This window comes from Stylophora pistillata, chromosome 8 (genome assembly GCF_964205215.1).
Source record: "Stylophora pistillata chromosome 8, jaStyPist1.2, whole genome shotgun sequence".
NCBI classification, from domain to species: Eukaryota; Metazoa; Cnidaria; class Anthozoa; order Scleractinia; family Pocilloporidae; genus Stylophora; species Stylophora pistillata.
Genome location: NC_142526.1, coordinates 3,032,501 through 3,103,344, shown reverse-complemented (window position 1 = coordinate 3,103,344; position 70,844 = coordinate 3,032,501). Strand labels below are relative to the sequence as shown.

General features: G+C 38.6%; 6 protein-coding genes and 1 pseudogene across 10 annotated transcripts in view; 4 read left to right on the top strand and 3 right to left on the bottom strand.

The window, feature by feature from the left end:
* Positions 1–7,498, top strand: part of LOC111345520 (endothelin-converting enzyme 1-like) — a 17,680-nt gene extending 10,182 nt beyond the window's left edge. For both annotated transcript variants that reach the window (XM_088730433.1, XM_088730434.1), the window contains 10 exons: positions 1–32; positions 2,101–2,201; positions 2,690–2,748; positions 3,721–3,772; positions 4,282–4,349; positions 5,086–5,210; positions 6,198–6,263; positions 6,524–6,619; positions 6,892–6,968; positions 7,067–7,498. The exon at positions 1–32 is cut by the window's left edge and continues 46 nt beyond it. In XM_088730433.1, coding sequence (XP_088586559.1) covers positions 1–32; positions 2,101–2,201; positions 2,690–2,748; positions 3,721–3,772; positions 4,282–4,349; positions 5,086–5,210; positions 6,198–6,263; positions 6,524–6,619; positions 6,892–6,968; positions 7,067–7,166 — 776 coding nt within the window. In that variant the 3' untranslated portion in view covers positions 7,167–7,498. The remainder of the gene's footprint in view (positions 33–2,100; positions 2,202–2,689; positions 2,749–3,720; positions 3,773–4,281; positions 4,350–5,085; positions 5,211–6,197; positions 6,264–6,523; positions 6,620–6,891; positions 6,969–7,066) is intronic.
* A 14,579-nt stretch (positions 7,499–22,077) lies between these two features.
* Positions 22,078–26,358, top strand: LOC148724439 (uncharacterized). Of its 2 annotated transcripts, XM_088730101.1 has the most exons (3): positions 22,078–22,537; positions 24,781–25,127; positions 25,436–26,358. In XM_088730101.1, exons 2-3 carry the CDS (start codon positions 24,798–24,800, stop codon positions 26,231–26,233), a joined length of 1,128 nt encoding a protein of 375 aa, XP_088586227.1. In that variant the 5' UTR covers positions 22,078–22,537; positions 24,781–24,797; the 3' UTR covers positions 26,234–26,358. The 2 variants fall into 2 exon arrangements, with proteins under 2 accessions (XP_088586227.1, XP_088586226.1); XM_088730100.1 differs by lacking the exon at positions 22,078–22,537 and having other exon boundaries at positions 24,652–25,127.
* An 822-nt stretch (positions 26,359–27,180) lies between these two features.
* LOC111347480 (cyclin-dependent kinase 8) lies at positions 27,181–38,185 on the bottom strand. 2 transcript variants are annotated; one of them, XM_088730098.1, is made up of 13 exons: positions 37,980–38,185; positions 37,807–37,882; positions 37,493–37,603; positions 36,935–37,075; positions 36,246–36,303; positions 34,366–34,497; positions 33,418–33,561; positions 32,827–32,896; positions 32,473–32,545; positions 31,860–31,957; positions 30,824–30,908; positions 29,726–29,821; positions 27,181–28,239 (listed from the first exon to the last, which is right to left on the bottom strand). In XM_088730098.1, exons 1-13 carry the CDS (start codon positions 38,141–38,143, stop codon positions 28,084–28,086), a joined length of 1,404 nt encoding a protein of 467 aa, XP_088586224.1. In that variant the 5' UTR covers positions 38,144–38,185; the 3' UTR covers positions 27,181–28,083. The 2 variants fall into 2 exon arrangements, with proteins under 2 accessions (XP_088586224.1, XP_088586225.1); XM_088730099.1 differs by lacking the exon at positions 29,726–29,821 and having other exon boundaries at positions 37,980–38,157.
* A 148-nt stretch (positions 38,186–38,333) lies between these two features.
* Positions 38,334–45,391, top strand: LOC111347483 (poly(A) RNA polymerase GLD2). Its single transcript, XM_022954723.2, has 3 exons — positions 38,334–38,924; positions 43,533–43,749; positions 44,261–45,391. The coding sequence occupies exons 1-3, from the start codon at positions 38,595–38,597 to the stop codon at positions 44,716–44,718; spliced, it is 1,005 nt and encodes a 334-aa protein (XP_022810458.1). The 5' UTR covers positions 38,334–38,594; the 3' UTR covers positions 44,719–45,391.
* A 538-nt stretch (positions 45,392–45,929) lies between these two features.
* On the bottom strand, positions 45,930–47,958 carry LOC111347482 (BTB/POZ domain-containing protein 6-like). The gene is made up of 2 exons (XM_022954721.2): positions 47,596–47,958; positions 45,930–47,470 (listed from the first exon to the last, which is right to left on the bottom strand). Exon 2 carries the CDS (start codon positions 47,463–47,465, stop codon positions 46,122–46,124), a length of 1,344 nt encoding a protein of 447 aa, XP_022810456.1. The 5' UTR covers positions 47,466–47,470; positions 47,596–47,958; the 3' UTR covers positions 45,930–46,121.
* Positions 47,959–57,061: 9,103 nt separating this feature from the next.
* LOC111347481 (BTB/POZ domain-containing protein 2) lies at positions 57,062–60,522 on the bottom strand. The gene is given in 3 exon segments (XM_088730804.1): positions 57,062–57,782; positions 58,096–60,082; positions 60,084–60,522. Coding segments are annotated over 2 exon segments (1,311 nt in total). The 5' UTR covers positions 60,450–60,522; the 3' UTR covers positions 57,062–57,782; positions 58,096–59,137.
* Positions 60,523–70,507: 9,985 nt separating this feature from the next.
* The window catches only part of LOC111341122 (uncharacterized), a 13,007-nt pseudogene continuing 12,670 nt past the window's right edge, over positions 70,508–70,844 (top strand). The window contains exon 1 of the transcript XR_015990608.1: positions 70,508–70,771. The product of XR_015990608.1 is annotated as an uncharacterized LOC111341122 (transcript). The remainder of the gene's footprint in view (positions 70,772–70,844) is intronic.

Sequence of the window (70,844 nt, the reverse complement as noted above, 5' to 3'; positions counted from 1 at the left end):
ATCCAACCAAGCTAGCTGCAACAATTAAAGATGTAAGCTGTCAATGGAGACAAAATTTTTGAAACCTTCTAAGTAAAAGGAATTATTATCCAGCTGTGCTTCGTAGAGTACAATTAACGCCCAAAAAGAGTACAAATATCACGCGGTATTTGTACTTCAGAGAGCGTCACGTACTCCCGTAAATAAATGTCTGCACTGAAATTGCAATTTGGCGTGTTGGATAATAAATCTCATATTAAACGCATTGTTGTGTAGTATCGCTGAGTATTTTTACTCGTTGTTAGTATTTTGACTCGTGAAAATACTCAGCGATACTATGTAACAAAACGTTTAATAATAATAATAATAATAATTTTATTTATATAGCGCTAAAATCCAATAATTGTCCAAAGCGCTACCTAATTACAATATAAAATATAAAAATATTTAATATAAAATATCTACAATATACAATATAATTCAAATATAGCCTAAGTTATCTACTATATAAATCAAAAACATCTCAAAACAAAACGAATCTCATAACCTATATGCTAACTTAAATAAAAAAGTTTTAAGGGATTGCTTAAAAGTTGCCACTGAAGCACATTTCCTAATCTCTAGAGGTAAATCGTTCCACAATTTAGGTCCTGCAATAGAGAAAGCTCTGTCTCCATATGTTTTCAATCTGCTTCTTGGAACCACTAAATATTCTTTACATGAAGAACGCAATGACCTAGAGTATGTTTTAAAATTCAAAAGGTCAGAAATATAGGAAGGTGCAAGGCCATGAAGGGCCTTGTATACCAATAAAAGGACTTTAAAAGGACTTTAAGATATATGTAATCCCCTTGAGGTCCATCGGCTTGGAGAATACCGCTCTAGGCACAAAATGATTGAAATAAAAACCCACTGAAACTAGAATGCAATTACCTGCAATCACTCTATATTTGAAAAAAAAAATTTTTTTTCGGTTTTTCCTCCATACTTTGTTTTCTTAGTATTTCAAGGATCTAGATTAAAAAATAATGGCTAATTTATTTCTGATTAAATTATATAAAAAAAAGAAAAGAAAACTCGTGTTTTCTCGACAATAAACATGATTGAAGTATTGTTCTTAAAGATTAAAGGCCCATTTTCATCCGAGATCCTTTGCAGTCGTTTGTTTTTGTTTTGGAATCGCGCTATTGTTAAATGGCGAACTCTGATAGTCATTCACAAACACTATTAAAAAGAAAAACAAAGATTTGGTGAAGAACACAGTAAAAAAATTTGCAGCTAAATATTTGAGACTGAAAAATCATAAATCGAGTCTGTGTATAAAACTTGTACAAAGCTTACTTGATGTTGAAGGAAATTGTTCGGCTTCAATACTAAATAAAATATAAACAAATGACCAATATTGGCCAAAACTGATTTAATTTACGCATTTCAATTATAGAATAATGACTTGTACAAATGACATCGCTTACATACATATCTCAGGATTTCAAGTAAAAATCAGTCAAATAAATATTCTCACCTCGAAAAAATCTCCCCAGAGTCTCTAGTTCCATCGTAGGAACAATGCAATAACATTTCTGCAAAAGCACTGTCTGTAGTGTGACCGAAACCCATTGTTGTTTTCCTTTCCCTCCATAAATCATACACAGACTCTCGAAGTCGAATAACCTTTGCCGAGCCGGGCAGACCCGGCCTTCCTCTAGACCGCTTCTTCGGCTGCATCAACTTTTCAAATGACGTTTTTCACCGTCATACATGTAAGAATTAAAAACTATTTACTGATATGGATACTACGATAGTTTGTTCGCACATGATTCAAGATGGAACTTTGAAAGCCCTAATTAGTAAGATGGAAGAAGATATCAAAGCGATTCCGCAACTTCGAGGAAAATAGCGTATTTTTCATATATAAAAAATTATCTGGGCGCGCAAGGCATCTCGGTTGAAAATAGGCCTTTAAAAATTAAAGAATTGTCTTTCTCACTCGCTCTTTTATTGAAGTTGTATTCAGAACAAATTCAGCTAATTAGCATTTGTACTATTTTTTTACCTTATTTGCGTCACCTCGTTCATACGAAAAGTGTTCTCGCTATTTTAGAATTTTTCTTTCTTTCACAGCTTACAGTTGGTGAATATCTCTTTGAGAATACAAAGAACGCTTTAACGTTTGTAGCAGACGAAACATACGGCTCATTGGACAAGCCTGTGGATAGGGACCAGTAAGTAAAAGCTCTTCTCTTTTCTCCTCCGGAAATTAATCAATCAGTAGAGATTAAACCGAGAATATAAAGAACTCTCTTATGTTTGCAGTAGACGAAACATATGGTTTATTGGACAAGCCTGTGGATAGGGACCAGTAAGGAATATCTCCTCTGCTCTCCTCTCCTCCATTTTCCTTTGTATCTAAGAGCCTCATGCTTCTTGGGCATGGGCGGTGGTTGAAAACGCAAAGTGATCTCAAATTTAAAAGAAAAATGTGATCGTCTCTCCTACGATATGGTCAGTTGGGATTTGGATCGCGACGTTTCGACTGCATACTGCTAGTCTTCTTTAGGCGCGTACTCAGTCGACCTCATTGCCTAACGTGTTGTCTATCACGATGAATAACCACAACCTATTTTATGATCTCAAATTGCTTTCAGGTAAACTTGATCAAAGTCGGTTGACTTGTCTTTTGACAGCTCTTTCTCTTTCTTTACGACTTTAGATGGTTTATGGGCCCATCCCAAGTAAATGGCTACAACTCATTCAGGCAAAACCGAATCGGCAAGTTTCCAAGTCTTTTTATACTTTTCAGTGAAGTTACTAGTACATTGTAGGTACTTAAGTTTTCATTTGTAGTGATGACCTACAACCTCGGACAAAACCTGTTGAGAAACATTACAAAAATACCTATTTTTTGCACTCACTCTGAAAAAAATGCTTACCGTCGCAAATTAAAAGATTGTTTCCCCCCTCCTCTATTGCAATGTTATTTGCGGGAACACAAGAAATGCATGCTTGAGCTGTTAAGCCCCAACAACATTGTACCAGGGGTGGGGAGGAGGGCAAGTTTGTTCCTTTTGGAAACGATTGTTGCATGGCGGGAAATTAAAAATTGCATCGAAATGTCTCAACAGTTTTGTCCGGAGTTGTAGCTCCCCTGTTACACCTGAGGAATCTGAAGGTCATGAGGACTCAGAAATTTTCATTGTCCCATTATCGTGACATAACTGAAACCATCTTTCTTCATTGTTTTTTCTTTTGTAGTATGTTTTTACTCTTAACACAAATTACATAGTTTTTGTAGTATACCTTTCCTTAAATGAAACAGGAAGTGTTGGTTGGAACTTTGTAAAATTCTTTTTGGAGCGATACGTACCTTGTTAATCTATTTTGGAATTTATGGTAGGAGATAGCGTTAGTTAGAGAAAAATTCCAAAAAAAATTACCCCTCCCTCTCATTCCATCTGGTATAGAATAGATGCACGCTCTCCTTTGAATCTTCAGTGATTCCTTTTGAATCAGCGCGTTCCGTTTTCAAGCGTTGTTTGCTCATTTTCTTATTTAGGCAACGATTAATGTATTGAAACGGGAGCCCATCAAGGACGTCTGATTTAACTGAATCCTTGACCGGCGCCAAATTCAAGTTAGTCGGGGTTCTACTGACTGCTTGAGAGCTTTAAGGTCATTAGTCAGTAATGGAATGATTTAACACCATAGATATAACACTTTCTGATTTTTAACTTTTATTTTCAGTTTTCCTAGCGGCCATTCTGCAACCACCTTTCTACAATCCAAACTACCCCAAGTATGTTATAATGCCTATTTGTTGTTTGCTGTCAGTTTTGTTCGTAGACATTTCAATTACGAACCTTACACTCTCAGTCTGCAACAAAACTTTTCTGCCTAATCTTTGAGTAATGAACATGTAAAAAGGACAAGCCAGCCTCAGCTCTAATTTTTAATCTTAAATACAAATTCCAAATTAATTTCATTGAACAAGTCAATACAATTAATTTTAGGACAGCTCAAACCAGAATATAACATTCGTTAGAATAGGCCGCCTTGATTATTATCTAGTTAATTCGTGAAAGAGATAAGATAATTACGAAAAACATTGGCTCTGAAGTTATCATAAAAAAAGACAAACAAATTAGCAATTTCTTACGAAAAAATTCGCACTGAACTTGCCATAACTTAGAGACTTCTGGCAACCCTCGTCGCGATGCCGCATGTAGATTGTGTTAGAGAGAGACATGGAAAAAGAGAAGGACAGGAAAACAAGCTAGTTGATAGTAATAGTCATTTTTTTGGCAGATATCTGAACTATGGTGGAATTGGTATGGTGATTGGTCACGAGGTCACTCATGGATTCGACGACAATGGTGCGTTATCAATAGTCCATTTTACAGTTATATGCTGGGTTGCCAAGCCTCTTCAGAGAAGTGAGGCTAAGGGTGACCTTGTTATGATGCAAATGTTGCTGCTTTTTAAATGTAGATTACTTTGTTATCATGCTAACTAGATACTGGTCTCTATCACAACAAGGTCACCTTCAGCCTCACTCTAAATCAAATGTAGATTACTTTGTTATCATGCTAACTAGATACTGGTCTCTATCCCAACAAGCTCACCTTCAGCCTCACTCTAAATCAAATGTAGATTACTTTGTTATCATGCTAACTAGATACTGGTCTCTATCCCAACAAGCTCACCTTCAGCCTCACTCTAAATCAAAGGCGTGGCAATTCAATACACAAATGTTAAAATGGCCAATTGTGGACTTCCCTATTTTAGACTTTCTCTCCCTTTAAACTGAATTTTATGCTATAGTACGTGCTTTTGTTTTAAATGAGTCTTGAAACACTTTGTGTAACCTAAGGTAAAGCTATTTTGCCAATGCCAATGGCTGGCTGTTTTTTCGGCGGGAAATTGAGAAAAAGGGCGGGTACGTCCACAGACATAAGTTGAACACGTTTATTACAGAATGGAATGTGCCGAAGTGCCTCCCGTAAACGGTTTTGCAGTACTTATCCACTAAAAGATTTACTTTTCTCAAGGGTAACAAAGCAATATAGTTCTCTTTAACGCGTGCCTCCACACTCTCTGGTTTACTTATAGGAAGGATATTTGACAAGGATGGCAATTTAAACAATTGGTGGTCGAAATCGTCAAATGCTGGATTTTCTTCACGAGCAAAATGCCTTTCGGAACAGTATTCACAATTTGAAGTTTATGGGAAGAAGGTAACATGACTTCTTGTGTCACGTGGCGCTTAGGCTTTTTCATATTAACTTTTCGTAGCATTCTTCAGTGTGGCCAAAACGGCCACTACTCGCCAAAATGCCCAAATGGCTACTAGTGGCCAAAATTCCCAAACGGCCACTAGCTAGTGGCCAAAATACCAAAATGGCCACCAGTGGCCAAAATGCCCAAACGCCCACAAGTAGCAAAATTGTAAAAACGGCCACTAGTGGCCAAAATACTAACACGGCCATTATTAGGCAAAATTCCAAAACGGCCACTTGTGGACAAAATGCTAAAACGGCTACTAGTAGCCAAAATGTAAAAACGGCCACTTGTGGCCAAAATGTCGGAACGGCGACCACCAGTAGCCAAAATGGTTAAACGGCCTCTATTCCCCAAAGTGCCACACCGTCATATAGAATTTATTAGTTTGCATAAGTGAGCTGTGTGGGCCTTCACCAACTCAGTCTATCGAGCCCATATCGCTCCTTTATTCTCCCAGCTAGGAATTCCAGATATTTTGGAACTCAGTACGTTTGAAATCGCCAAATGCATATTTTATTATGAAAATAATTTCTTGCCCCCACTGCTGCTTTGTAACGAATAGCTAAATTCACAACTATGGTACCAAAACAGCCATTGATTATCGAACGCATTTGTGCCGTACAAATCTGAAGCAATTCACAATTCTCAACCAAGGTCCTAAAATATGGAACTCTCTCCCTATCCTAGATAGTCACTCATTCGTGAAACTGTCGTAGCTTTAAGTCAAAAATGCCGGAGTTTTTACTTAAATAATCACTGAATTAACCAAGCCGCACATTCGCAGCACTTTTTCTTTACTTGCCGGATTTATAATTGTAAGTGAGATGGCTCTCCCATAAACCTGGTGGCTTCTTGGGTCTCCTCGACTCCTTATACATATAGCTGCTAACAATCTCCTTTGAGGTAACGAGTTTTGTTTCTTTACTATTTTCCATATCCAGATAGACGGCAACCAGACGCTGAACGAAAACATAGCTGACAACGGTGGACTCAAAATGGCTTTTAAAGTGAGATTCCTTGATTGATTATCAATGAAGCTAGAATACCTAGCCGGATGTTCATTTTGGCTGTTGTGTTTAAAGGGGGCTTTCTGATATTTGTAGATCTGCAACAATTTTTTGGTGTTTTGTGTCGTGCATACATAGACAAAATCTCGTTCAGTATATAAAGGTATCCAGTTTGTTTTGTTTTCGCTGTTATTTCATATAAATCTGTTTCCATTTCCTCTATTTTAAAACTTCTTAATGTAATTTTTCCCTTAATTCAGGCTTACGAATCGTTGGTCGCAAAAGAGGGCACCGAGGGCGCCCTCCCAGGGCTTGGTTTAACTGAAGAGCAACTGTTCTTTATTGGATTTGCAAAGGTTGGTGTAAATCAATTCATGATCTACATTTATCGCGAGTGTACTTTTAAACTAGGTTTTATCAACATTTGGTGTATACCACACAGCTGAATAGCGCTTTTCGCGCAAGCTGAGTGGCTGGTGCAGAGGTTATTAGCGAGTGCCATTCACCTCCTCTTCGCGAATTAAAACATAATGGGAAGCACACTGTTGAAGCTACTTCGTTTTCTCTTATTTCAAGTATCTCGAAAGTATTTAGTTCGTGAACAAAACTAACGTTTACTTTTCTTTAGCCGTGGTGCAGTATTTACAAGAAAAAGGCAGCTCTTCACCAGCTTCAAACAGACTCTCACACATTCCCCAAGTACAGGTGAGTTAAAAAATTTTATCCACGGCACAATTTTCTGTTATTTTTTGTCTTATTTAATCCTTTGGTACGCTAATCCTGTTTTTTTTTTTTACTTTCAGGCTCTTTGGTCCTTTGCACAACTACGATAAATTCGCAGAGGCATACAAGTGTAAACCAGGATCTCCTATGAACCCTGCAAAAAAGTGTACTCTTTGGTGATTCAAAGTTTCTAGATAGGTGCAGTTATTATGAGATGACTTTTTTTCTTAGTCCAAAGATAAGTATCATTAAAGAAAAAGCAAAGCTCAGTCAGTGGTCAGTCAGTGTGATTCTTCAAGTATTCCCTTAATGATAGATCCATGAAATATTCTGAAATTAATTTCTTAAAAGTTTTTTTTTTCCCTAAGCTGGATCCAGTTACTTTGTTTAATTATGAGTTATCTCGATTATGCGCCAAATAGTTTTGTAATTAGTTAGGTTAATTTGTATCTCAACAGATATAGAGGTTATTTTAAAAATTTTGAGTGTGATTAAAAAAATTTTGTGTTCTATATTTGCGGCATTGCTGTTAATTTTTGTAAGGGAATCATTCCCAGGATATCTATTTCTCGGGCTTTTTTTGTCACAGTTTGGTTGTTTGTCTTCTTGAGGAGGGAGTATTCAGGTCAACAAGCGTGAGGGCTTTAAATTCATCTTGACGAAGACAGATGCTATTTCAACGGTATTGAAATTTCTCTGTTTCTTTAATTTGCTTTCTAAGTAACTCAGAATCGCGAACGGTAGGAGGTAAAATGACACGATTCCAGAATGACAGTGCATGTTCGACATCGGCATCTTTTTGAACATTGAAGTTGTACGTTCAGTTATCAATTCCAAAGGAAATAAGACTTCAACTTAGTACAATAGGCTTCAATCCGCCTAAAAAGAAAAACAACTTTTCAACTGCCGTTAAATGCATCCGCGTGTCCAAACAAAATGACCCACAGTTGGGAAGGCGAAGTAGAAGGAATTAGTGGTACACGCCTGGACGCGGGAAGAACACACTGGGAAGCTCGTAAAAGGGGATTCGCGCGTGTGACTTATAAAAGAAAATCCGCATAATTTAGGTTATAAAGAGGTAGTTCTGACTCTATTTTAACACGTTGAAAGCATAAAAACAAAGAAAATGGCCTAGAAAAGCCCCGATTTTTGTATGCCACTATCTTTAAACTGTAAAGCTTAAAAACAAGCAGTTTTGTTGTTTTCCTTGTTGTTTTCTAATCAAGTAAAGCACTAACATTTAGTAGCAATTTATGCTTTCAAACAATAGGCCGGGGTTAACAGTTCATGTCCCTTCCCTTCTTGAGCTAATTCGAAAAAGTTAAACAGACAGCGTGGGATAATTAGATATTCATGACGTCGACATCGAGGTGGTAAGACAGGTCACGAAGTGTTTGATCTTTATTAGCTAAGGGTGAGTCAGAGAGAAAACTTCAACATCAAGTCGGAAGGGTAATTACCATTTTCCAAATCACTTATGTGTTTTTACCAATATCATGTAAGTTTAAATGCAAGAACCCAAATCATTTAAACCCAGTGGTTACAAACGCAACCAAAAACAGAAAAAAAATCGAGTGACCCAAACATGCATGTAATTGGTGTGTCGTTCCTGCAGTTTACATGCAGAACTATAACGTGTGGTGAGCGTTTGAAAAAAAGTAATTCAATCATTTATAATCAGTTATTTAACCTCAATTCAAGCTTTAACTTGATTTTATCAGCTTTTCGTAAATAGTCACATCTAAGAATACTTCCAGAGCATGCATCGATACTCTTTCACTCAAAACTCTTCGCGAACGTTTCAAGGGGATCGTACTAAATGGGTTTTATGAAAAAATCTAAATCAATAATCACTTCAATTATAATCAGTCGATGTAACTGGCAAAAGTCGAGTCAAGACTTTGTTAACAGTATTCATTAGAATATTTGATTCAGAGCGGAAAGCTGAAAAAGAACTTGTTCAAATTTCTGATCGTATCTGGAGAGGATTTTTGCTTCCAGAAGACTCACAGATATGAAAACTGCAGCATAATCCCAAACGTATTATGATAAAATCTTCCAAGTGATTCTAGGAAACATTTATCTTTTCAGGAGATGAGGGAGCAGCTGTTCTCATCTTGTTTAAACAATCAAATAATTGATTTTCTCAGAAAAAAAGTAAGAAAAAATTCTGAGGTGTTGGTCTGAAGTTTTCACTCTAATGAACTCAGATTTCGTGTCGGTATCATTATTTTATTGGAGGAGTAGAAACTTTTTAGAAGGTTACACATATTAATTGGCTAACTCGGTTGAAACCAATTACCCTAAGGGTTTCTTTTCCACAGAGTCCTAGGCTTGGAACTTTCCACAAAAAAAAAAAAAAAAAAAAAAAAAACGCTTGACTGATCAATAAGAACACATTTTGAGGTAGTGATTCGAAGTTTTAACTCTGAACCGTTACGCAGTAAAGCAAACTGGAGCTTTTTAGTGTTGATCTGAATGAATATGCCACGACTGCCTCTCGGTTAGCTCAATGGATAGAGTGCTAAACTGTTGTGCGGGAGGTCGAGGGTTCGAGGCCCGGCCGGACGAACTCTCAGGGTCTTAAAATAATTGAGAAGAATATGCTACCTTTCTACAACATCAAGAAATGGTTAGATATTCTAGTCTTCTAGGATAGGGACGAATAAATGGAGGTCCCGTCTCCTGCAGGGTTAGTGGTAAGAGACCTTAATTTCCCAAACACGAGATTACTGTGTGATGGATGTCCTCCCCTGGGGTGGGATGGGTGGGTGTTTTCTACACTGAAGGGGCTATCCTGTATAAATACTACTCTACTCTACTCTATTGAAGCCAGATGGATTTGTTGAGAGAGAGTGGATGGAGTGTAAGTACTCCATCCTTTCTGAGGTAATAATCTGTAATTTCTCTCGTTCGTAGATACTTAACTCTCAAACACTCCTAGTGCAAACAAATGGGGTACTTTCTAGAACGAAGGAATTTTGACAAAGACCTCGCAAAAGAATGAACTTGATAGTATACTGACTCACAGTAACAAACCGCTGCGATAAACAGCAAGCGAACGAGCGAGTAGAGATGGTGTATCAATAAAAGCAATTAATTCGAAAACTGTCAAACAGTACTGAGGGAAATTAGGAACAACACATTCCAATTCCATTTTGTTAACATCATTTACTTCAGATTTGCAATCCCGAGAGATGTTCACCATTCTTGCCCTCTTCGTCCTTTTCTTTGCAATTGGTGCGCTAGAGGCCCATTTTACCTGCAAAGGCACCGGCTATAAAGGGAACTTCAGCGAAGAGCGTCACCTGATCAATAACAAAGCACTCATTACGTATATATGCACGATCCTTCGCAGTAAAGCACTATTTGAGCAATAGTGAAAATCAGACCTGAAAAAAATTTCAGGCCTGTACGGGATTTGAACCACTGACCTCTGCGATACTAGTGCAGCGCTCTACCAATTGAGCTAACAAGCCAACTGGGAGCAGGCCATCAAATTAATTCAACATAAACCCGTAGATGATAAATCAAACAACAACAAACATATGAAACATATGTATGAACTGCGGTTATGAAACGTATATATGCACGATCCTTCGCAGTAAAGCACTATTTGAGCAATAGTGAAAATCCCACCTGAAAAAAATTTCAGGCCTGCATATATACGTTTCATAACCGCAGTTCATACATATGTTTCATATGTTTGTTGTTGTTTGATTTATCATCTACGGGTTTATGTTGAATTAATTTGATGGCCTGCTCCCAGTTGGCTTGTTAGCTCAATTGGTAGAGCGCTGCACTAGTATCGCAGAGGTCAGTGGTTCAAATCCCGTACAGGCCTGAAATTTTTTTCAGGTCTGATTTTCACTATTGCTCAAATAGTGCTTTACTGCGAAGGATCGTGCATATATACGTTTCATAACCGCAGTTCATACATATGTTTCATATGTTTGTTGTTGTTTAAAGCTCTCATTGGTCACTCGTTCCAAATTCTCACTGCGCATGCTTCTCATTAGTGTCTTTTGGCCTGCGTTTCGAGCTGTCGCTGCTTGGCTTTTCAGATAAAGGAAACAAGATTGAACTCTTGATTCAACATTTCATGGTGCTTCGTTTTCGGAGGACATTCCAATAAATCCGAATAGTCCCATGTTTTCCCGGTACCGTTTTCCACTGAGCGCTATGACACACCTTTCACAAAGCACCCATTTTCGAACTATTTTGTGAGTTTGAGAAGACATTCAGCTACATTGATTACCTCAGAGGAAACGTTTCCAGTCTCGACCTGATGGCCCATCTGTCCGCACGCAAGTTTTTTGAACGTAGTAATATCCGAGGGATTGACTGCATGGATTGCAAGGCCTTTTACTGGTCCAGGAGTTACTATGGCATGTATGCTCACATTGAAAGCACAGTGGCTGCTCAGTTGTACTGCCAATGCGCTACATGCGTGTCCTGAACAAACTCTACAGAAACCGAAGATAGCTTTGGGCACTACGGTCAAATAAATCCCACTCACATATGCGCACAAAACGATCACGCTACAACTCAGTGGTGGCTCGGTGTAACACGTTCTTCGGGACACCACAGTTTGTTCTCATCGTGAAAAAAGACGGGAGTCATTCATCGTGGTAAATAAACTTCTCGCAAAGCATAGTCGTTTGTCTTATAATTAATGCAGAAACGTGCCCATTCACATCTAAAATTACCATATCGTGAGAAGAGCGATTGTGCTTTAGTACAAGAGCCTGATCTTGTCCTTGAGCTTAGGGAATCTTTGATTATTTCGCTGAGGTAGCTCACTAGTTTACGAACTGTTAAGTGAAGCAACTTCTGGCTTTTTGTTTTGCTTTACAAGTGAAAGGTGATTGTGGCCAAATTGTGTATCAGGACCGAAGTTTAATCCTACTGATTATTTTTCTATCTAAGATCGTCATATAGTTAAACGATCTTAAAGCACTGTAAAACTTGGGTGATTTTTTGGAATTTTTCTTTCTTTACTAGAGAATATTGGATAGGGGCGAAATGTTTCATTATCCATCCCCCCTTGTATACTCATAGGTTTCGAAAGATAATGTCTTTAGAAATTGACTTGAGTTTCTGAGAAACTATTTGTCGTACATCCGCTTTAGCTTTCATATCTTACGCAGGGTAATGACTATAAAACTAAGGTATCCTCGACAATAAAAATACTAAAAAATCATTATATCTTTACTGAGGCAGACATAGTTTTGCAACTACTGACATTCTTATAACAAAAATCTTTAACAATTTCATTCATTTGTACACGGCAATATTTTTTTTTCAATGGTTTCTATAGACAAGTGTAAGTCGATGGAATACTGGCAGTCATGAAGATTATGAGAGCTTCGAGAGAGAGAAACAATAGAGGATCGCTTCTTCCCTGTAGTACAAAAACGTTTATGGTGCCAACAGCATGTGCTGAAACGTTCAAGACAAAACAATTGATTTGATCTGAAGGAATGAAAGTCTTGCATTGCACTGAGTTTCAGATGTTCGTTTGCAAGAGTAAAATGGAATTGCACGCCCTTGTTTTCCAAATTTAAACCAACATCCTCTCCAGCAATAAAGTGACTAGAGGCTAGTGACAAGAGGTATCTTGCTGAAACGTAAACCACCATGAAGAACACGAGAATAAACAACTTCTGACCATCAATGAGATTCAACTTGATATGCGATCGCATTCTCTAAACCAGTTACATGCGACAAGGAAAGATCAAGAGAATTCTATTACTGAAGAGATGATATAATGTTTGAACCAAGGGAGGCGGAGAAGCTGACATGTATTTGAGCACTGAACTAAGAAAAGTTTGAGTGTGAGAGAGCACGTGTGAGTTAAACACGGTTGGACCAATGTCACTGTCTAAGCAAATGCGCACCTACCCCTCCCCCAACCTTGCAACAGTCAACTGATAACAAGTTGGGGCTAATGTTGGGCTAAGGGAGGGGTGGGTGCATAGTTGCTCAGATACTGGGCAATGATCATCTATCAACAAGCACCGCCAAGCATGCACTTACATAGCGTTTAAACGTTAAGGCCTACTCTGGGGCCTTAAGTCGCCGTAACTTTGGGCGACTTTGGGCGATTTATGGCGACTTAAGGCGACTTAAACGAAATTGACAGAAAAAAAAACATTGCAACTTAAGGCGACTTAAGGCAACTTAAGGCAACTTAAGGTGACTTAAGGCAACTTAAAGTGATTTTATTTGACTGAAGTGATAAAATCAAAGTTAGCAACAGTCTCTGCATAAACCTTAAAAATATTTACAGAATCCCTTGCAATAAACACCATGCTCAATTTGGTTACTTTATTGTGCTCGTAAGTCACCAAGGTCTAAAATATCCAGATTTCAAATCAATTTAGCTAAAAATAATTAGACAGAATTACCACAACAGCTATTGTTAAATTATACAGTCAAAGCTAGTGAATAAATAGCCAGGAAACCAATTTAGCTTTAAATGTTTAGGCAGAATTACCACAACAGTTATTGTTAAATTATACAGTCAAAGATAGTGAATAAATAGCCAGGAAAACATCATGGGTTATCTACCCAACATGAAACAAACCTATCAAAAATAAACAAATAAAGACACACATTTTTAATTTAAGAAAAGAGCCATGATTTACATAAAACTATCAATAAATTCTCCACATAATTAAAAATAGCTTGATTATTTAATTATTTCACAAAGCCTCACAAATTATAAAAAATTGTTATCTTGGTAAACTTGTCTCCCATATTTTTGCCACTTGGACTGTCAGTTTTGGCATGAAAGTTTGGCAACTCGCATGCCTTTCCAGCAGCATCGAAAACTGGTCGGTCTTTTTCAGGGACCCAACCAATTTGTTGTTCTCCTGCCTCAGTTAGAGAAAATACTCCAATACCAGTGAGAGAGCCATATGCTAAGGTCTTTCTCCAATGTTGATCGGATCGGCAGGACCTTCCAAGCACTCAAGTTTTATTTTTTAGCCTGGTGGCAGTATTACAGGTTTAAAAGCATTCATTGTTACCGCACAACTGTTCAGTAACTAATCAGTCACGACGAAATTCTCCAAGCTGAAAGCTGGCTCTAAAGTCTCCGCCATTTTAATTCTACCAGCAACCTTTGCGCCGCTAACTAGTTTCCATGCTTCGAGGTTATTCTCACGTGCACTTTCGTCACGGGACAAAACCTAAGTCACGTGATCAGATATTTGTGGCAGCCATGTTTGCCGTAAAAAGCTTTTTTTGGCTTAGAAGTGGTTAATGTATGTGTATCATCCAGCTGACGAATATGAAATGTACGAAAAGACTATCAAAGTCTCAATGATAGATAAATATTCACACCTTTAGTAGGTTCGTCGAGCTACAAAGTTCAAATGTTTTCAGTTGGTCGAATAACGCGGAAAGTAGCTACAGATTAATGGGTTCATGCTGGAGAAATGGCCCACTTTTGTCATTCTTTTACTCTGGGTAAGTTAAGTGCATAAAATTTAGCTTCAGTTAAAGTTAGTTGATCTTTGATAATGTTATTTATACTGCTCAAGGTATAAGTGAGTGGCAAGAATTGAGCCTTTCTCCAGAATACCTTTCTATCGTTTTATCCTGATGATCTGGTACTATAGGTTTCATGTGATTCAATATTTATTGTATCCTGATGATAATACAGTATCAACCCTTTTATCAACCTTTTCATCATGAAATACAAGACAGAAATTTGTTGAAACAGATAGCTATTTTAGTAAGAAAATGGAAGAGTATACATTGTCATATTCCTACATCAGTATTGTTTACATGTAGGAATTACCCATGCCAGCATAGGGGCTAGACAGGTGCATGACTATTTCCACATGGAGTTTCTATGTATATGGAAGCCATTGCCCACCTCACAATAACAATAATTGAACTCATAGTCCATTGCAGGGTTACCTCCCCCCTACCAACCAGTACCCATATTTACACCTGGAAAAGGTGAGATACTTTGAGCTTACAGTATCTTACTTGAGAACAAAATGCAATGCTCCAACACTAGACACCAAAACTGGACTCGTGATCTCAACACATTATGATGTGGACTGGTGCTGAGAAAGGGCAAGGTTATCAGCTGCAGGGCGCTATCTTAATATGGCCCAAAGTTGCTTTGTATGATTTGCAATGAAATGTCTTTCCTTGAGTTCTCTCTCTCGAGAAGAGAAAGGAAGTTTCTGGAAGGAGGTACCTTCAAATAGCATTTATGCGTGGTTTGTTAGTTTTAGCATCCTTAAAAATATGGTTCATCGCTAAAAAAAGACTCCCAACCGTCTGTGATGACCGCTTGTTCAGCTCAGGTAGCTGAGTGAGGGACTGTCGTGCGGCAAGTCTTGATTTCGATACCTGGTTGGGTCGATGCGTTGTGTCCCTGGACAAACACTTTCCTCTCACACTGCCTCTATCCACCCAATAGTATCAATGGCCACCGGTGAATTGTCAGCGTGGTGGAAGCCTGATGAAATGCGAGGGGTTGAACTTGCGGTAGATTAGCATCCCATTCAGGGGGATTGGTGATACTCTTAGTCGCTTCATGCTAAGGAAACTGGGATACTTAGCTCGGTTTAACTGGGTGGGCCACTGACATCGAGTACAGACTTACCTACACCTTTAAATCCTTTTAGGTTCGGCGTAGCAACATTCTACAAAGTTCTTTGTATATTGTTCTTTTCAGAACGATGCTGTTATGAAGACAGTCAAGTTTTACAACGTCTGTATTGACGAGGAAGCGGTTGAGGCCTGAGGAGATGATCCGCTCAAGAAGCTGATTGACGAGATGGGCGGATGGAATGTGACGGGTAACATGACGCCTCTTTCGTCCATGATCATCACAGAGAGAATTGGAAAAGTGTCCAGGGAACTGTTTACAAAGCCATTTGTTGATGTGCAAGTGTGGGTCGATCCCCATGATTCAAATTAGCATATTGTGAGGGTAAGCTCTCGTTCATTTTATCGGAGACCCCTGTTAATATTCCTTTGTCACAACCCTGGTTTATTTAAACGACCATCTTAGGTAGGCATAGGGTGAAAGTAGTCTTGTACCCAGACTTTCAACGGCCAAACAGTCGTACTTTGCAGTTACAGTTACGCGGCAGGATCTGGGTACGAGATTAAGGTGAAAGTAATTTGGTCCCGCCCTCTCGGGCGAGAGAAGGGAGACCCTGGTTTGGGTTGGTCATGTGTTTACAAGTCTAAAAAAAATCCTCAGGGACGAGTCGTTTAGTTGCTTGATTTTCGCCTCATTTCCTTTGTCATCTTAAAATCGACGCTATCGTTGTTCAGATCGCCATGTTTTATAGCAAACTTCAAGTCGCTATATCTCGGAGTAGGTATTGTAACATCAATTTAAAACCCAAACAAGGCAAGTGTTTAGAAGCAATATATTCGGGCAGAGATATTGTGACCGATTTACCGACGAGATACGATAAATCTTTGATTTTTCATCTTCTTTCACACTTCTTCGAGAAGTTAAACAGTCAACGGCTTGTACCTTCCTTGTCATTTGGTCCAGTTGTTATTGTTGTTTCGCCTTTGAACGAAAGATCAAATAAGAAGGAGTACCGGCAGCCGAAGGTTCATTTGTGATTAAATGAGCACTGGCACGTTAAATTATGTAAACAAAGGAAAGCGAACAATACTCGCAACTCGGAAGCGGCAATAAAGTATTAGGGACTGTCGAGACGTAACTAAAAACAAACCTGGCAAAACGCTATCGAACATACGCTTGTTTACCCTCTTTTCCTTCCTTTTTTTTGCCTCGCTTTGAATTTTTGTTGTCAATTATGTTTTGGTTCCTGTTCTTGTTCTGTATTGGTTGGTTTCTTTTGGTACAATTTAGGGGTTCACCGATCCATTTCGTGAGAAAGCAGTGGGCTGACGATTAGCTTTTTGAAATCCGGGTGGGAAGGCCCGGTTTCGGGATCTTGCTGGGTTATTGTTTCGTGGTTCTTAAGCAAGACATTGACCCGCAAAGTGCTTCTCTCCCTCAAGGAGTAGAAATTGTTACCGGTAAAATGTCAGGGAAATCTTTCGTGAAGAAATGCTGAGTGGGGAGGGGTGTTAACTTGCAATGGACTGCAATGAACTGCTATTTCGTTCAGTGGGAGAAACAATTAGACTCCTAAGCTCTTCCTGTCACAAAAACCTGGATAAAGTGAGGCTGAATGGGCCAGTTAGTTTTAGAACAGACTCCTCCATTTATTAACAATTCCATCCAGGACTACCTTAGCCAATGAGATAGCTATGATCGTCCGCTTGTTACACCGTTTGCACATATAACATAACTCTGTTGTTTTAAATAGATTAGGAAAGCTTATAAGACGTACATGAAGACAATCGCCAAATATCTGGGAGGAGGCTCAGACTGATGACCAGATGATGAAAGTTTTTGACTTGGAGACTAAGATAGTCGATGTAAGTAGTATCAGATACGATGAATATATGAAGTTCATATATTTTGAACTGCGGTTATAGATACGTATGATGCACGCTCCTCGCAGTAGAGAGCGCTATTTATGCAATAGCGAAAATCAGACATGAGAAAAATCAGGCCTGTACGGGATTCCAACCACTGACCTCTGCGATACTAGTGCAGCGCTCTACAAATTGAGCTAACAAGCCAACTGGGAGCAGGCCGTTGAGTTGATTCGTAATAAACCCGTGATGATAAATCAGATGCGAATAATATATGAAGTTCACATATTTTGATTTGCGGTTACAGATACGTATGATGCATGATCCTCGCATTATACAGCACTATTTATGCAATAGCGAAAATCAGACCTGAAAAAAATCAGGCCCGTACAGGCCTGATTTTTTTTTTTTTTTTTTTTTTTTCAGGTCTGATTTTCGCTATTGCTTAAATAGCGCTATCTACTACGAGGATCGTGCATCATACGTATCTAATACCGCAGTTCAAAATATATGAACTTCATATATTTCATTGTATCTAATTTATCACTTTCAGGGGTTTATTACGAATCAACTTAACGGCCTGCTCCCAGTTGGCTTGTTAGCTCAATTGGCAGAGCGCTGCACTAGTATCGCAGAGGTCAATGGTTCGAATCCCGTACAGGCCTGATTTTTTTCAGGTCTGATTTTCGCTATTGCTTAAATAGCGCTATCTACTGCGAGGATCGTGCATCATACGTGAATAAGCAATTTCTTGGGAAGAAATTGGCACTGAGCTTACCATGACTTCGAGACTTGTATTCCGGCAACTCTCGTCGTGATGCCGCCATGAAGATTGCGTGAGAGACAGAGACAAGGATAAGAAAAGGAAAGGAAAACAAGTTGAAAGTAATAGCCATTTTTTTGTCAGATATCTTAACCATGGTGGAATTGGCACGGTGATTGGTCACGAGGTCACTCGTGGACTCGCGGGCGATGGTGCGTTATCAATAATCCATTTTACAGGTATATGCTTGGTTGCCAAGCCTTTGACAGGAGTAAGGCCAACAGTGACCTTGTTATGATACAAATGTTGCTGCTTTTCAAATGCAGATTACTTTGTTATCATGCTAACTAAATACTAGTCTCTATTCCAACAAGCTCACTTTCAGCCTCACTCTAAATCAAAGGCGTGGCAATTCAGTACACAACTGTTAAATGGCCAATTGTCGACTTCTCTATTTTAGACTTTATCTCCCTCTAACTGAATTGTATGCTATAATGGTCTGTAATGCGTACTTTTGTTTTCAATGAGTCTTGAAACACTTCGTGTAACCCAAGGTAAGGCTATTTGCAATTGCAAATGGCTGACTGTTTTTGGGCGGGAAATCGAGAAAACGGGTGGGTACATCCACAGACATAAGTTAAACGCGTTTATTACAGAATGGAATGTACGGAAGTGCCTTCCAGAAACATTTTTGATATAATACTAACCCACGGAAAGATTTACTCTTGTCAAGGGTAACGAACCGTTATATTTATCATTAACCCGTGTCTCTGCACTCTCTGGTTTACCTACAGGAAGACTATATGACCAGGATGGCAAAAGAAAAGACTGGTGGTCGATGTTATCATCTAAAATATTTTCTTCACGAAACAAATGCCTTTCGGAACAATATTCTAAATTTGAAGCTTATGAGAAGAAGGTAACATGACTTGTTATGTCACATGATGCTTAGGCATTTTTTATAACTTTTTGGGGGCATTCTTGAGTGTGGCCAAAACGCCCCAACGCAGCCACTAGTGGCCAAAATACTAAAACGGCCATAAGTGGCCAAAGGGTCAAAACGGCTACTAGTGGCCAAAATTCCCAAAGGGCCACCAATGGCCAAAATGCCCAAACGGTCACCAGTGGCCAAAATGCTAGAACGGCCACTAGTGGCCAAAATGCCCAAATGGCCACTGGTGGCCAAAATGCCCAAAACGGCTACCAGTGGCCAAAAGGCTAAAACGGCCACTACTAGCCAAAATGCCCAACGGCAACTAGTGGCCAAAATGCTAAAACGGCCACTAGTGGCCAAAATGCTAAAACGGCCACTAGTGGCCAAAATGCCCAAATGGCCACTGGTGGCCAAAATGCCCAAAACGGCCACTAGTGGCCAAAAGGCTAAAACAACCACTAGTGGCCAAAATGCCCAAATGGCCACTGGTGGCCAAAATGCCCAAAACGGCTACCAGTGGCCAAAAGGCTAAGACGGCCACTACTAGCCAAAATGCCAAAACGGCCACTAGTAGCCAAAATGCCGATGAAGAGGACCGTGAAAGACTCCTTATACATATAGCTGCTAACATTCTCCTTTCAAATGACGAATTTTGTCTCTGTACTATTTTCCATATCCAGGTAGACGGCAAACAGACGCTGAACGAAAACATAGCTGACAACGGCAGACTCAAACTAGCGTTTGAAGTGAGATTCCTTGATTGAATATCAATGAAGCTAGAATACTTAGATGTTTATTTGGGCGTTTTGTTGAAAGGGTACTTTGAGATATTGGGAAATCTGAAACATTTTTTCGGGTTTTGTGTTGTATATACATCGGCAAAATCTCTTGTGATCCATAAAGGTATCCAGCTTGTTCAGTTTGCAACAATTTGTTTGGGTTTTGTGAATACATCGGCAAAATCGCGTGCAATTCACAAAGGTATCCAGTTTGTTTTGTTTTCGCTGTTATTTCATCTAAATCTGTTTCCATTTCCTCTATTTTAAAAGTACTCAAAGTAATTTTTCTCTTCAGGCTTACAAATTGTTGGTTGTAAGAGAGGGCACTGAGGGCGCCCTCCCCGGGCTTAATCTAACTGAAGAGCAATTGTTCTTTATTGGATTTGCAAAGGTTGGTGTAATTCAATTCATGATCTACATTTATCGTGAGTGTACTTTTAAATTAGGTTTTATCAGCATTTAGTGCATACCACACAGCTTAATAGTGCTTTTCGTGTGAGCTGATTGGCTGGTTCGGAAGTTAATAGCGAGTGCTATTCACCTCCTCTTTGCGGAATAATTATTTTATATAACAAATTGTAAAATTTGCAGACTAAGGCATAAAGGAAAACACATTGTTGAAGCTACTTTGTTTTATGTCACTTAAAGTGTCTCGAAAGTATTTAGTTAATTAACAAAACTAATGTTTATTTTTCTTTAGCCATGGTGTAGTATTTACAAGAAAAAGGTAGCCCTTTTCCAGCTTCAAACACACTCCCACGCGTTCCCCGAGTACAGCTAAATTAACAAATTTTATCCTCGACACAATTCTGTTTTTTTTTCCTTATTTAATCCTTTGTTACGTTATTGCTATTTTTTTCTTTCAGGATCATTGGTTCTTTGGAGAACTACAATAAATTCGCAGAGACATACAAGAGTAAACCAGGATCTCCTATGAACCCTGCAGAAAAGTGTACTATTTGGTGATTCAAAGTTCCTAGATCATAGTGCATTTATCATGAGATAACTTTCCTCCTTAGTGCAAAGATAAGTATCATTGGAGAAAGAGCAAAGCTCAGTCGGTGGTCAGTAAGTGTGATTCTCCAAGTACTACCTTAATGATAGATCCACGAAATGTTCTGAAATTAATGTCTTACAGGACACAATATTTTTTCTTAATATTTTTTTATTTTCTATTCAGTCAATAGATATAGTTTGTTGAATTTAGAGTTATTTCGATCATGCGCGAAATAGTTTTGTAATTTGTTAGGTTTATAGATGTTGTTTTAAAAAAATATTGAATTTGATTAAAAAACTGTTCGTTCTGTATTTGTGAGGCGACATTGCTGTGTGAGGGAATCATTCCCAGGATATTTATTTCTCGGGCCTTTTTGTCATAGTTTGGTTGTTTGTTTGCTTGTCTTCTTGAGGAGTGAGTGTTTCATTGGCTCTAGAGAATTTGAAAAGTACGAGGCATTGATGGAAACAACTATATCCTTTTAATCGAAAAGTGAAAAAAGCACATAAAGTACCGACTCACTTACCGAAAGATGTTGATGTTTAGAAGTCACGAGAGTGTATACAAAATGGAAGGTGGAACTGGATGTCCTACTTCTTCAAAAAAAAAAAAAAGCGAAAAAATAGCTTTATCCCAGCTTCTGGGGTGGCTACTTTAGAGAACAAAATAAAGCAGAACCCCCACTCCCGTCGGAAAAAAAAGAACAGTAAATAGATGAAGACTGGATATATGGAGGAGAAAACGTGACGAAGACAATCAAGCGAAGGCTGAGAGAGTACTACGGTAAAACGGAGAAGCTGCAACAAAGCATCGCAGTACTGATCGAGCTAGGTCAACCGGCGTGGGGGCTTTAAATTCATTCTGACGAAGACAGCTGTTATTTCAACGGTGTTGAAATTTCTCTGATTCTTTAATTTGCTTTCTAATTCAGAATCGCGAACGGTAGGAGGTAAAGTGACATGATTCCAGAATGACATGATACATGTTCGACATGGGTACCTTTTTGAACATTGAAGTTGTTAGCTAACAATTCAAAAGGAAATAAGACTTCGATCTAGTTCAATATGCTTTAATTCGCCTAAAAAAAGATACTTTGCAACTGCAATTGAATGCATCCGCGTGTCCAAACAAAATGACCCACAGTTGGGAAGCCGAAGGAGATAGAATTAGTAGAACGTGCCTGGACGTGGGAAGAACACACTGGGGATCGCGTAAAAGGGGATTCGCGCATGTGATTATATATAATTTATATAATTAAGAGGTGGCTCTAACTCTATTTTGACACGTTGAAAATATAAAAACAAGGAAAATTACATAGAAAAACCCAGATTTTTTGTATGCCGTTATCTTTAAGGTGTTTACAAGCTTAAAAACATGCAGTTTTGTTGTTTTTCTTATTGTTTTATAATCAAACAAAGTACAAACACTTCGTAGCAATTTATACTTTCTAACAATAGGGTTAATCAGTTCATTTCCCTTCCCTTCTTGAGCTAATTGCACAAAGTTAAACATACAGTGTGGGAGAATTAAATATTCATGAAGTCGACATCAAGGCGGTAAAACAGGTCACGAAGTGTTTGATCTTTATCAGCTAAGAGTGAGTCAGAGAGAAAACTCCAGCATCAAGTCGAAAGGGTAATTACTATTTTCCTGATCACTTATGCGTTTTTGCAAGTATCATATAAGTTGAAATGCAAGAATCCAAGTCATTTAAACTCTTTGGTTACAAACGCAACAAAACAAAAAAAAAAAGAAAAAAAAATCCAATGGCCTAAACATGCCTGTAATTGGCGGGCTGTTCCTGAACTTTACATGCAGAACCATAATGTGTGGTGAGCGTTTGAAAAAAAGTAATTTAATCATTTATTATAAGAGTTATTTAACCTTAGTTCAAGCTACAACTTGACTTAATCAGCTTTTCGTAAATGGTTACATCTAAGAACACTATCAGAGAATACATCGATATTCTTTCACTCAAAACTCTTCGCGAACGTTTCAAGGGGATCGTACTAGATGGGTTTTATGAAAAAGTCTAAATCAATAATCACTTCAATTATAATCAGTCGATGCAACTGGCCAAAGCCGAGTCAAATCGTTGTTAACAGTATTAATTAGGATATTTGATTCAAAGCGGAAAGTCGAAAAAGAATTTACTCAAATTTCTGATCGTACATGGAAAGGATTTTTGCTTCCAGAGCAATCACAACTATGAAAACTGCAGCATAACCCCAAACGTATTATGATAAAATCGTCCAAGTGATTGCAGGAATCGTTTGTCTTTTCATGAGATGAGGGAGCAGCTGTTATCATCTTGTTTAAACAAGCAACTAATTGATTTTCTTGTGGGAAAAAAAAGTAAGAAAAAATTCTGAGGTGTTGGTCTGAACTCTTCACTCTAATGAACTCAGATTCTTTTAAACACAACGAACATATATCTGAACTGCGGTTATAGAAACGTATTTGTGCAGGATCCTCGCAGATCTCTTTTATCCGGTTATTTTCTTGGAGTAGAAACTTGTGGGAAGGTTACACATATTTGCTAACTCGGTTGATAGCAATTATCCTATGGGTTTTTTTTCCACAGAGTCCCAAGCTTGGAACTTTCCGAAAAAAACCCTTGGCTGATTAATAAGAAAACAATTTGAGGTAGTGATTGGAAGTTTTAACTCTGAACCGTTTCGTAATAAAGCAAATTGGAACGTTTTAATGTGTTGATCTAAAGAATATGCCACGACTGAAGCCAGATGGATTTGTCGAAAGAGAGTGGATGGAGTGTAAGTACTCCATCCTATCTGAGGTATTAATCAGTAAATTCTCTCGTTCGTAGATACTTAAGGTTACCGCGAACCTTGTGCACCTTCAAGGGTGTCTCGCGTGCAAGCGATGTAGCGCGTCCAGTTTAAACTGTAGATATCTAAACCCCATATCAAATTAAAGCTTATAGGACTGGCTATCAGACTATACCAAAAATTTTGAAAAAAAATGAATTCTCGAATTTTTCACGACTTCTAAATGCGAGCGCCCGAGTCACCTTTTGAACGTTACATCTCAAGGCGAATTTTGTTTTTCGCATATTTAATGTGTTCCTCTGTTTCCGGGGCCAAAGCGCTAAAAAAAGGTGTCTGCGATGTGCCATATTCAATTTCAGTGAAAAGTTACAGAAAATTTTTAAAACAGGATTAAAAAAATGTGGAGTGATCATACAAAAATCGCTCTTGAAGAAAAAGTATTTAGAAATAAAAAATTCGGAGACACGTTTTGGTAGTTTATAAGTAAAACTAGCTACTGTCAAACTTTGAGAGCAATCGAAAAAATTCCCTTTGACTTGTAGCTCCCAAAAGGTGATTCGGGTGCTAGCATTTAGAAGTCATGAAAAATTCAACAATTAATTTTTTTTCAAAATTTTTGGTATAGTCTGATAGCCAGTCCTATAAGCTTTAATTTGATATGGGGTTTAGATATCTACAGTTTAAACCGGACGCGCTACATCGCTTGCACGCAAGACACCCCTGAAGGTGCACGGTAACCTTGACTGCTCTCAAACACTCTAAGTGCAAACAAATAGTGTACTTTCTAGAACGAAGGAATTTGACAATATAGATGTCTACTCTACTCTACTGAGGCCAGATGGATTTGTTGAGAGAGAGTGGATGGAGTGTAAGTACTTCATCCTTTCTGAGGTAATAATCTGTAATTTCTCTCGTTCGTAGATACTTAACTCTCAAACACTCCTAGTGCAAACAAATGGGGTACTTTCTAGAACGAAGGAATTTTGACAAAGACCTCGCAAGGGAATCAACTTGATAATATCCTGACGTACTGAGGGAAATTAGGAACAACACATTTTAATTCCATTTTGTTTACATCATTTATTTCAGATTTGAAATCCCGAGAGATGTTCACCATTCTTGCTCTCTTCGTACTTTTCTTTGGTGCGCTAGAGGCCCATTTTACCTGCAAAGGCACCAGCTATAAAGGGAACTTCAGCGAAGAGCGTCACATGATCAATAACAAAGCTCTAATTGGTCACTCGTTCCAAAATCTCACTGCGCATGCTTCTTATCAGTGTCTTTCGGCCTGCGTGTTGAGCTGTCGCTGCTTGGCTTTTCAGATAAAGGAAACAAGATGTGAACTTCTGAGTCAACACCGAATGCTAGCTCCTGGAAACTTTCAACAAGCACAGGGCTATAAGTACTTTGACGTGGAACAGTCACTCGTTGGAAATGTGAGTAGAAGTTCAATGAAATTCTGGCATGCGCTCTTTCAAAGAAGGCTTTACCTAATTTGATACGCTGTTAGGTAATTTCCTTAATCGTGATGATTATCATTGCCATTGTCATTCCCACTGCCACTGTCACTGCCACAGCTACTACCACTGCCAGACAGACAGACGTTACACAAGCATTGCAAGGTAGACCGACCATTTAAGCGACGAACCTTCTTTTCAATGCAATCAAGTCCCTTTACATTAATCCTGTTTGAATATGTGGAAAGTAATTGGAGTGACATGTGGCCCTTTATTATTATCTTCAGGAACCCGCTGGAAGCTGTATGAATGGATGCTGCAGAACAAATCCTTGTTTAAATGGTGGCTCATGTACTGAACGCTGTAATGACGTAACGGTCAAGTTTGAATGCTTCTGTGCTGCTAGGTTTACTGGAAAAGTTTGTGAGAAACTGATATCTTCCTGTTCTGAATACCAAGAATTGAAGAATCAGGTGGTGAACGGAATTTTCGAAATAGCGTCTCCGAGCACGACCGGGTTCATCAAAGTGTTTTGTGATTTTACTAGTGAACCGGAGTTTGTATGGACTCTGGTTGAATCCTTTGAAAAGGGTGAACGACATCACTTTCATGGCGGTTCGTTTTCGGAGGACATTCCAATAAATCCGAATAGTCCCAAGTTCTCCAGTTATCGTTTGCCACTGAACGCTATGACACATCTTCTTTCACAAAGCACCCATTTTCGAGCTACTTGTGAATTTGAGAAGATATTCAGCTACATTGATTACCTCAGAGGAAACGTTTCCAGTCTCGACCTGATGGCTCATATGTCCGCATGCAAATTTTTTGAACGTATCAATATCCGAGGGATTGACTGTATGGATTGCAAGGCCTATTACTGGAGTTACTACGGCATGCATGCTCATATTGAAAGCACAGTGGCTGCTCAGTGGTACTGCCAATGCGCTACATGCGTGTCATGGAGAAACTCTATAGGAACCGAGGATAGCTTTGGGTACTACGATCAAATAAATCCAGCTCACAGATGCGTACAAAACGATAACGCCACCACTCAGTGGTGGCTCGGTGTACGACGTTCTTCTTGACAGCAGAGTTTGTTCCCATCGTGAAAAGACTGCAGTCATTCATCGTGGTAAATAAACTTCTCGTAAAGCATAGTCGTTTATCTTACTATGCAGAAACGTGCCCATACGCATCTAAAATGACCATGCAGTAAATGGTTTGAACCCGGGGGTAACATGTGAAGGTGTAGTCTGATCGTCCGGGTGAGTGTAGTCCTGAGAAGGACTGTTGTCGGTGACAGTGACTGACGTTTCAACAACCTGTGCGGAAGTCATCATCAGAGTCAAGTGAGTGATTGTCTACTGACAACAATCACTCACTTGACTCTGATGATGACTTCCGCACAGGTTGTTGAAACGTCAGTCACTGTCACCGACAACAGTCCTTCTCAGGACTACACTCACCCGGACGATCAGACTACACCTTCACATAAAATGACCATATCGTGAGAACAATGATTGTGCTCTAGTACAAGAGCCTGATCTTGTCCTTGAGCTTAGGGAAATCCTGATTATTTTGCTAACTGAAGTAAAAGTTCACAAACTGTTAAGTTAGGCAACCTCTGGTTTTCTTTTACTTTACTAGTGAAAGTGATTGAGGCGAAATTGTCCATCAGGACCGAAGTTTAATCCTACTAATTATTTTTCTATCTAAGATCGCCATTTAGTTAAAGGGTTTTAAAGCACATGAAAACTTGGTGATTTTTGGCATTTTTCTTTCTTTACAAGAGAATATTGGATAGGGGCGAAATATTTCATCATTCATTTCCTCTTGTATACTCAAAGGTTTCGAAAGATAATGTCTTCAAAAATTGACTTGCGTTTCTGAGAAACAATCTGTCGTACATCCGCTTTAGCTTTCATATCTAACGCAGGGTGATGACTACAAAACCAAGCTATCCTCGATTATAAAAATACTAAAAAATAATTATATCTTTACTGAGGCAGACAAAGTTTTGCAACTACTGACATTCTTTTAACAAAAATCTTTAACAATTTCATTTATTTGTACAGGGCAATATTTTGTTTTTCAATGGTCCTTATAGACAAGTGTAAGTCGATGGAAAAGTGGCAGTCACGAAGATTATGAGGACTTCGAGAGAGAGAAACAATGAAGGATCGCTTCTTCCCTGTAATACAAAAAAGTTTGTGGTGCCAACAGCATGTGCTGAAACGTTCAAGACAAAACAATTGATTTAATCTGAAGGAATGAAAGTCTGACATTGCACTAAATTTCAGGTGTTTGTTTGCCAGAGTAAAATGGAATTGCACGCCCTTGTTTTCCAAATGTAAACCAACATCCTCTCAGGTAAAACAATGCTGGCAAAATGAAACGTAGGTTACCAAATAAACCGCGTGCTTTAAATTTTCTGAGAACTCTTTAAAGGAAAATAATTCCATTACATCCATTTAATCTGCGATCACTGTAAGTAAAATGTCTGCGGCCTGAAAAAGATGTTAATGGCCCCTTGCCGTTGTGAAACTCGAAGTGCTCTGAGTGACACAGAACGACATCTGCAGCTTCCTAGTGTTCAGTGCCGTAACATACTGGGAGAAAACACCACATTTTAGCGAAACCAATGACTGTCGTCCAATACAATAATAATCACAATAAATCTTTATCCGAAAACAAATGACTGCGTATAAGCAATGAATCTATTGAAAGTGTACGTCTACCTAGAGAAGTGCACTTCTCAGAATCTCCCAATGCATTGATTCAAGTTTACCTCTCTAGTGACAGCTTACAAATCAACATAATTTTTGTTGATAGCGCGAATATGACACCACATGGCCCATTTTCACAACAAAGGGCACAACTATGAGTAGAAAATGTCCCAGCAAAACACTCTTAGTAACCAATTCGTTGTGCGAATTCAGAATTGCCTGTTGGTTGGGGTAGACTGATTCTGAGTGTTATTTGTAGGAAACTGCTGATGAAGGAATCGCCCCACGTGACTCGGCTGCTGACCGCCAGAGGACTGAGTCTGTTGATTATTTTGTCCTTGGAATTGGAACGATTGTTGCTTTTGCTAAGAAAACAAATAATAATACAAAGAAAATATGTTAGAGAGGAGATTTACCCTGTGATGACATGTCAGCAATAAAAATGACTAGAGACTAGTGACAAGAGGTATCTTGTTGAAACGTAAACCACCATGAAGAACACGAGAATAAACAACTTCTGACCATCAATGAGAATCAACTTGATATGCGATCGAATTCTCTAAACCAGTTACATGCGACAAGGAAAGATCAAGAGAATTTGTTGCTGAAGACATGATATTATGTTTGAACCAAGGGAGGATGAGATGTTCACATGTATTTGAGCACTGAACTAAGAAAAGTTTTGAGTTTGAGAGAGCACGTGTGAGTGAACACGGTTGGATCAATGTCAGTGTTTAAGCAAATGCGCACCTACCCCTCCCCCAACCTTGCAACGGTCAACTGATAACAAGTTGGGGATAATGCTGGGCTAAGGGAGGGGTGGGTTGCTCAGATACTGGGCAATGATAATCTATCAACAGGTACCGCCAAGCATGTACTTACACAGCGTTTTAACGTTACTTGCTTCATTAGCGTTTTAATGTACATTTAAATCATCAGCACATTCAAAAGCATATGAGTTTTCCTTTACTACCTTTACTACAAAGCTCAAGCTTAAGGGTAAGTTGTTGATTTTGAATCAGAGCCGATTTTTTTTTTTTTTTATTCAATTCTGTTTGTCAGCATACGTGTTGATTCAATTTTGCAGGCGCGTCCTGATTTCTTGCTGGAAATTACTTGTTAAATGTTGTCTCTTTCCATTTCACTTTTTTTGTCTTTTGTACGTTCGATTTTTGTTTTAGAAGTTGCCTTTTAATTGTTTTGTTGTGTTCACTTGTTTGTTTCTCAGTTGTTTGGTTGCTTATAATTGTTTCAAGTTTTTTTCTTCCTTTTTTTTTTTGTAACACAGCACTACTTTCTTAAAAAATATATTATTATCACTTTGTTTAGCATTGTCGCGCTTCCTGCGGGCTAAAGTGAAGAATTTGGTGAACAAAATATATTTTAAACCGATGAATAAATACCTGTGAAAAGTGAGAATCAGTAAAGCAACTAATAAACAAATAAGCTTTAAATAAACTCGGACTTTCCTTTCCTGAATAAACCCTTCCCTTACATGTTTTTATATCATAATCCGGGTCGTCCCCCAGACGATCACTAACGACCTAAACACAGGCGATCCCGACCTAATTGCTCTTAAGCGATGTCCGGGAAATGTATTTAATTTAGACTAGAATAAACGCAGACGATCGGAACGAGACTGGACTTTTAAATATACCTGTACAGCTATTATGCAGCGATGTTAACTTATATGTCAAACGAACGTGTGTCAGTGTGTTTAAAACGCGGTTGTTAAGGCTTCGATTACTGACCACGTGCATCAGGGAAACCCAGGGGCTCAATTCAGTGGTGCCCCCGAATAGCACATAGAACAGTCCCTATCACTGAAACAGTGACGTCATCATACATTACCTGATACTGTTCATTGGTGTGAGCAGGGACAACGCGCACTCTTTTAGCACTCGGCTGCCCGTTAGTGTCCGAGTTCTCTTGCTTGCCTGGGTTAGTCTGGAAGTGTTAATTCAAATGTTGGCCTGGCTTAGCGAGATCAAGACACTGTAATTTTCACTGTGTACCTCGTCTAATTCTGGCCTGCTACTGTCATCGTGGGAAGGGGAATGTGATTGGTTATGGAACGTTAAGGCTACATGCATGTGCTGACTAAAAACCACTATGAGTCGTGATGTTAGCTGAAATCACTCTGAGGTTATTTCCTCAGGTAAACTTGCTACATAATTCTTCCTTTTGTACGGTGTGATGATACTCTAGATAATAGTTTTGCTCATTGGAGGTATGCTGCGTCATGTAATAGTCGGTCGGGTTGATAAGCGAGGAATATATATTCAAATGTAGGACTAAAAGAAGGTTTGCAATCATTTTAATCGCATGGAAATGTTACCAGTCAAGAACTACATGTACAAAATTATACAGTAGTACATTTTTTCTTGTACTTTGTCATATTTGGGATGTTAAACACCTTTTCATAGCCTTTTACAACGGTGGAGTTAATAGGTATTCTGCCGCCCCTCCTGAATCTCTGTATGAATCTCTCTATGGGCATAATTATGCTCTGTATGGAAAACCAATTAATGTGTGCTAAAGGTATCAGCGTACAGTCAGGTCGTTTGGTAAAGAGAAGGTAATACATATCTAACGTTGGCCTAATACTGGATGATTATCAACAAATTCGTATGAACAATACATGTATTGTGGTGCCAATACCACAATAGGGCAAGGCTGTCAGGCCTCTCTAGCATATGGCTAACGTTGGCCCAATATGTCCCCAGGATACTGTGAATATAGTTACACGTGTACATGACTCTTCTCAAGGTGGTGCAGTGTGAACTTCACGTTGTATCAATAAAGCTGCATGTACGTAGATCCCATGTATGGTAAACGCCAAATGTAAGTCAGTTCGTTCCGATTAAAACGTTCTCAAGTAATGATTCCCTAAGCAACATTTTATTTGCTGAGCTTTACTGGATGATGAAAATGAGAGAATTTCATTACCTTTGCAGCGCTGGATTTGGAATCGCTGTCATCATCATTGAGAAATTCTCGTTTAGGATAAGGAATCGTCATTCCTCCAAACGCACTAAAATGAAACAAAAAAAAAATTTCACTCCGTGTACTATCTCCTTTCTTTCCCCAATGGTAACGCTATTGAAAACGTTTGCTCGCGATTGTTTGAAAGCAAAAATTATCAAGAAAATAACACCTATATTGTTAAGTCCCCTGTTAAGAAATGGTTAGCAACAAAAGTCTCCCCTCCACACATCACACACACACACACACACACACATCACACATACACCACACACACACCACACACACACACACATCACACACACCACACACACACATCACACACACATCACACACACACACACACATCACACACACACACACACACACACACACACACACATACATCCCACACACACACACACATCCCACACAGACATCCCTTACACCCACACACACACCCACCCACCCACCCACCCTCTCTAATAAGCCCTTCTCCGCCCCTCTCACCTGGAAAAAAAAACAACAGAGTGGTACTTTTATCGATACCTATATAATTAAGTATTTATCGATACTTACATAATAAAGTTTTTTTTTTCTTTTTCTTTTTTATTAATATTAATTTTTGCAGTGTATATGTTGTAATCATTTTTATATTTCGATTTTAGCTCAAATTTCTCTACTTTAATTGTACTTTTATATAAGACACATCTAGTATTTAGGACCTCTATGTAAACCACTATTGTGATGGAGCTTCCTAATAAAAGATTGTTATTATTATTATACTGATTCGGGTTGGGCAGCGATTCAGGACAAGACATACCAACCTATATTTGAAAGTGCGTGTGCCAAAGAGCGTTTAAAATATCAAAAAGAGCTTACCACTTGTGGCATTAACAATATATTAGCGATAGTTAAGAAGAAAAATTACCTCCCTCTAATATGGCCAGCATACGGGGGCCCCGGATATAACTCAGCCATCAACTCCAGAAGGCTTATCGGAGGGGTATATTTTACTTACTCTGGTGTTGGCAGTGGTTCTTCTTTGAAGTAAGGGTCTTGCAAAGCCTGGTCGGAGGTGATTCTCTTGTTTGGGTCCATTACTAATAACTTGGCCAGCTGTAAAATTGCAAAATATTAAAATTTTTATGCTTTTATTCTAGACCTTTTGTTTGGTGAGCAAGCGCTTCGCGACGTATTTCTACGTGAAAATCTTTGATAGATTTGTTCTGAGGGAATGGACGATAGGTAAAGGGGAAGCAGAAGGAAAGGTTAGAGGAGATATTAGCAGACGTCTTGCCCTATTACCGACCCACTTCTCCCTCTTTCCAGTCTAACCCTATATCAATCATGACGGCCAAGTGAAAGACTTCTTCACTGCAGGATATACAAAAGACAAGCTATATTGTTGTACATGTCAACTCGCACGTTCACGAAGTTATCACACAGTATTTGCAAGTAATTTAAAGATGCATTTACCATCTAGGCTGTTCGGAAATAATGAATCAAAGTGTTACAGCATCTCGTATGTGCATTACACGTTTTACATACATCTACGTAAAAATGGATAATAATCATCTCTCAAGAAGTGTGAACGTACGGGATACCAAACAGAAAAGACGAGAAAGTCTTACCAGTTGAAACGCTCTGCTTTCTTGTTTGACTTTGTGTTTCTCCATATATTTCCATAAACTAGCATTGACATAACTAAAAAAGGAAACAACAACAAAATAAAAAGACAATCCAAAAACTTATTGCGAGGAAATTGTGTTCTTGATGTACAAGTGTACAATTACGCTGAGGAATTTTGCTAATAAATAAACAACCCAAAACGTAAAGTGGTCCGAGGGACTTCTTGTTGTGGTTCGACTATGGCTTATCATTTCATCTACCATGTTGTCTAGGCCAATAAAAACTTGCGAATGGCATGATATTGCATAATACTCCAGTTTTAAAATAAACACGTTTAAACAGGTAAACAGACTTACTTAGTTTTTCTGAAGTCTTTTTGCAGTGTGCCATGTTCTGGCATTTTCCTGATGTCCTCCCAGTCTTTCTCTGAAAAATTAAAAAAAAGTTCCAAAGTGAGCTTTTGGAGACAGCGCAAACATTAATGAAGTTTAGTTTAGTTTAGTTTATTTAGATTCGCCAACCGGCAGGGACAGCGCAACAGCTTGCGCCAATTACTGCGGGCCCAGTAAACCCACCCATCCCACCCCAGGGGAGGACATCCATCACACAGTAATCTCGTGTGTGGGAAATCAACGTCTCCTGCCCCCAACCCTGCAGGAGACGGGACCTCCATTTATTCGTCCCTATCCGAGAAGACTAGAATATCTAACCATTTCTTGATGTTAAAGAAAGGTAGCATATTCTTCTCAATTATTTTAAGACCTTGAGCGTTGGTCCGGCCGGGGCTCCAACCCTCGACCTCCCGCACAAAAGTCCAGCGCACTATCCATTGGGCTAACTGGGCGGCGGTTGAAGAATGGATATAGAATGGAATTACATGAACGTGAACTGTACTTGCACAGGTCAGATCTGACTAGAGAAAACTGGCCCACTCAGAAAGGTCTCACCTTGTGGAAATCCCATCACATTAAAAATTCGATCAAGCTGTTCATGGTGATAAGGATTGCTTGTCTTGATATCTTCTTGACGACAGTGGAATATTGGTTCACACGTCAACAATTCAGCAAAAATACATCCTATTGCCCATATATCTGGAGAAATAGTGAAGCACAAAGAACTTAATTGCACAACTTAATAGTGGAAAAATGTATGATGAAATGTTATTCTAGACTTGCCATGTGGTAAAGAATTACATCTTAAAGTACACAAGAACCCCATGGTGTTAAGTACATGCAGCATGTAGTGTCTGCACTCAGTTCCATATCTCAGCAAGCTGAGAGCACACCAATGAATCCTAGACTGTGCAGAAACTTGAAATTGAATGCAGAAACTTGAGATTGAATGCAGAAACTTGAAATTGAATGCAGAAACTTGAAATTGAATGCAGAAACTTGAAATGGAATGCAGAAACTTGAAATTGAATGCAGAAACTTGAAATTGAATGCAGAAACTTGAAATTGAATGCAGAAACTTGAAATTGAATGCAGAAACTTGAAATTGAAAGCAGAAACTTGAAAGGAAATGCTCATCAGCAAGAAGAATGCATACTTGTAGTTACACGTTCCCACAAAAATAATTTCTTTCCCAGTGATGTCTACAAAGTATACAATGCTTTTAGTAGAAGCTTAAAATGCAATCTGGTAATTCTTTGAAAACTTTATTTGTGCAAAAACTTCATGAAAGCTGCTCTCAATCACTTCATTGCTTACAACGATGGTGAGTCAGGGATCAAGTTAAAAATGTTCAAGCCTCAACTCTTTTCAAGCCACCCAACACCTTCAAATTTTTAAAACATTCATTACTATCATTTTGTAAAATAGGTTTTCCAGAGTTCTAAAATATTTCTATCAAATATAAACGTTTGCAACTCTCATTAACAGCGATATTTTGTGTACCTATAGCTTTTGTGTAATGTCTGGCACCCAGCAATAACTCAGGGGCTCTGTACCAGAATGTGACCACCACAGGATCCAAATCAGCCAGAGGTTTTAACGGAGCATTGAACAGCCTGGCAAATCCCATGTCAGCTGATGAAATAATGAAAAATTTGTACAATCTAATTTCAGTATGAATATCAATGAAATAGAGGAATTTCTCCTGATTCTAACATTATCAACCCTGTGTGCAATAAACATGCTATTAAACCTGTTATTCCAAGATCTCATTATTTGCTAATTCTTCTTTAATTGTCTGTCATACGATCCTCATGATGTTGGTTTTGGAGAATTTGGTTTTGGATAAGTTAATAATCTCTTTATCCACTAACTAAATGCAATAGTAGTTGTGCTTCCTAAATGTGAAAAGATATTATAGAAATTACTTGTTACCATGGATTTATTAACAAAAATATTGTGTTGCGGACGTGACCAAAATTTGTTGCAGACGTGACATTTTGGGGATGTTCAGGAAAGAGCTTTTCATTCACCACTAATAACTTTCAGAGTAATCCCACTGAAGTAAAAATGCTGTTTTTATTGCTTTTATCTGTAAATTGGGAAATAAATAATATATATAAGAAATAAAAATGTGTTGCGGATGTGACCAATATTTGTTGCAGACGTGACATTTTGGGGATGTTCAGGAAAGAGCTTTCCATTCACCACTAATAATGTTCAGAGTAATGCCACTGAAGTAAAAATGCTGTTTTTATTGCTTTTATCTGTAAATTGGGAAATAAATAACAAATAATATATAAAAACTTTGATGGTCTAGGTCATTCTGTGCGTCAAAGGGCATCTATATTTTGGACAATTGTAAAAAAAGTGATAGCTTTACATATATCATAATATGTCTATAATTATCATTTGTGTCATTAAATATCAACATATCTTCTCATGTTTGAAAATTTTATGAGGTTTTCTGGGTTTTTACAAATGTGTCATGTCCGCAACGGTCATGTCCGCAACCCGATATCTCTTAAATAGTTGACAAATTTGAGCAAGCTGGGGTGTCAAAATTATCATAATACTTAACTATAAGTGCAGCATAAATAAGACCTGAAACAGTTGAGAACCTACACAGAAATTAAATAAATGTTGCTCTGAGTCATACCCTGAAGGTATGACTCAGTCCGCAACACTTTTTATGTCTTTGTACGCCTGAGGCATTAAATGTTTGAGAATTTTTTTCTTTTGGCATTGAAAGGCCCATCCTAGTGAGTAGTTAAGATCTCAAAATCTGATTCATAGCAATCAATTTCTTTGAGATATAGCAAATTAGATATTGGTATGTAAAATGGCTTATTCGGTTAATAAAAACCCTAAAAAACAATGGTGTCACACACCCTGGGCATGGCCACTGCTGCCAATCTAGATTTGGATTCTTATAGAACTATGTATAAGCTTTCATTAAAAATAAGTTTCGCTCTCATATTTTGAATTTGAAAATCTGTCAAATTTTCATGTCTCATGTAGAATAACCCGTATGCAGTTTTTTTTTTTTAAGGTTTTCAATTCACAGGAAATTTGAACTAACCAAAAGCAATTCAAATCAATAGTTGTTTTAGGAGTCACATCCGCAACACACTTTGAAAAATTATTTTCTCTGGATCTCTAAGAGATAGTCAAAATGTTTTCTGGAAAAATAAAAGGTACTTCAGGGGTAATTTTTAAGACATGACTCATTTCAATTCAAATAGTTTGGATCTGGCTTTAGGAGACATTTAATACTCAAATTTTGCCTCTAAATGTCACGTCCGCAACGTGGAATTGGCCTTATTCATTTTTCTCTATTTCCATCAAAAATTTCTACGATGATCAGCAATTTTACTACTAACCAATTTTCACTCTTCCTTTTTCTGGCCCTTCACCCATAACAAGTATATTGGCTGGTTTCTAAAACAGTAAACAAAGGGAAAAAAAAAATTACAGCTCAATCTAAATCTAAGTCAGCTGGTGTTACATTCTAGCAGATGTTTTAATAAAAATAACTTTGAATTTTCCTTTCACTTGATCAATTTAAAATTCGATTTGGTTAAGTCAGTGAAAATTCACATTTGCCCCCCGTTAGGTAAGCATCCTGGCAGATGTGCCTCCTGACCAGCACCCTTTCAAACATATGTTTGCAGCAAATCGCTAAAAACAACAGGCATTTATCCTTAACCTGAAGCATGTCTATAATGGTTTGGGGGTTTTTTGCTTAGTTTTTCTTGTTTTTCTATCAAATAAAAAGCAGTTCAATTTTCAGGAAGGTAAAAAAAAAATGTCATTTTAACTGAGAACAACATGTAACTGAAACACTTTCACAAGTATGTATTTCTTCACTCATGTCAAGTATGTGTATTGTTTGAGTTTGTACTACTCATGGCAAATTAGAATTTTATTTTTCTTGGGGCCACATTATATTATGTTAATACAATATCACATCTTGGATAAGAGAAAGTGTAATTTATAACAAAATTGTACTCGCCAAAAACTACATGTCCTACAAACTATGCAATAAGATGTTGTCATTATAGATAGTTACCAAGTCTCTATGCAGAACCCAGTTAGAATGAAGATAATGGATGCCATCCAATATCTGATAGAGCAAAGACTTAACCATTCCTTTGGGCACAGGGACAGCCTTCTTTTGGGCCTTGGATGCTCTATGATATTTGATGATGTGCTTTGGGAACAGATGAAAAGAAAATACCACAGTACACATAATCTAAAGGATTCACCTTGAAGTATTCATCAAAAAAATCACGGTATGCACAATTGGTTATCCTTTCAAATGGAAATGTGTTCTTTTTTTCAGGAAGTCACAGTACTTGTAAAATTTACCACCTTCAGTATTTCTTAGTATTGCCCAAAAATTGCTTGGAATTCTTGAAAATTCAGCCACTAAAGGGTTCCTCTACCAGTTTGAAAATTTCTCATACAGTGTACCTGTAGTCCTTAAAATTAGGGAAAACACTGGTTATAAGCTACATGTGAAAAGACAAAAGCTCAGCTATTTAGATATTTGTGCATGTTTTTCTTCTCACGGGATGAATTTTGGTTGAAAAAAATCCAAAGCTAAAAAAGAAGATTTACCACTCACCCATAGATCGTGCTCTGCAAAATCAAAAAGAAGCCAAACTTTCCTATCAGCATGCGACAGAAACACACGTTGCAAGGCAATTACATTTGGATGTTTCAACTCTCTAAGAAGCTGAATAAAAAAAAATACATGAAAACATTATCACAAGGTATGATCACAAATGTGATGTCTGACTTATAATCTCCACTTTTTTAGGCTATAACCACCAATAGAAAAAAATTAAAACAAAACTGGTTCGCGCACACATGTACACGATTACTTCGAATTCGTGCTTTTATTCATTTGCCGACAACATAAATGTCTTGATGACTCACTGCTATCTCACGGCAAGCTGACATCGAGATCCCTGTTCCTTCGATCTGCTTAAGGGCGAAATATTTCCCATTTGGACTGGCAATAAAAGCAAACAAAACCAATAAGACGACTGTAAAATAACGAATTGATGTAAACAGCCTCGAATGCAATTAGCACTTGTGTATGTTCTTACCAATCTTTTTGTTTAGCTTTATAAACGTGTCCATAGGTTCCTCGACCTACTTTGCAACCTTCAAAATCAAATTTATCCTCTACTCTTTCCCTCTGCTCGTTCGTTTTCAGTTTAAATTCAAAATCCATGACTGAAAAACAAGTACTTCTTTCATGGGCCAACATATACTGCCGCCATGTTTTTATTATCCTAGCTGAGCCTCGATTTTGTGGTTCTGTGCTTTACCGCTGGTTTCCAGTCTCTACATGATAAAAACAAATACAGATACAAACTTAGCACAATTTTCTCAGCAGAATCAGACTTTGCGGCTTCTTCTGATGAAGGAAGGGATTTAATTTGGCAATATATGCAAAATTTTTAATGCAGACTGGTTGTTTGTTCAAGTTATTACCGTTGTTGTTGTGGTAATCGTTATTTGTTCCTCAGCACAGGACACATCGTCGTTGGGTCTACTAAGCAAGGCCAAGCGAATTTGAACTTTTACATCTTAGCCTCCCGTCCCCGGAAAATTTTCTCATTCACTGTCTAGCCCCCGGTAAGTGGTCTAGCTGCCAGTTCTGAGAAAGATCTATTGTCATTTCTATTTCCGGGAACCAAGTGTTCACTTCATAACAAATGATGGCGGCATTTGCGTTTGCACACCCGCGAGATTTACTTACTTGCGATATCATTCAGAAATACGAATCTGTGAAAGAAAGTAATGCAACCACAAGAAAGAAGAAAAGATGGTGTGAGGGTTTAGAGCAAAACATAAAACAGATCTATCCAAATCGAAAACTTATCTTGGTCGGGTCTTCGACAACAAGCTTTGCAATCGAAGGTTGTGATGTCGACTTGGCCCTCATTCGTACGGAAAGCCAAACATTTTACGACTTTGAGTCGGGATTACAGATTCTGAGTCGAATCCGAGGTGCTTTGAACTCAAGACCATCATTGAATACTGAGGTAAGGTTTTCAACCGATCACACTTGTAATACTTGGGGTACTTGTTTGTAAATATTAATCATGCGTCAGCTTATTATGCAATTTCTTGCAGAATAATGTTCAACTTTTAAGCATTCAAATATTGTCGCTTATATGCGACGCACTGTCTTGGGAAAATTGAAGTCTTTTGCTGAAATAAGATTGCAATGAAATCAATAGTTTCGATAGGTCGTGTCTTGACTTGTCTTTGACTAAGGCTTATATCATGCAAGTCTCGCCTGCAATGACTCTGCAAAATACTGTCCAAGTTATGCAAGAGAGATTTTCAAGAAAAAAAAAACAACATTCTCTAGACTTGGTTAGTTGATAAACTCGCGAGATAATTTCAGTGAAAGAAATCCTACTGTGAATCACCGAAATACCATGATTTAAAACTCGATTTGCTTATTCCCACACAATTCTCTCACTTACAGCGGTGGTGTAATTCTTATTTCAAATCAATTTTTTTTCAGTTGCTTGTAAAACTGCCATTTCATTATAGACTCAGTAGGCACTCTCTCTTATCTCAAAACGATCGCTGCAATATAATTTACAGAAATTCAACCTTTTATTAATGTTTAATTTCCGGCTTTCATATCTCACGTGAGGTGACCTTCACTGGCCATAAATATTTGCATTAAATTTCCTTTTTGAGACGTACAATTCTTTCTCTCTGTTTCGATTAGAATCACATAGTACTTTAAGCTCTTCTATCGTATTGGCTACTGTTGCACATTAACTATTCCCGTAGAACAAGAGCAGAACGGCAAACCAAACGATAGAAAGAGTGAACTTCCACACTTCACATGTTCAGCGTTCGCCTTTCTTTTTACATCACGCTCTCACGGTTGAAGCCATGCCTCGATGGTCTTATACCAGTATAATTGCACTTCCACTGAGGCAACGTAAAAAAGGTGGTTTAGGGTAGGAAGTGAATCATCTTCCTCTGCAAAAGCAGTCTTATCATATGCTCGTGGAGTAAACATGGCAGGTGTGGTACGCGCAAGCTGGGAAGTCTATTCGACCTCTTTGCTCTTCTTAGCAAGTATTCCTCTTATTATCTTGAAACTAACTTAACAAACAATTGTTCGAGACCCTGTGGTAGAAGTAACTGTATATAGCTATGACTGAGGAATGTATATCTTTTTGAATTCGTACTTGGGATGATTTTTTTTTTTTTTTTTTAATTAATCATTGAACCAGTAAGATAAATGTTCGGTATACCTTTTGAATTGCCTTTGCGTTTGCGAATGTGTGGTTGCAGATGAGAAGAATCGATACCTACAAAGCTAATGGTACTTCCACAAGTTCTATTTACTTAAAAGTCATGTTAAATAAAACAATTAAGAGCAAATGTTTGAATTGACCGAGTGAAAATCGAAAAATGTGGCACATGATCGAAAAATTGAAAACCTTCATATTTTGCCCAGAGATACCTTTTAGTGAGCTTAGAAACGTGGTTAGGTTTTTTTTTTTTTCCCAGACTTGCTTCTTTATCCTAGAAAATTCACCAAAACTGAAACGAGCGTCGGTAGCCGTAAAATGGTGGAAATCAGTGCCCTGAGTAGAGGCAAATGAACTTTGCTCATGAAAAGCGCAAAAGAAAGGAAGCTCATATCAAGTTGACAAATTTGTATAGGAGGGATTGAGGTATACGTAAGTCTAAAACGGGACCGTTTCATTTAATTTTGAAATCACGGAACGCTTTTAAAAATCACCAATATTTCAAAATCCAAATATCGCATTTTGTAGCACATTTTCAATTACCATTGTCGCCATGCGGTATAACTCAGAATCGGTTTAGGTTAAGCTCATGATAAGTGAAATAGTTTGGGGCTTTTCATTTCCGCACGGAAAAACCAGGCTGAACTTTGTGAAAATCGCAACATCGTCATTTTCGTCACGACATAATCTAACTAGGCACCCCGTGGTTAAATCCGGAATTCCAAGCACAATTTAGAAGTTAGCACCGTGGTCGATCAGGAAATCAATACAGTAAGCTAGCCTTGCGTAGCTAACCACGGCAGATTGGTTTTTATCTCTGCCTTCGTTTCAAATTATCATCCATTTCCCATGGCGGAATTGTTTACAATAACACATTCCTTAAGCTGGCGGCGGGCGTCTATCTTTCTTTGGGTATTCGAACAGCTATAAGTCTTAAGAAAGTTCTGGGGTAAACTTGAGCTTCATTGTGGACTTGAAAGAGGGCAATTCAATGATTTATAACGGCAGGTCAAATGTTCTTTGCCGAAGACGTTGAAGACGGGAAGCAGTCTGTGTGTAGATGTGACACACTCAAGCATTGGTCACGCAAGGCTGAAATTATTTCAATCTTGTTCCCATCTTGTAATTGTACGGCCACGAATATCCATGAATAGTGTTTCTAACAAACTTTTCTATATTATAATTTTTCTTATTAGTTAGTCATTGCTGTGAAACTTGTTAACTTCGCAGCGGGGAGTACCTAGAAGAGCTAATAGGCAGAACGCGAAACAACAAATAGCTATAAAAGGAAATAGACATTTTCAATTGACATTTCTTTTTTTAGATTTTGACGTTCAAAATATGTTGAATTGGTGTCAGTGACGTTATACACCAATTAATCGCAGCTTCAACATCCGGGGAAATCCACAGGCTTTTGACTATCGTCCTTTGAACCATGCCTGGGTAGGGTAGGGAATTGGAAACGGAAGCGTCGAGTCTTTCCGGTGGAATACTGGTGGTTTAACTTTAAATATGGAATTACTTAAGCGGATGGCTTTAGGAACTTGAATAGTCAAATAATTTGCTGGGCGTGCCTTTTACGAAAGATGTGACGATGTAATGAGGGTCTCAATGGAAAGATGGCTTTCACACCGAACGGTTACATTTTTTGGCCATTTTATACGGCTAATGCGAATTATTTTACAGTTACCTTATTTTTAGGACTTGCGGTTAAAATTTTTCAATTTTTACCTCCAAAGGCTAATTTTTTTCCGTTTTACGACTAACAGTTAACCCCATTGAGAACCACTAAGATCTACCTGGGCATGGCATTTGAACATGATTTTTGGCCTAGGGGGGCTGGAACCAATCTTCAAAAGCTAGAATTCCTGAAGGGAGGCGATGTTGAAGCTTTGAATTGATCGATGCATCATGTTTTCTTCTAACATAATACTTACAGTGTCCCTCCACCTAACGATGTCATCTGTTTGATAATAAACACCGAGAAAAATCGTGCCACAGTGTCTTCTTTCACTCACGACTGAGTCTAATGATGTTCCGTTAAAAGTTAACATATGGGTTTTCAACGGGGGAGGGGGTGGGGTCAAGTCCTCCAACAGTTGTATCTCTCAGCTTTTCAGTGAAACACTCTTCTAAGGTAACACATTCAATATTTATCTAATGAACTAGTTTTTTAGAAGTGTTATTCTCGTGGCCCAAAAAACCGCAAGAAGGGAACAATCCAATGTGTTTTTTGTATTTGTAAATATTTCGACCTTGCGTGACAAACGCTTGAGTGTGTTGAATTCATTGTAGTATCAGATAGCTTCCTGTCTTCAACATCGATCTTCGGCAAAGAACATTTCACCTGCCGTTATATATGATTGAATTGTCCTCTTTCAAGTCCACAATAAAGCTCAAGTTTACCCCAGAACTTTCCTAAGACTTATAGCTGTTCGAATACCCAAAGAAAGACAGACGCCCTCGCTAGCTTAAGGAATGTGTTATTGTAAACAATTCCGCCATGGGAAATGGATGAGAATTTGAAACGAAAGCAGAGATAAAAACCAATCTGTCGTGGTTAGCTACGCAAGGCTAGCTTACTGTATTGATTTCCTGATCGACCACGGTGCTAACTTCTAAAATGTGCTTGGAATTCCGGATTTAACCAAGGGTGCCTAGTTAGATTATGTCGTGACGAAAATGACGATGTTGCGATTTTCACAAAGTTCAGCCTGGTTTCCGTGCGGAAATGAAAAGCCCCAAATTAATTTTTTATACCCTCGAAAACAACACTATTTTCACTTATCATGAGCTTAACCTGAACCGATTCTGAGTTATACCGCATGGTGAAAATGATAATTGAAAATATGCTACGAAATGCGATATTTGGATTTTGAAATACTGGTGATTTTTAAAAGCGTTCCGGGATGTCAAAATTAAATGAAACAGTCCCGCTTTGGACTTAAGCCTTATCTCATTCCTCCTATACAAATTTGTCAAATTGATACGAGCTTGCTTTCTTTTGCGCTTTTCATGAGCAAAGTTCATTAGCCTCTACTCGGGGCACTGATTTCTGCCATTTTACGACTACCGACGCTCGTTTCAGTTTTGGTGAATTTTCTAGGATAAAGAAGCAAGTCAAGGAAAAAAAACCTTACTACTTTTCTAAGTTCGCTATAAGGCATCTCTGACTGAAATATGAGGATAGTCATTTTTCGGTCGATGTGCCACCTCTCACGCGGTCTTGAAAAAAACTCGCTCTTAAAATCATTCAGCTTTAAATTTTTCAATGCATTTTAGTCCATTGTTGCTGCGACGAGAAAGGTTTTCTTCTTCCTCTTTGCATGACTTAAAAATCTAACGCCCCATTCGAAATAATTTCAGCTGATCAGTTCTGCAGTTGTTCCCATATTAAAACTCAAAGACCGCAGTGAAGGACTCGAGGGAGATATTAGTGTTGATGTTCAGAATGCCATATTTAACACATATCTGCAAAAGTGTTATGGCACAATGGATCCCAGGGTCGCTCCTTTGGTGACGACCATCAAGTACTGGGCTCAAGTATCTGGAATCACTGGAGCACTTTATCACAAGCTTTCTGGTCAGTGACGTGACGTGACTACTTACTTCACCACAGTTCATTACTGTTAATGATATTATCTAATTTAACATCTTAAGGCCTTCGTTATCATTGTTAGTATTGTTATTCCTCAAAACAAAGGTATTTTCACAAAGTAATTAATACCCAACACTGGCGCACGCTTCTAAAGGCAAAAAATATACGTCCTCATTTATAATAGCAGTTTTAACAAGAATGTTGAAGAGCATTAACATGGTTCATACAATTCTTCTCTTGACACCTCGTTCAGTGCAATACACCGTTTTCCTTTACAGTCTTCTTAAACACGTATACGTTAATGACAATACTCCCCCTTTTCTACGTACTTAATTGTTATGCAGGGAACTCGTTTTCAAAGGCAACTTCAGCAATGAATAATTTGGGGTCCTTTGAAAAAGTGCTTTGCTTTACGAAAAGCCAGGAGTATTTAAGCCTATTTGCTTCTTAAAAAGTGCATCTCTTATTTTAGTTTCCTTTTCTTTCTCTCAAAAAGGTTTTGCTATAGTTCTGTTAGTGATCTACTATTTGCAAAGAGGCTGTAGTCCACCCGTCCTTCCATCCTTACAGAAATTGAATCCAGCTCACTTTACCACATCTTCAAGCGCCAGCAGTACTGCAGAAAAACTGACCAGTGACTCTCTCCCAGCGGTTGTTACCTCATATAATTCAACTAATACAGCGACTCTTGGAGACTTGCTGGTGGGATTTTTCAGTTTTTACTGTGACTTCGATTGGCACCAAGTATTATCTGTTCGTCTTGCGGGCCCAAGGAGAGTGCCTTCTGATAAAAAGTGGACCCGTCCTTACATCCGCATCGAAGATCCTTTTGATCAAAAAAATGTCACACGCGCCGTTTATATGTTCCCACAATTCAGTGACATTAAGCGGGCGTTTAAAACAGCAAAAGGAAAGCTAGCATATGGTAGTTGTCGTTTGCATGAAATACTTTAGTTTTAATCTGCACCCTAAAGGTAAAAATTCATTCGAGTCTTGATTCACATACTCATAAGAGTGTGTTTTCGATCAAATACTAGGACTTTTTTACTCGATAAAGCAGGTTCTAAACTGTTTTGTAAAAAAGGACACAACTGGACAAAAAGTAACCCTGTTACCTAAATAGTTTTTTGTACGAATGACTACAAAACACACCAAATGCAAGGTACAAAGTTATGAAGAGAATCCTCCAAAGAAGTGTTCTCTAACATTATCCTTCCTCCGCCAAGAGACAGGAAACGGAATTGAATGGATGGCAATTGACACCCGCCACCGTTTCTGAATTTGAATAAGAACTTCTAATCGAAGTGATGGTTGTCAAGCCAGTCTTTTTAGAATTTAACTGAATTATTTTTGATGTTTCACTGACCTCGTGGCTATTGTAATCATGGACTTGAAATTTTTAGAAAATTTTTGCCACACATAACCTATGGTAATACCATAACTTCAGCTATATGAAAAAGACAATCGTCAGCAGGACAAAGTAATGGGGAAAGTTCTCAGATAAGAGTAGTGAGGGTGCCAAAGTAACTGCGTTAATGAGTCATACGTAAACTGATTGAGCTCGAGTAAATCGATAGTTCGCACCTGTCGCACGATTGAGAATAAATCATTTGTTTGCACATGTTGAGAGCATTGCAACTTGATTTTGTCACAATTCGATTTCCACCCATCAATTTCCAACATCTTACGCTTCAGTATCAGAGCATTTGTTTTTCACTTCCGAAAATATAAACTGAAAGAAAATAGAGTGATCAAAGTATTATTCATGACAACTCCGCAATTTTTCTTTGGGATTCACTGGGCAATATCTCTTATCAAAATCCCCAGTGTACTTTCTAGATACTTTATGATACGCGGTACTTTGAAATCGTCAAGGCAAAGGTGATAAAAAAAAAAAAGCTGCAAGATATATGCGATCAATTATCACAATAGCAAATTTCATTTTCTTGCGGCTTGTTCCTCGCTAGATTTGTTTTCGTGTTCTTTTCGTCTTTACAAAAAAGATTTCTGTCCTAAGTTTACGACTTACCCCAGTATGATCAGCACTAGATTGTTTAAGACTTCTGAAGGAGATTTTTAGACTCACCCCCCGTATCATACTATAAGCAACATGTGTTAGGGGGTCTAAGCAGAATATCTCAGAGTTGAGGCAAAACAATAGTAACTAAAGCAACGAATTTCAACTTTACTCTCACTTTTTTGCTCCCTTACAAGGTAATCACGGTTGGGGTATCAAGATGACATCCCACACAATTCATAGTCCTTTTTTAACTCTGCTCATGCACATCATGTTTTCTCGGATCTGATTTATATGATAATACAAAGTACAAGCTTACACACAATGCAACGTCTGCAATTTACTTTAATTTATACGCAAACTCAGCAAATTGCCTTTCAGCAACATCACTACGATCTCGTCTAAAAATATTAGTGGATTTTCGAAATGAGGAAGTACGGCGAGTACGTTCTTTGTCAAACTTTTTACCTTTTCCATAACAGGATGCTGAACCCTTAAAATCAGCCGTGAAGGTGTAACTTTTATTTGCTCGCACAGTAGGTGCAGGCTCAAATATTACGTCAAAGCCGTGATAGTTTCCCATGTCGCTTTCCATAGGTATAGATGAAAAAGTGCCCCTCACAGTGGCCACATTCAAACCGTAATTATCACAGAGTATTAGTTCTACATCATATTCTTTGTCCTCACTACCAAATAGTCGAACGGCCTGAAGTTCTATGGTCTTGTTAACCGAAAGAGTACATGTAATTTTATTAGGGATGTAGTTTACGAAAACGCCTGGCTTGAAATAATTTTTGAAAGAGTCCAACCACCCCCGTTGTGGCCCACTTCTTTTACTTTCAAGAAATCCAACTAGATTAGGAAGCACGCCATTAAAGTACTTCATCATGTTGTAAGCTTCTTTAGGTGTCAATATCTCGCAGTCAAGAACAACCTCGACGAACTCTTTCTCTTCCATGACCGGGAAACGAATATTTCCAACAATCCTTTCTCCAAGGACTCTTCTCTTCACGGACCCTTCTAGTGCCAGATTTTTCTTTTCACATTCATGTCCAGCCCAGCAGTCCACAGCTTTAAATAACTCCACTTCTGTAACTTTCAAAGAGTCTCTCTCCACTAGTTCCTCCAACAAAGATTTCTCGACTGTTGCGAAAGCAGCCGCTTTCACAGCTTCGTCTCCATGTTCATCAATCACTTTCCAGCATTTTTCCACCAGTTCTTTCGCTTCATATTTCTGTGCTACCTGCAGGACATGAAACACGTTTGATGCATCCACATTCTCTCCAAGAAGTTCCATGCACTTGTCAACAAGAGAAAGAAACATATATTTCTTCGCCAAATACAACACTTGCATAACATTGTCCGCATTCAAGTGCACTTCATCGCTGTAAATAAAGCGGAACAGCTCCAATACGCCTCGATATTCGCAGTCAGAGATGTTGATGGAGTCTTTTGTCTCTGCTAGTTCACCGTAGAACATGGCGTAAAATACTGGGCTGCTGATCGCCAACACGAACTTGTGAGCTGGAATCGTCTTCATGCTTTCACTTCCGGCCTCAGTGTCTCGCACAACAAACTTCACATCGCTCAAGAGCTCGTTGTTGAACATTAACTTACATCTTTCTCTGATCGTACACCTTTCCATCTCACTCCAGTAATCTTGGCTGACTACAGCAAGAGCCATACTTCCTGAAAGATTAATTCCAACGGAGTCAGATATCAAACAGTCGCTTCGTTCTAATTTAAAGAGTAACGGCAGCCCTGAGAGTCACGAAAGATGGATAATACTGTATGCTTGACCAGCAGCCACTTACTTATCGAGATATGTCATGTAGACTATACTCATATATGACCAATGTCAAATAAGCTGGCTCTACCCTCGGACTGTCTCCAGAAGTACAACAACACTCATCGTCTGCAGCTGGTACAACTATCTGCATTGTCTACAATAGATACGGACTCGAATATATGATCATCATCGGTCAAAGAATGATTTTTTCCAGGACTACGCATTAGGGGAAGGTCTCATATGAGAGTAAAGGCAGTGCCACATGACTAACAAATGATGAATCGCCAGTTATGGGGAAAGAGATGAGTCGATGACACGATTCGTAACACAACTGAGGCTTTGGTTGAACTGTTGAAACGACTACAGAACGAGTGGGCTTACAGACTCAAGTAGAACCGCGCGGGACCCGAGGCCACGCATGCCTATAACTAATGTACCGCTGTCCGGTAATGGCGCATGAGGGCAACACGGGAAGTTGGGCTGAGTGCAGTAACAAAGCTTACACAATCCCTTACCCTGCTCCAGTATGAGCTGAGTAAATCGATGGCTTGCGCTTGTTGTACGAATAAATCGTTCGTTAGCTGGTTTTTTTTACGTTGCATGCGACTTGATTTTGTTAGGAAGCGATTTCTACCCATCAATTTCCTACATCATCTGTTCCACTTAAAAATATTTTTTTTATCATTTCAGAAAAAATGTCATGAAATATGATATTGATCAAACTCTTGCTTATGCATGGACAACTCCGCAATTATCCTTCGGGAAGCTGAAGGGTAGTCTTTCTTGACAACATCCCCGTCACCAACATCCTCGTTCTGGATAATAATAATAATAATAATAGTAATAATAATAATAATAATAATAATAAGAATAATAAAAATGATAATAATAATCTCGTATATTTCCAAATTAATTGATACGGAACACATCTGTTAAATTCGGTTCTCTAGGATCAGACTCTTATCAGACCCAAACTAACTTTAATAACAAAAACGACCTACAAAAAAAAATCGCGAAAGCAACTAAAAAAAAATAAAAAAATAAAAAAATAAAAAAAAATAAAGCCTTTAGGATTTAATTTAGTTATTTATATATTTTTATGACACTCTTATCAAATCACTCGTAATCAGGTTCTCTTTTTTGCATAAATTATTGTGTAATTGTCATAAGTTTTAGTCGATGCCGTGGCTGGTTACGGTTTGCCGCCCAGCCTAAGCTTTTAATCTTTACTCTCGGCATCCAGACGTTTGTACTGCATATAATAATAACAATAATAATAATAATGATAATAATAATAATGATAATAATAATAATGACAAAAATAATAACGATGATAATAGTAATGATGATAATAGTTATAATGATAATAATAATAATGATAATAATAATAATCGAACAACAACAAACATATGAAATATATGAGTGAACTGCGGTTATGAGACGTATATAAGAACGATCCTTCGCAGTAAAGCAATATTATCCTTCGCAGTAAAGCTCTAGTATCGCTCTAGGTCAGTGGTTCGAATCCCGTACAGGCCTGAAATTTTTTTCAGGTCTGATTTCCACTATTGCTCAAATAGTGCTTTACTGCGAAGGATCGTTCTTATATACGTCTCATAACCGCAGTTCACTCATATATTTCATATGTTTGTTGTTGTTCGATTTATCATCTACGGGTTTATATCGAATTAATTTGATGGCCTGCTCCCAGTTGGCTTGTTAGCTCAATTGGTAGAGCGCTGCACTAGTATCGCAGAGGTCAGTGGTTCGAATCCCGTACAGGCCTGAAATTTTTTTCAGGTCTGATTTCCACTATTGCTCAAATAGTGCTTTACTGCGAAGGATCGTTCTTATATACGAATAATAATAATGATAATAATAATGATTACAATAATAATGATAAAAATAATGATAATAATAATAATGATAATAATAATAATGACAATAAAGAGAAAGAAAGGCGACCATATTCTTTGTCGGAACCTATACCTTTTCCATACCCGGATGGTGGACCTTTAATATCAGCTCCGAAGAAGTATCATCTATTTCCAGGCAAAGTAGGCGCAGGCTTAAATATCAATTCAAAGTCGTGATATTTAATAATAATAATGATAATGATAATAATAATAACAATAATAATAATGATAATAATAATGATAATGGTAATAATAATAATGATAATGATAATAATAATAATAATAATAATGATAATAATAATAATGATAATAATTTAATATTGATAAAAGCTTTATTCGTACTGGAAATATCTATCAGCATTATTGAACGCTGGTCTTAACAAGATGTCCAGTAAATAAAATACAAAGCAATATCGTTCTAAGTTACATATTTCAAAGACACTGAAAACTGGTAAGATAAGACTACTAAAAGTGGTAATTTAAGAACTACCAGAAACTAATTCAAAGTATTAGGAACCAACTAGTTATACTGTACATTTCTGATTACTAATGTCACTGTCTCTCAGTTGTTTAAAAAGATTAAATTTAAAAGAGGCTGTTCTAGTTGTTTTCCTAAGTTTTATAGGGAGTGAGTTCCAGTCTCTTGCACCAGCACTTTGGAAACTCTTTCTTCCTGAAGAAGTCTTAGACTGCGGTACGTCGAGGGTGCTTTGGCTCCGTAGATTTCTGTTTTGGGCCTCAGCCCTGCTGGTTAGGTAACCCTCTAGTTGCTTAGGGCACTTTTGGTTGCTCACGATCTTGGTTCCTCACAAATCTGAGGAATCGTCTGCTATTGTATAGTGTTAACAGCCCTAGAGTGTTCCTCATATATTGTGTGCAGGTTCTGTTGGCCCTCAGAATAACCCGCATGGCTTCCTTTGGAAGTCGTTTGAGTTTATCTAATTAACAATTATTCCACGAGCGCGCGTTGGATATGAGATAATAGATAGCCAACGAGGCGCGTAGCGCCGAGTTGGCTATAATCATCTCATATCCAACAAACGCGAGTGGAATAACTGTTTTATTAAAAACGCTACATTGAATTATTAAATTTTATTAAATTTTTAGCTCCCTTTCAATTTTAAGCTTATGCATACGCTTACCATATCGTAGTTTATGGTATATTGGCTCATATACCATAATGGCTAAGCCAATGAAAAGTCTTGAATTGCATTATCCAATGATCCAGTTTTTAATAATAGGGTATTATTACATTCATGCCGTACGATGCATCTATAATCGATCCCTGGGAGGATTGTCTGTTTGGAGATCCTCAGAAGTAACCTTGTATCTAAAAAGCCAGCAAGTCTATTTAAGAGGGCTATTTTTGCTGAAAGTCTTTCAATTAACTGCGATATGTGAGGTTCCCAGTTAGGAAGGCTGTTGAAAGTTACTCCAAGGTATTTGAAGGTCTCAACCACACTGAGCTTATTGTTATTTGGGAGTATGTTGGCACTCGACATGGGAGCCTTCTTTGCTACGATTATTACTTTTGTTTTCTTCGTGTTCAGTATTAGGAACGCCTCCTGGTTAGCTCAATTGGTAGAGCGCCGGACCGTTGTGCGGGAGGTCGAGGGTTCAAGCCCCGGCCGGACCAACACTCGGGGTCTTAAAATAAGTGAGGAGAATGTGCTACCTTTCTATAACATCAAGAAATGGATAGATATTCTAGTCTTCTCGGATAAGGACGAATAAACCGCAGGTCCCGTCTCTTGCAGGGCTAGGGGTAGGAGACGTTAATTTCCCACGCGCGAGATTACTGTGTGGTGGATGTCCTCCCCCTGGATGTCCTCCCCTATCGCCCTTTGCAGATTAGACGTTTAGATTTAGGTTGTTGTTCCGCAGCCAAGTAGAGATGTTCTGGAGGTTAGAATTTATTTTGAGAACTGCGGTTTCAGTGTCGTCAGAGTAAAAAAACCTGGAGGTCTCTAGTGTTGTTGACACAACACCGTTGATGTGTATACAGAAAAGGGTTGGGCCCAGGACAGATCCTTGGTGGACTCCATGGGTGACAATTCTCTCATTTCAGTTAACCTCGTTACATTGGACAAGTTGCTTTCTGTTGGTAAGGTAGCTACGAACCCATGCATGCTCAGCACTGGAGATTCCGTTTCTTTTAAGTTTTGGAGTAATAGCGAGTCATCAATGACATCGGAGGCCTTCCGTAAGTCTAGGAACACGGCTGTACCAATCAACCACTTATTCTTTGCCCATTTCCATTCGCAGACCACTTTAAATAGCGCGGCAAGGGTTGAAGAGTTCTTGGAATATGCAAATTGTTCTTTCGTGATAAGGCAGTTTTCTCTGGCATATGATTGTAGCAGTTGATTTGCAAACTGCTCATGGAGTTTTGACACTACAGGAAGAACGGAAACTGGCCTTTAGATTTCTTTGTCAAGTTTGGTCCCACCCTTGAAAATCGGTGTGATTCTTGCAGTTTTCAGCCTCTCTGGAAACACCCCGGATTCGAAAGAGAGGTTCTTCAACGGTGTAAGCAGCGTTAAACAACGACCAGCAGCCGCCTTGAGAATTTTGGCTGGTATACCATCAGCACCTGTGGCTTTGGTTGCATCTACTGCTTTAAGCATTGTGAAGACTTCGTCAAATGATAGCTTTCTAAAGGTGAAATGGTTTTCAGACGGCTTCATGAGGTTCATTTTTTGTCGGATTCTAAGTTTGGTACTCGATTTAAAGCAGGTTCAGGTGCGACAGTGACGAAGTAGTTGTTTAATGAATTCGCCATTTGTTCGGGCTCGGTCAACTGAGAGCCATCTATTGTTAGTTTATCAATGGTTGCACCATTACCACTTTACATGTACATAGTAGATATAGATGAAAAAGTGCCTCCTCAGTTGCCACAGCTCAGAAAAACGATCAGTGTCACAGAAATATAAAAAAACATCATGTTCATTGTTTTCACTTCCAAATAGTTGAACGACTTTGAGTTCAATGGTATATGCTTTGGTTTTAATATGCATCCCGCAAGTATAGATTTATTTGAGTCTTGAATCACATCACATGCTCATAGGAGTGTGTTCTCGATCAAATACTGGGACTTTTTGACGAGAAAAATAGGGATAAACTGTTTAGCAAACAAATCTTACGATTGAGGAAAAAAATACCCTGTTACACTAGTAATTTGAAGTACAAATCACTAGAAACACCGTCACCAGGTCAAGTGGCAAAGTTATGAGGAGGACCTACAAAGAAGTTTCCTCCAGCCTGATCCTTAGAGACAGGAACTGGATTTGCTAGGGATGAGAATTGACTTCCGACCATTTCTGAGCTAGAATTGAATAAGACCTCCTAATAGGAGTGACAAGTGGCAAGCCGGTCTTTTCAGTATTAAACTGAAATCTATTGGTGATATTATAACGATCTCGTGGTTATGGCAATTATGCCTTGAAATTTTCGAAAACGTTTGTCATACATAACAACTTTTGTCAATTCCATCAAAAAACAATCGTTTGCAAGACTAAGTAAAAGTCTCAAATAAGTGTAACGAGGGCGTCAAAGTAACTGCGTCAATGAGTCATACATAAACTGAGTAAAGTGGTAGTTCGCATCTGTCGCACGCTCGAGGATAAATCATTTATTTGTTCAAGTTGATTACATTACAGCTTGATTTTGTTATGATTCGATTTCTACCCATTTCTATCCAACTTCAATTTCCATCCGATTTCTATCCAACGTCTAACATTTCAGTTTGAGAGCATTCGATTCTCACCTCCGAAAATATAAACTGAATGAAACTAGATTGATCAAAGTATTACTCATTACAACTCTGTAATTTTTCTTTGGGTTTCACAGGGCAGTATTCCTTATTGACATCCCCAATGGACTTTCTTCATATAATACACGGTACTTTGAAATCGTCATGACAAAAGCGGTAGAAAAACCAAAAAAAAAAAGAAATATGCGGCCAATCACCACAATTGCAAACTGCATTCTTTAATTGCCTGTTCCTATCTAACTTTGTTTTCATGCTGTTGTTTTCTTTGCAAAGAAAAAAAAAAGATTTCTGTCCCAAGATTTACGACTTATCTGGTATTTCTCGTGATTGCTAGATTTTCTGAGATTTGAGAAGGAGATTGCCCGATGCATATATATTCGGATATGTTCTCTAGAACCCCCCCCCCCCCACCCCTCCCGTACCGTACCATAAGCAACATGCGTTGGGGATTTAAGCACAATGATTCAAAGTTGAAGCATAACAATAGCTGCTTATTTTATTCTTCTTTGATTTATCAACTTTACTCTTACTTTTCAAATGAACACTAAATATAATTTTGCTTCCTTTCAAGGTAATCACGGTTGGGGTATCAAAATGACGTTCCATATAATTAACAATTATCATTCGCAACATATTTTTCTCGTGTCTAATTTGTATGATAATAAGAAATACCACCTTGCACACGACACAGCTCTAACGTGTGCAATTTACTTTAATTTGTACGCGAACCCCGCAAATAGACAAAATCGGCTAACGTGTCACGTGACTTGACATGGGTATTTTAATTTGTTTCATAATGGCGGAACAGTGCAAATGTTGCAAAAACCACGCGTCTTGTTGCATTTGTTTTTTTCAGTTCTAGCTCTGATTCATGGTCGAAATCGTTGAGAAATTTTCTGAAGACTACTCTCACGACATGGAGCAAATGGTTAGAGGGCGGAGGAAAAAAGAATGTTGGTGTAAAAAGTTATAAGTTCTTCCGTAAGAGTTATGTGCGCGTAGTGTTTTCCTGTTGACGAGAGTGTCAAAACACTGCTGATATTTTCCTCGTTAAAGCTCGCTGCCGCAGATCTCTGAAGAAAAATGAGGAGCCACATTATCTTAGTCTAAGTCTGCAAGAAATCGATGGCATTGCGCAAGTGATTAAAGTTCACTGCACGTGCAAAGCGGGGGACATCGCAATCACGTCTTTGGTCTCCTATATGTGCTGAATGACTATTCGTATAGGAAAATTGTCGATATTCCATCCGATGCAACTTGTACGAGACTCGGCCAAACCTGGCACATTCCACGCGCTACGATCATTTGTCATGCCCGTAATGAGCACCCATTATGCACGAGCTGAGACTGATCGAGAGGGTGAAAGATCAAGAGATCCGGTGCGGTGCAAGCTATACGAAGCCTGAGGGCATGACTTGAGATGTGGCCTTAGAAATAGCCATATTATGGATCAAGTTAGTCGACTCAATAAAAAAGAAAAGCCACCACCATTTTCCTATTTATTATCCGATCAAGAACCTGGCCAGATGGTAAATACTATCTTTGGAAATGTACCTCTCGGTTCACCACTGTCAGATCAGATGCAGGACTTTGGAAGGCCCCATACCTTGTTTGTGAGTAACTATCTTAGTAACAATATTCCATCTGATGATAGGTGTACGGAGTTCCCAACTATTCCTTTAATACAAGGTACTGTCAAAATGTTTGATGTCAATATGCTAAGGTCATCTGCTGTAGGCGATCCTGTGGCAAGGGATTATTTCACCAGCAACCTTTTGCTTGACGTACCTGGAGCCCATGCTTTGGAAAAGAGAACTGTGCTACAGAGTGAAAGGCCGTTTACACGGCAGAGAAATCGGGTACGGACGTGTCAAAAAAGGAGTACGTACCTCACATTTTTGCCCGTGTAAACAATCCGTACCATGTTTTGGGGGATGAGTACGGACCCGTGTTTTTTCTGGTTTTGGGGCCATATACGTCTATGGCCCCAAAACCAGAAAAAACACGGGTCTGTACCCATAACTCAGCATCACGCGTCGCCATTTTTGTTTACAAGAATTACACATGTTCGAAAACAGCACACAGCTGTACCAAATACAGTAGTCCCATGCAAGAAATTGGTTCGGTCCCCCAAAAACTGCAGTGTAAACGCAACCTTGTTAACGTGGTCCTTATGCCTCTTTAAGTCCGACCCGTGATCAAACATCATCCGTGTAAACGGCTAAAATTATGCGTTCCGTACTACTTTTTTGACACGTCCGTAGCCGATTTTTCTGCTGTGTAAACGGCCTTTGAATCTACTGAGTGGAAGCAGAAGCATAGTCAAGTACTTACAGCCTCAAACTTTGGCAGGGTTTATTTCCGCAAACAGAAACCATCACAGGTTTCGGTAAAATTTATTTTCCAGGCCAAAAATTTGTCAAAATGTAGCTTATTAAATTCGCCGACAGGCAGGGACACCGCAACAGCTTGCGCCATTTACTGCGGCCCAGTAAACCCACCCATCCCACCCCAGGGGAGGACATCCATCACACAGTAATCTCGTGCTTGGGAAATTAACGTCTCCTACCGCTAGCCCTGCAGGAGACGGGACCTCCATTTATTCGTCCCTATCCGAGAAGACTAGAATATCTAACCATTTCTTGATATTGTAGAAAGGTAGCGTATTCTCCTCATTTCTATTTTAAGACCTTGAGAGTTTGTCCAGTCGGGGCTCGAACCCTCGACCTCCCGCATAACAGTCCAGCGCACGGTCCATTGAGCTAACTGGGAGGCGGTTTTGGCTACTGCTCATGATGTGTAAGGAAGTGTAAGGAAGCCTTGGCGAGAACTATTTATGCCAGAAAAATGCAAAAAGGGCAGCCTAATTTTGCAGTGTCTGAGGCAGGACTGTCCATCCACCCATCTTTGACTTACCTTGGGGCAAGCCCTGATGGCAAAGTCTATGATCACTCATGTCCAGATCATTTATCTGGTTATTACGCCCAGGTTCAAGGAAAATTAGCAATTACGTGCCTACCATTGTGTGACTTTTGTGTCTACCTATCAGACTCCAATGAAATGTGTGTGTGGACCGAATCAAATTTGACCATGACTATTGGTCAAATAAACTTCTTCCCAAGTTAGAAGAGTTCTTTATGAAGCATGCTTTAATTTTTCTGACTGCAGCCAATCAGTACACTGATCAATAGATTAGATCATGAAACATTGCAAAAATCTCTCAAAAAGCCTCTTAAAAATTGTTAAAATGCCTTTTGATTTTTAAGCGGTTTATTAAGAGTTGTTTGTCCAATAGTAGGTATTTTGCTCCATTATTCATTAGCTTCCAGTCAAGCAGTAGAGAATCTTATCTTGTAAACAGCCATGTTTTCAAGGTGTGGTCTACATGAAGAGGGGACCTTTAAGGGACAGGGGGGAGGAACTCCCTCTCTCTCATACTGCATGTCCAACAGATAATAATCAAAGTCTCTTTCTGTGCATAGAAAGTATCACTGCATTTATTTCCCTCTGGTAAAAATAACAATGATCAATCGGGAATTATCCATTGTTGGCTTCAGTTGTGTTACATATATCACAAAACCCTAGCTACACTGGTATGATGACCTGGAATAACAATTTGTGCCTTATAGCCTAGGAGCCAAATTTCATGTAGTCTAAAATTCTGGAATTTCTGTGTCGGCAGTCATAAATACAAGAATGGTTATGTGAGCGAAGCATTCCAGGAGACACAATCAGTCAACTAAATGTATACTTTGTGCATTCTGATTTATTGGTCCATATTCCTTTTATTGGGGGGGGGGGGGGTGCTTGCTGTTGTAGCATTTACATTTTAGTAGCCAAATACCATAAGTGTAACAAAACAGAAATAATTTATCCCAGATTATAATTATTGCACCTGTCAGTGGCTCCCCTTTGTACTGGTGGGGTAATCAGGTATAACCATAGAGTTTGGCATAAAAAATTGCTTGTCAATTGCTGTCAAAAATGCCCTTACTTTACATTGATATACTGTCTTATTTAATTGGACTTGTGTAAAAAGCCAGGAAATCGGCTAATATGGTATTAGACATGTAACATGTATATGAGCATGGTCTGCAATAGTCTAGAATACATATCTCAGCTTTCCTCAAGCACAGCACAATGTTTTACTTAGTCCTTGCTTTGTTCTGGCTTTCAAATTCTTAATGTATCAAGCATTATAACACAGGATTTTGAAAATTGAAAAGACAGTAAGCAACAGACCATATCTGATTAATGCTTCCAAACATTGTAACAGGTCTTTCTGAACGGAAAATGCGAAAACGCCAAATTTTGCCTATGGCCCTCCCAACATGGATACTGTGTGCCGCTACGGTTTGAGTTTTGATGACATCATCTTCATGGAACCCAGATTGATCTTTAAGAAAGGGAGGTATGTTGACCCTATTCCCACTTTCTGTAGTTCAGTAGCAATGTCAAAACCCTTATCCGCCATGACTGCATCTCCCTTCTTTACTTCTCCCACATGTAGTTTCTTTTGAAGTACTGCAAGAAAACCAGACCTTTGTATTATTTTTTTATCACTTATTGAGCTTTCATATAGCTGCGAGACAAACATTACGCCTCCACTTGGGTCAACACCAATCAGGCATTTAAGTGTGGCGTGGGATTTGCAGGTACTGTAACATTCGCTGTGTTTCTGTAACGCACTTGGCACCTGAACCTGGAGTTCAGTCGCATCAACAATGATGACATTGGTGGGATACTTTTCTAAAAAGTCTTTTGGGCTGTTATTTAGAATTATATCCCTGTGGGGCCAGCTCTTGAGGGAGCCAATTACTATGTAAATGTAATTTACCCATGTCAGGAAAATATTTGTTACTGTGCTCTCAGACACACGGAACCTTTCAGCAAGGTCAATATTGGCTAAACCCATTCTAAGCTTCATAAGTACAAGGAGATATTCGTCTTCAACAAGTCATTTTTGAGCCGTTGGCCGCGTCATGGTTTTCTCATGGCTTTCTTCCCCATCACTGTCACCTGCTTCAGGAACAATTTCTTCGTCTTCTTCGTCCTAATCAAATAGCTTTCCATGTTAATTATTCTAGATTTACCGGCTTCACTGTCCCAGTAAATCAGTTGTTTCCTGTCTAGGCCTGGCAAAATAAAGTGCAAGATACTTCTGAATTCTTCGTAGGAGTTAAAACCTGTGAAGTCCGTGAACAGTTTTGTCTCCTTCTTCACTGTTGTGCACGTGGAAAGAAGATGTGAAACTGAAAATCTATGCGAACAAGGCATTCTTTCTTCTCGACAGTCTTGCTTTTCACTGCACAAATCATCATCAATTGTTTGTGTTTTCCTGGAAACACATATTTTGTCATCTACTGTAATCAAGTCACCTTCTCCTTCCGATGCGGTATCCGTTGCTTCGTCTTGTTCCATTCGGATAGCTTCCAGCTTCCGAACAGCCGGTCGTATTTTTTCTTGTTCACTGTCTTCTAGCGGAATATCTTTAGTCCACACAAATATAGATGGAACTGCATTGGGTCTCAGTCGCCGCATGGAACCATCGGGATTGATGAAATCTTCGCGTAGAAAGTGCGAGCTACATATCTTGGAGTGTTTGCTCGGCTTGAAATATTTGCGGTTGTTTCGATACATTTTATGCAGTCATTTGTTCAGCAAACGTTTCCGTCCTCCTCTGCTTGGTAGTCCGTGAAAAAAAAGATCCTTGAGGACATTTGAAATATTCTGGCACTCTCCTGCACAGCAGAAGTGAGGTATTATGTAGGTATTTTGACAGCTTTTCTTTCAACACGTGCAGAAAGCCGCCATGTTTGTTTTGATTTGGTATCCATCTCAGACCACGTGACCTAAGACTCCGAGATAGCCTATTTTGTCTATTGTCCTTCAGCAACATCCTTACGTTCTGTTAAATTCTCTTTGGAGGATACAAATGAAAGAGTAAGGCCAGCATGTTCTTTGACAAACAATCCACCTTTTCCATAGCAGGATGGTGGACCTCTAATAGACGCTCTGACGATGTACTCTTTATTGGCTTGCACAATAAGTGCAGGCTCAAATATTACGTCCTAGCCGTAATAGTCGTCGTCGTCGCTCTGCATGGGTATAGATTAAAAAGTGCCCCTCACTGTGGCCACAGACTGTTTCTCACCATCATAGACTGTTAGAATTACATTATATTCATTGTTCTCACTACCAAATAGTCGAACGGCATAAAGTTCAATGGTCTTGTTAACTGAAAAAGTAATTGCATCAGGAGTGATGTCAAATCGCCTGCCGTATTTCCACCCTTCTCCTAATGCTGAAAACCTGCTAATCCATTGTGACCCACCTCGTTTCCTTTCACCAAATTCAACTGGTTTAGGAAGCATGCCATTAAAGTAATTCATCATGTTGTGAGCTTCATCAGGTGTCAAAATCTCACAGTCAAGAATAACCCCTACGAATTTTTTCTGTTTCATGACCGGGAAACGAATATTTCCAACAACCGTCTCCCCAAGGATTCTTATTTTCATGGACTCTTCTGGTGCCAGGTTTTTCTTTTCGTATTCATGTCTAGCCCAACAGTCCACAGCTTTAAATAACTCCACTTCTGTAACATTCAAAGAGTCTCTTTCCATCAATTCTTCCAGCAAAGATTTCTCGATTGTTACGAAAGCATCCGATTTCACAGCTTCGTCTGCATGTTCATCGAACACTTCCATGCATATATCCACCAGATCTTTCTCTTCATATTTCTGCGCCTCTGACAGGACATAAAATACATTTGATGCATCCAAATTCTCTCCCAGGTATTCCGTGCACTTGTCAACAAGAGAACTGAAGCATGTATTTCTTCACTAGATACAAGACTTGCATAACATTGTCAGCGTTCAAGTTCACTTCATCGCTGTAAATGAAGCGGAACAACTCTAACAAGCTTTGATACTCGCAATCAGAGATTTTGATGGAGTCTTTCGTCTCTGCTAATTCACCGTAGAACATGGCGTAAAATACTGGACTGCCGATCGCCAACACGAACTTGTGAGCCGGAATCGTCTTCATAATTTTACCACCGGCCTCAACGTCTTGCACAACAAACTTCACCTTACTCAGGAGCTCGTTGTTAAACATAAACTTACATCTTTCCCTGATCGTAAACCTTTCCATCTCACTCCAGTAATCTTGGCTGACTGCAACCAGAGACATACTTAATGAAAGAATTCCAACGGAGTCAGATGTAAATCAATCGCTTCGTTCTAATTTAAGGCATAATAGCAGCCCCGAGAGTGACGAAAGATGGATAATACTGTATGCTTGACCAGCATTCACTCACCTATTTAGATACCTCGTGTAGACTACACTCATATATGACCAATTTCAAATAAGCCATCGGTACTCTACACTCAGACAGAAGCACAACAACCCTCATCATCTGCAGCTGGTACAACTATTTACATTGATTGTCTACAGTAAAACGGCCTCGAATAGATGATGATCGTCATCAGTTAAAGAAGGATCGTTTGCAAGACTAAGATGAGAGTAACGGCAATGCCAAAGGACAAACAACTGATGCGTAAAGGCAACACGGGAAGTTCGGCTCAGTGCAGTAAGAAAGCTTACAAAGTGACTTACCCCGCTCCAAGATAAGCTGAGTAGATCGATGGCTTACGCTTGAGAATAAATCATTCGTTAGCTCGTTTTGTTTACGTTGCGACTTGATTTTGTTAGAAAGTGATTTCTATCCATCAATTTCCTACATCATGTGTTCCACTTTAAAATATGTTTTTATTTTTTCAGAAAGGATGTAATGAAAGATGCTGGATTGATCAAATTCTTACTGATGAATGGATCATTCCGCAATTTTTCTTCGGGAAGCGGCAGGGAGGTATTTCTTGACAACATCGCCAGCACACGCTCTGAATAATGATATTGTTGTAGAACCCTATGTGTCATAGGTTAGAGATTTCACCATAATATTTTAGAGTTGAAGCAGTACAATAGATTGTTAATAATTATAGGAGCAATCAATTTTAACTTAATTGTTTGTTTCCCTACAAGGTAATCACGGTTGACGTATCAAGAGTTTATCCCAAGTAATAGACAGGTTTTTTTAATAACAATAATAATTATAATAATAATAAAGTATTTATATAGCACCAGTTTCCTTAAAGTTCAAAAGCGCTTAACAAGAGTGATACAATTGTAAAATTAGAAAAACGCTTTTTTAAAAAGAAAAAATTTAAGTTTGTTTTTAAAAACGGACACTGAGGAGCTGTTCTTGATATCGGACGGCAAAGTGTTCCAGAGTGTGGGGGCAGCTACAGAAAAAGATCTTGCACCGTATGTCTTCAAATTATAATGAGGAATCAAAAGGAGCCTTCTTAGATGATGAACGCAGTTGACGAGCTGGAACGTGAGGTGTGAGTAGATCACGAATGTACGATGGTGCAAGATTGTTAAGAGCTTTGAACGTGATGAGTAGAATTTTAACCACAATGCGTTAAAGTATCGGAAGCCAGTGAAGATTTATTAGAATAGGCGTAATGTGTTCATGTTTTCTTGGAAGAGAGAGGAGACGAGCAGCGGCGTTCTGGACGTGCTGTAACTTTTTTACTTGGTAGTTCGGTAGTCCATAGAGTAATGAATTACAATAATCCAATTTTGAAGATACAAATGCATGAACAAGTATTTCAGTGATGGTTGATGACAAGTACTTTCTTTTATAGCTGATATTACGGAGATGGTAAAAAGATGATTACAGATACTTGCAACATCATCGTTGAAAAGAAAATGATTGTCAAAGGTAAAACCAATATTTCTAGCTTTCTGTGAGAGGTGGATGGTCTCACTGACGACGGAGATTTCTTGAACAGTTGGCATAGGTAGCTGTTTAGCAGAGATCACTAGTAATTCAGTCTTATCCTTGTTTAGTTTAAGACAGTTAGCCAACATCTAGTGATCAATCTCATGTACACAACGCTCAATGTTAGACACAGCTAAATCCTTGTCACCAGGTATAGTTGACTGAAAGGATAAATAAGTTGCGAATCATCAGCATAAAAATGATAACCCAAGTTAAATCTCTTAACAATGTCAGAGAGCGGTGAAGTGTAGAGAAGGTACAAAATGGGTCCCAAAACAGAACCCTGTGGAACACCACATTGAAGAGCACGTTTCACGGAAACTCTGCTATCTACAGACACATACTGCATGCGATCGGACAAATAAGATTGGAACCATAAAAATGGCTTGCCAGTAACTCCAAAGCGTTTATGTAGACGAGAAAGAAAAATATCGTGATCAACCGTATCAAAGGCAGCAGAGAGATCTAAAAGTAATAGAATTACTGTTCTACGGTTATCAATGGCTGTGAGGATGTCATTATGCACGCGAATGAGAGCCGTTTTCTGTGCTATGATACTGCTTATAGGCTGACTGAAATGTCTCGTTCAACTTGTTTTTGTTAATATAGGTAATCAGTTGGTTAGCAACAGACTTTTCAGTTGCTTTGCTGATAAAGGTAAGATTTGAAACGGGGCGATAGTTTGAAACTGCGTATGATCCAGTGAAGGCTTCTTAAGAAGAGGGCGTAACTTGGCAACTTTTAAATGAGAAGGCATTAGGCCAGATTGCAGTGACGTATTAATAATCTTGGAGATAAATGGCAGCAATGCGTCTAGAGCGTTACTTGGGACAAAGCCAGGAAGTAGGTCCAGTTCACATGATTTGGAAGAAAGTTTCCCAACACATTCACGGACGTCATCGATGGTTACCATATTAAACTCATCAAACTTATAAGGACAGACCCAATTAACTTCTGGAACTGAGTGAATAGCAGCTGCAGCATCAAGGTCAACACGTATTTCAAAAATCATTTTATCAGAAAAAAAACTCGACAAACGTAGTTGCGAGTTCCGACGGCGAGTTGGATTTATCAATAGTCTTGAAAAGAAGTTTATAGTCCGACTGATTATCGTTGATAAGAGAAGTGTAATAAGATTTCTTGGAAAAACAAAGTAAGTTGTTGACGGTGCGGCATTGATCAATAAACAATTGGCGATCGGCTGGAAGTTTAGTCCTTCGCCATCGCCGTTCCAATCTTCTACGATGTTTTTTCAAACTACTTATTTCCTCAGAATACCTAGCTGCAGCAGGACGCAGAGTAACAGTCTTTGTCCTAAGAGGAGCATGAATGTCAAGTATAGAACTTAGAACGTCGTTGTACTGAGTGAGTAGAGTATCAAGGCACGGAAGCGGCTCAGCAAAAAGAATCGGAAGATTAGAATTTAAGACATCAGAACCAAACTTATTAAAGTATATATGAATATATGAATATATGAACTTCATATATTCATTGTATCTGATTTATCATCACGGGTTTATTACGAATCAACTTAACGGCCTGCTCCCAGTTGGCTTGTTAGCTCAATTGGTAGAGCGCTGCACTAGTATCGCAGAGGTCAGTGGTTCGAATCCCGTACAGGTCTGATTTTTTTCAGGTCTGATTTTCGCTATTGCTTAAATAGCGCTATCTACTGCGAGGTTCGTGCATTATATGTATCTACAACCGCAGTTCAAAATATATGAACTTCATATATTCATTGTATCTTATTAAAGTCTATTGAACGAAGCTTTCTAAAGGTCATAAGCTTCTTGTCAAACACTGGCTTTTTGAGCTTCAGATGAAAGTGAATAGCGGCATGATCAGATAAAATAAAGGGAGAATCAATCGATGAATCAGAGACAATGTCATGGTCAGATCTAGTAATAACAAGATCTAAGGTGTGACCATTCTTATGTAAGGCGTGACCATCCTTTTTTACCTCAAGCTTGCTCATTCATGCCTGATTTGTATTATGTAGCTATCTCTTATGTTAATACAAGCTTGCAGATGGTGCAACTTCAACGAGTAAAATTGTCCCCCGCCACCAGTACTGCGTTCTCCAACAAAAAATTAAAAAAAAAAAAAAAAAAAAAAAAAAGGCGAGCATATTCCTTTTCGGAAATTTTAAATTTTTCCCTACATGAATGGCGGACCTTTAACATTAGCTCCGAAGAAGTATTTTATGTACCCAGGCAAAGTAAGCAAGAGTTTAAATATCATGTCAAAGCCGTAATAGTCGCCACTGCCACTGTGCATTGGTATAGATGAAAAAGTCCCCCTCACAGTTGTCACAGAAAAACCATCAGTATTATGCACATCTAAATTACATCCTACTATTCATTATTCTCACTTCCATCAATCAATCAATCAATCAATCAAAGTTTATTGTCTAACGTGAGGCATGGTTGCCCAATTGCCCGAGCCAGAGGCTCATGTATAAAACGGTAGACTATAAATTAACTATAATTAAAGGTATATTATTAGGTAAAAATATATAAGTTTAGAGTACGAGTGATAATTGTAAAATTGTAGGTGATTAATATTGATAGTTAAAAGAGTCTAAACATTATGTTCGGTGAAAGATATTGCAGTAGATGAATATGAATAAGAATGACAATGTATGTGTACGTACAATAAAAGTCAACTACATGTATTACATTTACAGATTGGTCCTAGAGTGCTAAAATCGAAATTCTTAAGTTTACTACAAAAATCGCTAAGCGTAGATGCTGTTTTAATTTCTCTAGGTAAACTGTTCCAAAGGTGACTAGTTTTATATGTAAAGGAATTATGATACGATCTATTATTATACTCTGGTTGCACAAGATTTACACCTTTATTCCTTAAACTATATCTAGATTCTCGCAATTTAAAAAAGTTTTTAATATATTCCGGACCGTTCCATTTCATACATTTAAAAAGTAAAACCAAGGAAATATAAAATCGCCTATGTTCTAGAGTTTTCATGTTGCTTTTAGCTAAGATTGTATTGTAATCAACATTAATGCCGAGATTAAGCAACGTTTTGAGTGCGTACTTATTGACTGACTCAAGTTTAGAGCTCAGTGTTTTATTTAATCCAGGCAATAGCGGACTACAGTACTCCAAGTGAGGAAGTATGTAAGCCTTGTAGAGTGATAGGGAGACATCTACAGGTATAAATTTTTTGAGTGTCCTAAGGGCACCAATCTTGGCATAGACCTTTTTTATGACACTCTGAATGTGATCAGCAAATGTTAACTTGTCGTCAATTGTGACCCCAAGGATTTTGAGTGAGTTAGATAACTCGACTCTAGAGTCACCAATGATAAATTGAGGGTCGTAAGCAATATCTCCAATCATCATAGCTTGGGACTTTATGTTGTTGACCATAAGATAATTACGAGAAAGCCAAGACAGGAGGATGTCAATATCATGGTTCAGGGAGATTTCCAAGAAAGTGATATCGTGATGAGATCGATAAGTTGTCGTATCATCGCCATATAGACGCAAGGAAGCGATCTGGCCAGCAAAGTTTAAGTCATTCATATATATATTAAAAAATAAGGGACCGAGAAGACTACCTTGAGGCACACCACATTGAACGGGAAGCCAATCAGAGAATTTGCAATTAAATTTAACTCTTTGCTGTCGCTCGGTTAAGTATGACTGGACGAATCTGAGGGCGTCATCATTCAGACCATAAGCACGCACCTTGGCTAGGAGTAAACTGTGACACACAGAATCAAAAGCTTTGGAAAGGTCAATGGCAATAGTTCCAGTGACTTTCTTAGATTCCAGGGCTAGTCTCCAGTCGTCCACCATTTTTAGAAGAGCAGTGCAACATGAGTGCCCACTTAAGAATCCAGACATATTGAGAGAGAAGTGGGTCTTGAAAGCATCATAGAGCTGATCATACATAACTTTCTCAAGAATCTTGGGAATGGACGACAAGATACTGATTGGTCTGTAGTTTTCCACAAGAGAGCTATCATCCTTTTTATAGGCTGGAGTAACATTACTTAATTTCCATTCCTGTGGCCACTTTGAGTTAGCAAGGCTGTAATTAAGGAACTTAGTCAAAGGCCCTTTGATTGTTGACGCAGATAGCTTAAGAATCATGGGAGTGATATTGTCAGGTCCACAAGACTTGTTTGTTTTCAGGCCAGTAAGTAATTTACCAATGTATTCCGTACTGACAGGTTGAAATGAAAATCCAAGATTGAAATTGCGCGACGAGATTGAAGTCACACTTGGATGATGTTCGAAATCTTCAACAGACTTACTCAAAACAGTTCGATCAAGAGCAGGTGAAGAGAAGTGTTTATTGAAAAGATTTGATGGATCACTAACAACTGCACCTCTAACCATTATGCATGTGCCATCGCTGTTATCTTGTCCAGAAGACGGTAGAAGAGGCTTTACCCGCTTCCAAAAATCTCCAGGAGTTGTTGCGTTAGCTGAAGAGTCCAAGAAGAACCGTTTAATAGATGTTCGCTTAAGTTTGGTAACTAAGTTCCTTTGTACTCTATAACTTTCCCAAGTTTCGTCATTCCGACTAAGGCGGTATTTGCGGTATAGTTTGTTTCTCAGTTGAATTGCTCTTTTTATTTGGACATTGATCCACGGAAGTTGGTTTGCGTGAACCCTTTTTTTCACAATAGGCGCATGTTTGTCTATTTTGTCTTTGTAGGGCTTTGACCAGTGATTCCAGACATCGTTAATATCATTATAAACAAAGGCACTGTCCCATGGAGCGGTAGATAAATCATAACAGAAAAAGGCTTCATCAAATTTCTTCATACTTCTGGACTCAATCGTTTGCACTTTCGATTTCGGTAGGCGTGGTTTTCTCACAATGTAGACAAGATCGTGATCACTTATTCCAAGTTTCAACGTGCCACTCTTTGTCCATCGCTCAGGTCGGTTAACTAGGATCACATCAATTAGGGTTTCACTTGTGTTAGTAACCCTTGTTGGTTCAGTTATTGTATTTGAGAGACAATAGCGATCGCAGAAATCAGCCAAAGGATTATTCGTATTATGCAAATTCCCATCAACATAGGCCATCATATCGATATTGAAATCTCCAACAAATACAATTTCATTCCTGATTTTTAGCATGTTTTCTGCAGCAGTAGAACAGGCAGAGATAAAGTCAGTGACTTTACACTTACTTGGAGAACGATAACAGGCACATACGAAAAACCATGTATTTGTATTCCCCTTTACATTGAGGCAAATAGATTCTACACCAACTGGTTCAAGCTTGAGTTGTCTTCTCGCAGTTAAAGAATTGTGAATATAAACTAATAGACCACCGGCACCCCTTTTTCTATCATTCCTGATGACACGGTAATGTGAGTTGGATAATAACTTTGTAGAAACAGACTTGTCAATCTTCGTTTCAGAGATGAAGAGAATGTCAAAACGGCATTCGTTTAGTAGATCCAAAATCTCATCTATTTTGCCGATGATACTGTTTGTGTTAAGATGGCCATATGGTCGAAGGCTTTGGGTGCAGTGGTGGTATTAACCGAAAGAGTTATTGAATCCAATATGGTCATTGTGTTACGAGGATCGAATTATTTTTACTGAATCTGTCACGCAATCCCAGACTTTTCTAGAATTATCTATCATCTGTAATATTCCAGAAACTTCTTTGTTGTGACTCAGCAGTTTCCAAAAATAGTACCACTTGTAATACGCTATAAATAGTAATAGAACATTCTAGATAACTAAAGTAAATGTATAAATGCTGGCTTGTGAGAAGTACAAAGGAGATTTTGCCCGAGGGCTTACCCTCGTGGCTTGCTGACTGAACTTTTGGAAGCTATGATATGACGAGGCTATGACCTTTTGGCCTTGTGATATCCGGAGAGAAGAAAGAGATGAAAAAGACGATAGTCGAGAGAGGAAGAAGATAGAGAATACAGAGTTTACTATGGAGTCCTCCGGAAGAGTTTGTGTACAAGGAAAGAATGCAATAAATCAAGAAAGCCAAGCGCTGTGGTCCTCAGTGGGCGGATGTTGGAATTGGAAGTTGATCAAGACGACGAACACTTACACGGCATGAAGGATTGTAAGCCTGCTTTATAAACTGCGTAACTTAATCTTTAACCTAAGTAAATTAGAAGGTGTATAACTGATTAAATAATAGTTGAAATGGATAACTGCTTGTTGTTACATTTTTGATACGTGCCATATATCGTACTCGGGAGTCTATTTTCATATATGCTTTGTTAGCGGACATTTGTTGGTCATTCGTGCACGTAACAATTGTCGTTTGCTCGAAATACTTTAGTTTTATGTGCATCCTGGAAGTAAAGACTTATTTGACTCTCGATTCACATGACATACGTACTCATAAGAGTATATGTCGATCAAATACTGAGACTTGTTGAGGAGACAAAGCAGCGTCTGAACTGTTTAGTAAACAAAGATACAACTTGGCAAAGTAACCCTGTTACATTAGTACTTTGTTGTACAAATGACTCCAAAACATACCAAGTGCAAGTTACAAGTTATTCGAAAAGTTATCGAGAGAATCCTTCGAAGAAGCAAATCTCTCACCTGATCCTTTCTCGAATAGAGACAGGAATTGGACTTATGAGAATTAGAATTGACCCTCGACCGTTTATGAATTTGAATAAGAACTTCTAATAAAAGGGATTATTGTCAAGCCGGTCTTTTCAGAATGTAACTGAAATCTTGTAGATATTTGCTCGATCTCGTGGCTATTAATCATACCTCGAAATTTTCGAAAATTTTTGTCACACATGACAGCTTATATCAATACCATAACTTCCACTTCATCTCTATCAAAAAATAATCGTTTGCAGGACGAAGTAATATAATGGGGAAGAATATCGAATAAGAGTACTGAGGGCCAAAGTGGTTGTGTCAATGTATCACACGTGGTGCATAAGGCAGCACGGCAAGTTTGGCTGAGTGTGATAAGAAAACTATCAAAGTGCCTTTCCTCGTTCCAGTATAAACTAAGTAAATCGATAGTTCGCACCTGTCGCACGCTCGAGAATAAATGATTTATTTGCTCACGTCACGTTGGTTGCATTGCCGGCAACTTGATTTTGTTATAATTAGATTTCTACCCATCACTTTTCAACATCTTGCGTTTAAGTGTCACAGCATTCGTTCTTCACTTCCAAAAATATAAACTGAAAGAAAATAGATTGACTAAGTATTATTCATGACAACTCCACAAATTTTCTTTGGGATTGACAGGGCAACATTTCTCATCATCATCCCCGATGCACTTTCTAAATAATAATAAGCGGTACTATAAAATCGTCAAGGCAAAAGCGATAGAAAAAAATAAGCTGCAAGATCTATGCGATAAAATATCACAATTGCAAAGTGCATTACGCAGTGGCCTTTTCCCATCTAAGTTTGTTTTGTGCTGTCTTTAGAAGTACCAGGATGTTGTTCATCGCAGATGACGACGGGCTAAAGCTCGAAACGTCAGCTTTTAAACTCCTTACGGTGGCCAATTTACATTTCAGTTGATAAAACCAAATAAACTTGTTACCCCCACCGACACAGCACTACAGTTTCTTCAGAAATTTACCCCCTTTAAGCGTAAATTAGTCGTTGTGTTATGCCGCTAGCATTTTTCCTTTAATTTCCTAGTACCAGATCACTAGCCAACAATTCCAAGGAAGAGGGATTCAACCACAGCGATAATTTTTGCACTGTCTGTCAGAAACTGGACTGAACAAGGTCTTACCCACATTAACTGCGTAACTTATTTTCGGGACTGGCAGGACTGTAATTTGTACCAGTATTATCCATGCCAATTGCACTAAGTAGAGTACAAAATGACGCACGAGTTGAGAATAAATACAGTCGAACCTCCCTTTGCGCCCACCTCTCGCCTAAGCGACTTCTTTTTTAAAATACCACAGGTTTCTGAGTGGAATCACTATAATGAAACCTCTTAAAAGCGCCACCTCTCAGAAACAACCCTTTTTAGAGATGTATGTCTTCCAATATATATTTGCCCCAGGTTAACTCTCCACCGATAGCATACCATTGCAGTCTTTACTGGCCGCCAGGTAAAGAGGAGCTTACATTGAAATGCGGCATGGGAAAAACATTTCGCTGATTGGAAACGATCCTGGTTACCACCCTCATAAGTTTATAAACTGGACAACCAAGATGATCCATGTCAAGAAATACTTTATTGACGAGAATTTAAGACCAGTACTACTCTTTGAGCACCCTACTTACACAATCTAAATGGCTAACACCCACCTAATCTAAATTTAGATCAGTGGGTTCAAGCCGTGTCAAATGATCATCTAAGTCTTCCCAGTAGCTTATTAAATATGCATAGACATTTCGACCAATGAAATCCCTCACTCGAACTCATCGGTGAACAAGCCAAGGTGATCGCTGCGAAATGCGTCGGTTAAAGCCGGTCTGCCTTGATGTGAAGAATATTGGGCGCGATGGAAAGAAAACCACTGTATCGATTCCGCTGAGAGTGGATCTTGGTAAGCAGCCTCATAAGAGTACGGAAGAAAATAGTCAGGACACCAACAGTCTAGTAGAACAAGATGTCCCTCTTGACGATCTCGACAAGCAGGAACTCTCAACTCAACAGCAAAATCGTGTTTTGAGTATCTCTGCTAACTGGGAAAAGGTCCGGGAAAAGTTGCTGAACTCGTACATCGAAGAACAGCATCTTCCAGACAAGATTAACTGTGTGAACTGTC

Bases quoted from the DNA above. Each gene is read 5' to 3' on its own strand.
- LOC111347482 (XM_022954721.2), bottom strand. From the start codon at position 47,465: ATGGCTCTTGCTGTAGTCAGCCAAGATTACTGGAGTGAGATGGAAAGG.
- LOC111347483 (XM_022954723.2), top strand. From the start codon at position 38,595: ATGATGGCGGCATTTGCGTTTGCACACCCGCGAGATTTACTTACTTGC. The intron at 38,925-43,532 runs GTAAGGTTTTCA...AAATAATTTCAG, and splicing joins GACCATCATTGAATACTGAG to CTGATCAGTTCTGCAGTTGT. The intron at 43,750-44,260 runs GTCAGTGACGTG...TCTCTCAAAAAG, and splicing joins ACTTTATCACAAGCTTTCTG to GTTTTGCTATAGTTCTGTTA.
- LOC111347480 (XM_088730098.1), bottom strand. From the start codon at position 38,143: ATGTTGGCCCATGAAAGAAGTACTTGTTTTTCAGTCATGGATTTTGAA. The intron at 37,604-37,806 runs GTGAGTCATCAA...TTTTTTATTCAG, and splicing joins CAGCTTGCCGTGAGATAGCA to CTTCTTAGAGAGTTGAAACA. The intron at 36,304-36,934 runs GTAACTATCTAT...TTACTGTTTTAG, and splicing joins GGGTTCTGCATAGAGACTTG to AAACCAGCCAATATACTTGT.
- LOC148724439 (XM_088730101.1), top strand. From the start codon at position 24,798: ATGTTCACCATTCTTGCTCTCTTCGTACTTTTCTTTGGTGCGCTAGAG. The intron at 25,128-25,435 runs GTGAGTAGAAGT...TATTATCTTCAG, and splicing joins AACAGTCACTCGTTGGAAAT to GAACCCGCTGGAAGCTGTAT.